This window comes from Carettochelys insculpta, chromosome 27, assembly GCF_033958435.1.
Source record: "Carettochelys insculpta isolate YL-2023 chromosome 27, ASM3395843v1, whole genome shotgun sequence".
Taxonomy (NCBI): Eukaryota; Metazoa; Chordata; order Testudines; family Carettochelyidae; genus Carettochelys; species Carettochelys insculpta.
Genome location: NC_134163.1, coordinates 9,032,424 through 9,084,082, shown reverse-complemented (window position 1 = coordinate 9,084,082; position 51,659 = coordinate 9,032,424). Strand labels below are relative to the sequence as shown.

Genomic DNA, 51,659 nt, shown 5'->3' with positions numbered 1-51,659 from the left:
CTGCATCTATGCTACAAAAATAACTTCAGAGTTATTTACTTCAAAGTACAAGTTTGCAGTAAGCAACTTTAACGTAGGGCATCTACACACAGCCTACTTTGAAGTTAAACTTTGAACTAGGGAATTACGCCATTCCCGGGAACGGAGTAAGGACTTTGAAGTGGGGCTCCCTACTTGGAAGTTAACTTTGAAGTAAAGGAAAATGTGTGTAGACTCTCTGCTGGCTACTTCAAAGTTAGTTGCTAGTGTAGCTGCACCCTCTGACAATCAGTGGGGCAGCTGCCCAAGTGCCCAGCTCACACGTAACACTGCCTAAGTCCATTTCCTGGAAGCTTGGATGAGTCTGAAAATTGTGACCATTTCTACACAGCCAGTGTGTTTCTTTTACTAGGCCACAAACTCAGCTTGAACTGCATAAAGACCCTTCCAACTGTGCCCCCCAGTTCCCAGCCACGGCAGTGCTCAGCTGTACCGGTATGCAACACTGACTCTGCCCCTGGGCCTCTCCTGGACCAGCCCCCACCACTACCCACCTCCCATTCAACACAATAGGCTGCAGCCAGCAACAGACAGGCGGCTGCATGCCACAGCCAGAGCACAGGTTGCGGTGGGCCAGGGTGCTTGGGCAGATCAGAGAGCAGAACAGGCGCGTGTGGAAAGCTCAGAGCCAAACATTGCTCCTATTTAGAGCAAGGTGACCCCACTGAGTTAGCGACGCTGGTATGAGAGGTATTAAGCGATGCAAGGTGACCTATCACTCCAGGGTTCACCCACTGTGCCCCTCGCCCCCCATTGTATAGCGTCCCTACCCCCACCCCCTCTTGCCCTTTCTTCCTCTCCTCTTCTGTGTCAATACCCCCTTCCCTCCAAAACCCCCTCAGAAGCCCCTCCCAAGCCCCGCTCGTCCACCACAGGAAACCCCCATAAGCCAGGCAAGGAGTCATACCCCAGCCCCAGCCCCAGCCCCAGCCCCAGCCTGCAAACGCTCCGCGCCACACGTGCGCCACCCCACGCCAGCTGCGAGCCCGCAACATTCCATTCCTCAGCGTTCCACCCTTCCTGATTGGCCTGGGCGGAGACCTCCCCTTCACTGATTGGCTCCAGCTCCCTGCCATGTAACCCTCAAGTCCCCCCCCCCACCCCGCCCCCCTACCCCTTTTATATCCGCTGAGCCCACACGGGGGGGTGCCGCGCAGGGACGGGAGCAGAGCGCAGGGGAGGTGGAGCCGCGCGTGAGTAGGGTCCCCCGTGGCCCGCGAGGCGGGGCGGGCAGCGGTTCGGAAGTGCTGGGGGCTTGGCTGCAAACTTGCAGAGAGGCGGCGCCTGCTGGGGTGGGCGGATCGGGCCCTGCTGCCCCGAAGGCCTGGCTGGGGGTCCCCCGGGGTCGGTCGCGCCGCCTCGCCCCTGTGCCAGCACTTCTGTTGCGGGGGCTTTGCGTGCAGTGGCTCGCGTGTGTGAGGAGCGTCTGCTGCAATCGCTAGGGACTGAGCTCTGTAGTTGGGGGGGCGGCTATGGGGGGGTGTGCCCCATAGCCCCCCCCCCCCGGGAGATCCACCGACTCTCTCCCCTCCATGTTGGTCGCCGCCCTGCTCGCAGCAGCTTCTCTTTCGGCCCCTGGCTTTGGGGGGGGCACAAAGAAACGGCTCAAAAGCGGAGCCGGCTGCCGCCCTGTTGAGATGGGCGCCGGGAAGGGGTGTCGGTGGTCGTGGCCGAGCCGTGCGCCGCCTCTCGGAAGGCTCCGCCCGAGTCCCACCCGCCTGCAGAGTTACCCAAAACTTGGGCGCTTTTCGACTTGTCGCTGCCAATGAGCCCGCTGGGCTGCGAGGCTGAGCAGGCGGTGGGGGTAAGGCTGCGTTGCGGGCGTGCAGCTACTTTCCTTTTCTGCAACCATCCCCCGAAAAACGCAGCTTCGCTTCCTCGGCGCCTGACCCGGCCTCGGCCCTGCGCACTTTCTGCTCCCACCCCCGCCCTGGCGTTCCGGCCGCTGCTGAATGAGTTTCGTTTTGATTCCCTTGATCCAAGCGCGTGATTGCAGCCTTGCCAGGGGCTGGTCAGCCCCGAGTTTCTGTTGCTCCACAGGAGTTGGTGACGACCTTTGCAGCAGAGGGGTTGGGAGAGCTGCAGAGCTTTAATTCCAGCCTTCAGCAGCTCCCTGGACCGGCTGGGACGACTTAGGGACCGAGCCAAAACTTTGTGGATTGTTTAGCTGTGGGGGGGAGGTGGAGAGTCCGGCCTGCTCCTGGGGTGCCCCTCCCCCTGCTGACCTTGCACTTTCTGGGCCCTGCACAACCCCAAGGGGAGACTAACACACCCCACCTGGTGAATCAAGGGAAACTGACCAGACTAGACACTGTCAAAGGCACAAAAGAACCAGAAATCCCAAGCCTCTGTTTCTTGCAGCCCTGCTTGGCCTACCCATTAGGGCTAGATTTCCCACAAGAGTGCCACACTAGAAACTTTCAGGGACAGGAACATTCAAACGCATCAATAGGTGAATTAAGGTAGCTCTGTATCTTAAGGGACTGTATCCCTTTAACCAATCTAAAGATGCACAGGTCTGCTAGAGCTGATCCTGTGCTGGGTCCCAGTGGGTCATTGAGACAGCATCAGAGAAGGTGCCAAGTTAGTCTGTAACTTCAAAAACAAGTCCTGTGGCACCTTAGGCTCCAAAATGTGTTAGCCTATAAGGTTGCATGGGCAAAGACCTGCTTCGTCTGATGGAGTGGGTCTTTGCCCAGAACAGCTTATGCTCCAAAATATCTGTTAGTTAAAAGTGCCACAAGACTTCTTGTTGCTGAGACAGCAGGTAGCTGTGTGACCTCTAGAAAAGAGGAAAGTGTGACATAGATATGACCAGCTTCAGAGGCCACAGAGATCAGTGTGGATGGGTTGGAGGCCTGAACCCAGCAACAGCTGTGAGTTCTGTCCCAGTGCATCTGAATAGGGCATGTCTGGCTGAGACAACCATAAATCAAAGCCCAGCCACTTACGTTGTGATGGGGTTGGAAACCCAACTCTGTTCTCAAACAGTGGGGGCTATGATGCAGGACTAAGTGCCACTGAATGGGGAGGTCACAACCTGGAGGTTTCCCATGCTGGTAAAAATGGGATGTGACTCTTCATTGGCTGAGCAGCTGTCATGAACAGCCATCACAAATGGCTGAATGGCACGTAAGTGCTGCTGTGAGTGGAGGGGGTATCTCCCTGGGCTGGTGCACCTCCTCAGGCCAGCAGAGCACTAAGCACAAACTTCTTGCTGGTCACCTCTGTGTACAATGTAGACTGGTGTTGGCTTGGCTGTGACTCAGCTGCATTGTCCCTTGCCTGGTTAAACCAGCAGACTCCTGAGTGAGTCAGTAAGGAGAATAGTGCTGAAGCAGAACTGCCTTCTACTGGCTGAGGGCTTAGGTGCCCATGTTGCCTCTGCAGGCATTGGTGGAGGGTTTCCTAGACTGGCTGCAGAGGCACAGGGAACAACTTGCAGCGGAAGGGATAGCTCAGTGGTTTGAGCATTGGCCTGTTGAGACCAGGTTGGTGAGCTCAAGCCTTGAGGAGGCCCTTTAGGGATTGGGGCAAATGTCAGGGGTGATGCTTGGCCCTACCAAGAGAGCAGGGGACTAGGCTAGATGACCTCCTGAGGTCCCTTCCTGTTCTAAGATGTGTATCTCCAGTTTTTTTTAGTGAAGACAAACGCACCCAAAGCCACAATCTCCCTCCCACTTCTTTTTGCTAGTTCCAAAAAGCTGCTTCCCAGCTGCTGGTTTCCTTCCCCCAGTCTGGATGCTCAGACCAAGAGCCTGTGTACACCATTGATGGGGAATCTCTTCCAACAGTCACCACGTATGGGGTTCTCATGGCAAGGCCTGTTACTGCTGTAGATGTTCTTAAGCTTGTCACAGGAGTTGCTTGCAGTGCTGCTCCCAAGCCATGTTTGTTCCAGCCCTGCCTGGGATTAAAGCCAGAACATGCTGGGCCCAAAACTCAGGGGATGGCAATGGGTCAGTCTCCCTAGCATTGTGTGGAACGTGCAAATGAAACCCCTGCATCTAGGACATAGCAGGTACTCGCCAGGAAAGCCTGGGCAACGTATACAGGCACTGGTGTACAGCTGTGGGAGAGTAGGCTAAAATGACTGCTTAGGGGGAAGCTACTGTCAGTGCTGAGCTGGGCTCACAAGCATATTGGCTATTAAGCTCTGCAGATGAGGCCCACAGACTGCAGAAGACAAAGGTTCATGAGCCTTTTGGTGTTGCACAGCTAACTGTGGCAATGTGTTATCTTCCAGTTGTCTGGTTTCATCATGTCTGGTAATGAAAATGCTGCAGACCTTGCTTCCCAGGGAGAGATGCCAGAGCAGCCACAGCAGGTAGGTATACCCAGCTGCCTGCAGAGTATTTCCGGGTGCTTGTGGGACTTCATGGACTTCTGCCAGGCCAGCAGTGGTTTTGGTGACATTGCGGGGGGGGGGGCAGATGTTGCTATAACTGCTATGTCCAAAACTAAACAGAAGCACAGAGGTTGTGCCAGACAGACCCAGACCTTACTAATCGAGGTACCTGGCTGTCTTGCAGCCATCAAGCAGCCTAGAGATGCTGGCTGTGGTGGGCAAGGCTGGATTGTGTGCCCTTTGAATTGCTTTAATTGGCATTAATTTGAAGCAATGTGTGGATGCATGCTCCAACTTGTCTCAGTCAAGACTGCAAAGCAAAACTTAACCTTGGTTGCTTTGCTCCAAGAAGCCTGATCATCAGATGCTCACAGGAGGCGAGAGAGCTTGGAAGCTTTCAGGGAAGGTGCTTAGCTGCCTTACACTAGGGCTGGGGAAGTCATTGGTGTGTAGCGTACAGCGGATCCATAAGGCTAGTCCGGCTCCTAATGCTGCTAGTTCTGGCTGCCCTTAGTTATAAGGATTCAGCATCTGGGAAGTCATGGGGCCAGCCCCTACTCCATGGGGCTGTTGCTTGCTGCTCTTAATTCTTATGTTGCTCTTCCCTTAGAATGTAGTGGCCAGGGTGGCCAGCTTGCCCTTGGTCAGCTCAACCTATGACATGGTCTCCACGGCCTACGCCTCCACCAAAGACAATCACCCGTACATCAAATCCGTCTGTGACGTGGCAGAGAAAGGTGTGAAGACCATCACTGCCGCAGCTGTTGGTGGTGCCCAGCCAATCCTGACCAAACTTGAGCCACAGAGTGAGTGTGAGAGGGTGGCATGGGGCAGGTTGGACCATGGAACCCCAGGAGGCCAGAGTGGTGTGCTCCTGTGTTGGAGACTCATGCTGGTTCCTTTCCCTGGGGGTCGAGCATGTGCAGGGGTCTGCTCACGGAGGGAGTGGTGGGAGATAATGGCCATCCTGGGTCAGCAAAGGCCCATCCAGCCCAGTGGCCAGTGCCAGGTGCCCTGGGGGTGGGGGCAACAACACCAAAGACAATGATCAAGCAATCTGTCTCCTGCCATCCATCTCCCAGGGACACCATTCCCACCCTTAGGTCCATAGAAGGCTATTACCCAACTTCCATGAATTTATCTACATCTTCTTTGAACTCTTATGGTCCCTGGCCTTCAGTCTCCTCTGGCAAGGAGTTCCACAGGATTAACTTGTAACCCTTCAGTGGAAGTGACAGGGTGGAGAAGTCCCTTCTAGACTAGTGAGGTACCAGACCTACCTTGGGCCTGTCTTGTAAAGGGACCTCCTGGCTACAAAGACTCTCTCTTCTGCCACAGAATTCATGCAACACCTCTGCAATCTTGACCCTAGAGAAGCCATATTTGAAAGCACTGAATTATAATTCTCTGGGTCAGTGTTTCTGAACCAGGAGTACATGTACTCCCAGTAGCCCTTTATGTAGCCTGCTGTACCCTGGGGGGTGGGGGGCGCACACAGGGCTTCATATACTCATACTACAATCTAAACCATCAGGAAAAACAAGTCATCGTACTTACACTTCAGTGTCTGGCATATGAAGCATTCAGACAATTTCTTCACTTGAGAAGATGGTAGACAGGCAGCAAGTTATCAGTAGCCTTGTGATACTTTTTGCAGGTTTAAGTAGATTAAGTGGAGTGTAACGTCGTGGTGTGCAAAACCAGTCTGACTCCTGAACAGGGTCCAGTGACTTGGAAAGCTTGAAGTTGTTTCAAGCCCTCTGATTACCTTTTGGACCACACTTCTGAATGGGGATACACCAGAAGTCTGGGGGTATCATTTTTAAGGGGGTACTCCATAACAAAAGGGTGAGACACTGCTCTAGGCTGTAGCTGCCGTCCATAACACATGGACGGTGCTGCTGTTGAGAACCCTGGTATACACTGATGCCCATTGCCAAGGATAATAGGAGTTACAAACAGCCTTATTGCAACCCACCCATGCCAGTTATTGGCGGGGGGGGGGGGGGGGGGGGCAGAACAGGATGGCAAAGGTGGCCCAGACCAAACTGGCCAGTGTGGCAACCAGAAACAAGGGAAGCTTTTTCAGTAGCCCCTGAAGCCAAGGTGAAAGCTCCTCGTGCTGTGGGCTCAGTGGGTGGGGGGCATGCAGGAGCAGGCTGAGGGTGGGGGTCTGGGCGGGATAGGGTGCAGGAGCAGACTGGCAGGAGGTGCTTACCACTGCTGTCCCTTGCTCTAGCTGGGGGAAGGTAGTGGGGAGGCTCTTCTGCTGCTGCTGCTCCAGCCAGTCAGGGCTGGGGGTGGTGGGGAGCTTCTCTCCAAGCAGTGCTATGCCAGGGGCAGGGAGTGGAGGCAACCACAGCAAAGCCACAAGTGGCAGGGGCGGGGCTGCTTCCTGACCCTGCTGGGCAGAATCAGGCTCTGGCTTGCCTGAATCTGGCCTGTGATGCTCCAGTTCTACAGCCTCCACCCACAGTGGGCAGGATGCTGGGGAGGGGAGCTCTGAGCCCTGGGGTCTGGATCCACAGTCAGTCTGGGTGTGGGCTGGGGGCTCCCTAGTCCTGGGGTAAAACCTCCCCAAAGCCCTTGATGATCACAGTGGTGCTTAACCCCCCACCCTGCACCTGATCTAGAGTAGCTCTGGCTGCCTGTGCAAGGGCCCCTTAGCCCAGGGCTCACACAGCACACTGGTATTGGTGCCAGCTCCGTGCACTGAACTGGCTGGGTGTGGGAGCTCAGGAAAAGGAAGCCTTTGCTCTTCTGCCCCCAGGAGAGCTGTGCTGACTGAGGCAGGGGAGCTCAGTGAGATGGAACAGGCCTCTGGGAGTTGCTCCTGGCTCTGTTCATTCCCCGCTTGGCTTGACGTGCTGTGTGCTGGAGCATGTGACAACTCTTGCCTAACTTCCTGGGTGCCACGTGGCTCAGTGCCTGGGGAGGGCTTGACTTCCTGCAGGGGCCATCTAATAAGCCTGCTGCTCTTCTGGCTGCAGAGCACAGGGCTGGACTGATCGGGCTGCCCCCGGATGCTGCTCTGTCGGTTTCTGGTTCCCACTGTGGCCACTCCAGCTATGCTAGTGTGCTGGGACTCCAGCCACCTCAAGGCTGGGCAGCCCTGAGCAGCCTCTGTCGCTAACTAGCTTCTCGGCTAATCTCTCCCAAAGCAGCAGGAGTCGCTTGGTGATGGTGTGGCCATGGGGTGCTGCTCCCTCGTGTCCCAGCTCCAACAGCAGCTGCTACCAACCCAGGCAGTGCACCAGTGTCCCTTCCCTACCAGGTAGCTGCTGCTGGGCTCTACCCCTGCCCTCCTCCAGCAAGTACCCTTGGGAGCTCCTGTGGAATTCTGCCTTCACCTGCCCTAGCCAGCCCTCCCTCAAGCCTGGCAGTGCCTCTTGCACCCTGACTCAGTTAGCAAACACTCTGCCTCTCCTCCAGGCAATGGAGGGTAAGGCAACAACATTCTTTGTCTCTCTAGTTGCGACAGTGAATGAGTATGCCTGCAAGGGGCTGGATAAACTGGAGGCGAAGCTGCCGATTCTTCAGCAGCCATCCGAAAAGGTGAGCCCCTCTGCTTAGAGACTGGGGAAGGAGTGATGTCAAACGGGTCTTCACGCCACAGCATCCCTGCTGGGGATAAGGGCAACAAATCATTAAGGGGCTGGAGCACATGACCTATGAGGAGTGGCAGTGAGATTTGAGCTATTTGGTTTCAGAAGAGAGGACTGAGGGTGATTTTTAGTGCAGCCTTCCCCTTCCTGAAGGGGGGCCTCTAAAGAGGACAGAGGCTGGTCTGTGACAGATGGCAGAACTAAGGAGCAATGGTTTGAAGCTCCAGAAGGTGAGGGAGTCAGCTGGATATTAGGAAAAGCAGCTTCCCCAGGAGGGTGGTGAAGCACTAGAATGTGTTGCCTACAGAGGTGGTGGTCTCCATCCCTAGAGACTTTGAGGTCCTGGCTGGGGTGACTTAGTTGGGGTTGGCCCTGCTTGAAGCAGGGGGCTGGACTAGATTTCCAGGCCTAGGACTAAGAGCACAAGGAAGGGAAAGACTAGATTCATCCTGGCTCTAGGCTTCCTCGCTGTCAGAGCTGCCTCCTCACTCTGCCCCACCCAGTGTGGGAAGCTGGAGGAGGGAGGGGCTGCAGAAAGCTTAAATACCCTGCCTCTTTGGGGAGCTCTGTAAAGCAGAGCCTAAGGTCCCAGACTCACTGACTCTGGAGGAGAATTGTCTCCACCACAAAGTGGAAAAAGCTCCCCCTTAAAACTCAGGAGGAGACACCCCACAGATCCAAGTGTCCCCCAAACTGCACCCTTTCCATAGAGCTAGAAAACAAAGCTGTAATCTGATAGCTGACCCTTTGGTCTAAGCATGAACACAGATGCTCTTCTAGGACACAAGAATGAATTTAATTCAATGATTTCAATTGCAAAACAAAATATGGAAAATACCAAGAAAGTAACTAAGCATCCTTGGTCATTGGATATAATGAAACAACTCAAAACATTCTGGCTGGAGCAGAGTTACTTTGCTGGGATTCAGCTTTGTGTTAGAGTACAGGGGAGGGGGGAAATAATAAATCAATCAGCCTAGAAAGTCCCACCCCAAATTCAGAATAAAATAACCTGACTGCCTCTAACTAAACCATGTCCTATTGTTTACATAGCTGTGCACTGATTGAGACAGCCAAGGTTTTTGCTGGATTTATTCTCTGTGTGTGTGTGTCTGCTTCAGCCTGGCACAAAGACACACACACCCTCTCTCTCAGCAGGCCACTCTTCAATTCAAAAATGCCCCTTCCACCCCATTGGCTCACCTGGCTGCTTGCCACAGAGACCCCTCTGCTGTAGTGTTGCCCAGTTATTTGGCCGCAGAACCCCACTCCCAGGCTCCACCCGCCCTTGACCCCCAAACCTGCTCCATCTGCAGACTTAAACCTCAGATCCCCAGAACTAACCCACTTCAGCCAACAAGCTTGTCCAGCTGTGCCTGCTGCCTCCCCCACTCCTCAGCAGGGCTGCACAGCTCCAACAGGAGCAGACTCATCTGCCCCTCCCCAGCTCTTCTGCTCACTTCCCCACCTGCTGGGGCGGGGGGGGCAGCTCCCTGCCCTGCTGCTACTGAAATAATGGAACTCTGTAACTGGCTTAACAGGTGGGTCCCTCCTGCCAGCTGTTAATGGAACACAATGTAATTGGCAGAGCAGGGAGCTAGAGGAGGAGTCAGCAGCTGCAGTGTCTGGAGCCTCAGGTTGCCAGTGCCTGACCCAGGAGCCCTTAAGCTGCTCCCCAGAACATCAGTGGGGACCCCCTGCTCCAAGGGCTTCACCCTTGCAGACCATCGTCTGACGCTTGCCCAGGCCAGCTGGGAGCAGAGACTTTGCTAGGTGGTGGGGGGCCAGGCAGAATGCCTCCCCTTCTCTCCCCCACCAGGATCTGGAGCAGAGGGCTTCCTGCTCCATGTACCTGCTTAAAGCAGCCTGGGAACTACTGTGAAGCACCTTGGTACTCTAGTCCCTGGGCCAGGTCCTGCAGCTTGGCAGGCTGGGTCTAGGCCCTATCTTGCCCACCCCTGCCCCAGGGGAAAGGTAGAGATGAGAGCGTCCTTCTATGGAGGAGCCAACCACTAGGCTCTCTAGAAGAATACAAGTTCAGGTTCCTGGGTGACTGGTGCCTATTTATACAAGGAAAGCAAAGTAGTCCAAAGATTAAGACAGCAAAATTTGCATTGCTTAAAGCTAACTCCTCTTCTGGCCACTGAACGCTTCCTTCAATCCTAGGTTGTGGCGGACACCAAGGAGCTGGTGTCTTCCACAGTGACCGGTGCTAGAGATGCAGTCTCCAACACAGTCAATGGAGCAAAGGAAGCTGTGACTGGGGTGGTGGACATGGCCAAAGGTGCTGTCCAGGGGAGTGTGGAGATGACCAGATCAGTGGTGACCAGCAGTATGAACACAGTCATGGGCTCAAGAGTGGGCCAGATGGTGGTGACTGGAGTGGATGCCGTGCTGGGGAAATCTGAAGAGCTGGTGGATCATTATCTTCCCATGACGGATCAGGAGCTGGGTTAGTGCATGTGGACTAGAACTGGCTGACTCCTCAGACCAAGTGTTTGACCATAAATGCTGTTTTGGTCTGGCTATGAATGTGAACTTGAGTAACTCGGACCATTCACCAAATGGATAGAGGGTACATCTATCCTTCTGCCCCCTCCTCCTGGGAGGAGGGGGGTGGGTAGAGCACTTGATTTGTGGGGAATCCCAGGTTCAGATCCCAATTGCCCTGAGCTTGCTAAAGTCTTGGGGTTGGCTTGCTCCTCAGAGAGGCTTCAGGTCAGAACCGCTAGGAACCCAGCAGCTCAAAGGATCAGAAACAGCCCAGCTAACTCCATACTTGCCCAGTTGCCACATGTATTCTGCTTTGAGGAGTAGGTGGCCTCAATGATTAGACTGGTGCTGTGGTTATAGCTGTTGGCTCTGTGGTCCCTTCTTCTCAACCCCTGCTTTTTCTCCTTAGGCAGTGACTGGGCCTCTCTTCCATCTCCTGACTTGGCTTAGCTCCTGGCCACTAGCCCAGGGTGACTTAGCAGGAATGGCCTGGCTTGACCATGAGCAAACCCAAGGTCAGACTGCCTGGCCCTGCCATGCAATGAACATGTTATGTAGAGAGGGATTGTCATGGCTGCATTTGCATACCTGAGAACCTAATACCACTGCCAGGGGTTGCAGAGACCTTAATGCCTCTCCCCACTCCCTGAATCTGCAGGTGCTCCAGTGTGATGCTTGAATAGTAGCACCTCAGCCCAAGCCAGCAAGGGGAAGGGTGGGAGATATGAATGTGTAATGCTTTGAGGCCTGGCTAGGGCCAGGTGACATGCAGGCTGGACCCATGACAGTGACTAGAGTTTGTGCAGGGGGAGGAAACTGACCTGGAGTCAAACAGCTTCCTTTATCCTAACTGCTGGCCGTGCAGACCCTGCATAGGATCAGATATCCAGCTGGGACCTTTCTGGCTCATACATAGCTCAGAGGGTTTACATGTGGGACTTCAGTGCCTGGAGCAGGAGAGAATCTGGTTCCTTGCCCCAGAGCTGGATGTCCTGACACATGAACCAGAGGAATGGAGACCACTTGTCTCCAATCCAAGGCCCATAGATGTCCTCAGTGGCATGTAACCGGGGGGTTGTACTTGAAGGCTGTGAAATGCAGATTTGCCCCAATGGGAATCTCTGCTTTGGAGAGCAGAGCCAAGGCCAGCAGCAAATACGGCATTTTAGTGCAAGGCACCATCAAGTCCTCTAACTATTGTGTGGTGCCCAGAGGCACCAACTGTGCCCAGCTTGGACTGGAGTGACACCTGTCAAGGACCCATTTGGAGAGGACTTTGCATAACTTGGGGCTCAAGCACTCTGTACTTATGGGGAGCTGGTAGGATGGAGGGATTGTGGGAGATGCTGGTGCTCTAGAGAGCCCTCACCTGTGCATGGCATTGAGGTCACAAGCGGCCGCCCACAGGCCTGGAAGCCTCTGTAGCAACTCTAACCTCCCATGTGCCAGGAAAGGTCAATATCAGCCCTTGTTGGCAGCATTGGGTGTCCGTACCACAGAGCTTTTTGAGCCCTGTGACCTGCTGAGTAGCAGCCTGGAGCGTCCCAGTGGTGCAGATGGTGGTGACTGGTAACTGCTCTATGCTGTCGGCTGCTCTAGTATCGAAGAGCCGAAGGCATGTGAGCAATTGCTGTAGCTCCCCAGCTGGCTGGAGCAGGAGAATAGCCGTTGACTTACCACATGGGCCCTGCTGATTGGTCAAACCCCAGGGCAGGCAGCTGTTTCCTGCAAGTTATGTTGACTCTTGGTAAACCTGGTCCCAAGCTGGTGCTGGCCTGTGTCCGGTCCCACCGGCTGCCAGCAGAGCAGATCTTGGGCAGGAATTGCTGTAGCTCCCCAGCAGGCTGGTCTGACTGGTCAGCTCTTGTTCCCCTCAGCTAAACTGGCCACCTCTGTGGAAGGCTTCGAGATGGCGTCCGTGGAGCAGCAAAGGCAGCAGCAGAGTTACTTTGTGCGCTTGGGCTCCCTGTCAACCAAGCTCCGCCATCGGGCCTACCAGCACTCCCTGGGCAAGCTGAGGAGCGCCCGGCAGAACACCCATGAGGCTCTGTCCCAGCTCCACCAAACCATTGAGCTGGTAAGAAGGCTGACTTTCCACCCCCCACACCTGCCACTTCCAGCTTGCTTTGTCTTGGCACTCAGGGTTGGTGCTTCTCCCTGCTCAGACAGGTTCGCAAGCTACAGTTCATGGCTTGTACATACAGGACCAAAGATGGTCCTGTAGCTTTAGCATAGCGCCAATGACTTCCCCAGCTGGAGACCTCTGACAGCTGACCAGAAATAGCTCAACTTCTGGCTCTTTCCTCTCTCCAGATTGAAAACATCAAGCAGGGTGTGGACCAGAAGCTCCACAATGGCCAGGAGAAACTGCACCAGATGTGGCTGGAGTGGAGCAGGAGGCAGTCAGGAGGGAAAGACGACTCTACTGCCACACAGCCGGAGGTAGCCAGCTGTGTGGTGAGGAGATTCCAATGCTGCAGAGTGACCCCTTAGCCTGGGGTGAGTGTCCTGCGTCCAATTGAACAGGTGTGTTTCCCTTGCAGGTGGAATCCCGGACATTGGCCATGTTCCGCAGCACCACCCAACAGCTCCAAGCCACCTGCCTGAGCCTCATGGCCAATGTTCAAGGCCTTCCCACCAACATCCAGGACAAAGTGCAGCAGCTCCGTCACAACGTGGAAGAGCTCCACACATCCTTCTCCGCCGCCCGTTCCTTCCAGGACCTGTCCAACACCATCCTGACCCAGAGCCGGGAGAGGGTGGCCAAGGCCCGCGAGTCTATGGACGAGCTGCTGGACTACGTGGTGCAGAATACTCCACTGCCTTGGCTTGTGGGACCCTTCGCTCCCAGGCTGGTAGAGCAACTGCAGATTCCAGCAGCCGAACAGGGCGGTGGTGGCTGCACAGCCCAGCAAGAAAGGGACAGCGCAGCCCAACAAGCTGCTGGGCTGAAGGAGGATCCTTAGAAGGCTCCATTGCCCTGCAGTTGGCTTGAGAGGACACTGGTGTGGTGAGAGGGTGGAAATGTACACTCCCTGCTCCCTTGCCGTGGTGGATCAGTCTGAAACTGCTTATTGGTCTTCCTTGACTCTGCTCCTCACTCTCCCTTTGCCAATCTCTTGTGCCCCTCTGGGTGGCTCCTTCCACAGGTTTATGCAAGCCCTTGGCAGAAGCAAAGCTGGGGTGGCCAGCTGGGAGGCTGCCAAGTGCCCTTCACTAGGGGCTTGCTCAGACTAGAGCGGGGAGAGGCCACAGACCTTCACAGCACCTGTATTGAACTTGGGGTGCTGTGGAGTCTAGTTGTCCAGGCTCTGGACTGCACAGTGCCCCTTCAGCACCACAAAGTGCAAAGCCTGGATTAGCTGCAGCATTTGCAGTGTAATCGGAAGGGATCACTCGCTTTATTCTTTCTTCTCCCTATTGGAAATGTCCAGGCCTCCAGCTCTCCCAGGCTAATGTGCTTTAAGCTGTCTGCTCCCTGCCGACCTGTAACACTGTCCTAGCCAGTAAGGCGGTAATAACTCTGCTGCAATCGAGGCATAATTAGCTGGCTTATCCCAGTGCTGCTCTTCCAAGAGGCTTGACTCCTAGCTGAAAAATCAATAGGAAATTACCATGGGCAACTTCATCTCGCAAGTGCCGCTAATGGTTTGTATCTGTAGAATAACTTCTTTTCACAATAAAAATTTGTTAGCATTCATACAATGCCCTGGTGTCTAAGCTCTTGTCTCCCCCTTCCTTTACAGTCCCTGTGATTCAGGTTGAAGGCAGAGTTTAAAGACAACTCAGTCTTGGCCGAGTCCAACCTGTGATTTGCTTGAAATGACCCAGTGGGTGACACTAGATGTCTCCTCCCCACCTGGCATGGTGAAATGCTGGGATCAGCTGTTGCTTTCCCAGGCTCCCCAGAAAAGTGGCTGGAGCCTTCTCCTGCAGCTCTAGCTTGGCACAGCATTCCTAGGAGCCATGGCCAAGGACCCCACTGCAAGGCTACGTGGTCCCTTGCCAAAGAGTTGCTGGTTTCCTTGGGGAATCCACTACAAAGAGCAGTCCTGGCCTCTGGCTGGCACCTAAGCTGCTCTAACTCTCCCATGTGCCTCACTTGCTCCCCAAAAGGGGAGACCCATCCCTTCCTTCCCCTCCCCTCCCTATTTGGATAGTGGCCTTCTCCCCATCTCCAGCCCCATCTTGCTGCATTCCAGACTTCTCCACCAACCACTGATGTGCAAGTAACTCTGCCCTGCCATCCATCCCTATTGCTTCATATGCTCCCTCCACCCCCACAGAAGTACCAGCTGGTTGCAGCAAGATGCATGTCCAGCTGCAGCCCAGCAAATTGCAGCCTGACTTTCTAGCCCACTCCTGGGGCTTGCTTGAGCTGCCTTACTGCTGGCTCTGGCCAGCCTCAAATTTGCCCTGGGGTGAATAGCAAAAACAGTGGTCTGGGAATGCCTTTGGTGCAGAGCAGCTGGCCCCCATGCCATGAGCTTCACAGGCTCTGCCTCTTGGAGAATTGGCTGTTTTCTTTGGGGGGGAGGTTGGGGTACAAATGTCCTGGTGGAGTTGCTTGCATGATTTCTAGGGCTGGCAGGGACCTCAGGTCACCTAGTCCAGCCCCTGCTTCAAGCAGGGTCAATGCCCACTAAGTCATCCCAGCCAGGGTCTTGTCAAGCTGGGACCTAGTGCAGGTGCTACTCCTGGGCAGGAATTTCCCCTTCCTAACAGCACAGATAGCTGAAGCCTGTGGGTTTGGCCTGTAGAAGTGCAAGGAGTAGGATGTGGCATCCCTCGTCCAGCCGTTGAGCCATCTACCAAGCTGGTGCAGAAAAAACCCCAGTGACTTGTTGACTCATAGTTGCCCCTCACTGTGTGGGTGACTGGATCAGAGACATAGGTTGCTAGTACTCAGCCTGTAGTCACACTTGAGAACAGAGGTGTTAGGGACAGCCCCTGTAGAACTTCTCGGGCCTGGGTCGCATGGGGATGTTACTGCTTAGCTTGTGCTCAGTCTCAGGCCTAGCCTACGCCAAGGATCAAAGTTGATCCTGACACACAGTTCCAGCCCAGGCATTTACATAGCTAGAGCCAATGTATCGGGATCAACTTTCTTCCCTGGTATAGATCAGGGATCTTCAGGCTTGTGCTGAGGTCCCTGACGCCGTCCATCAGTGTAGAGTACCAAGGTCAACAGCTGAGCCCTGGGAACTTAATTTTTTGCCATGTCTTCACATGTGCCAAAATCAATCCCCACAAAGTAACTAGACACCCCAGGCTCTCCCCCTTGCTAGGAGCTTTCAGGGCTCTCAAACACTGTAGTTGAGCCATGGGAACAGAACAAAGCTGGGGGAGGGGGAGCTTCAATTTTTGCTGCTTTTTGATAGCAACTCCCAGAGTTTCCTGTTTTGGTTCTTTAAGCAGCTGTGTGGGGTTTCTTATCAAACCCAGCTTGTCTGTAGAGCTGGAAGAAACAGGCTTGAATAAATGGCCCTTTGGGTAGGGGGAACAGGTCTGTCTAATCCTTGTCTATACTGCAGCATTTTTCAGAAATCAATTTCAGCATCCTGACTTTGAAAATAAGTTCTTTATGAAAGAGCATTCAGACTGCAAGAGCCCTTCAACTGGGAGGGCTCTCCCTCCAGCCTGATTTTGAAATCAGACCAATGATGGGATGCCTCCCTGGAGGCCAATTAAGCTGCAATGATTCAGCTTGGTACATGGTGTCAATTTCAAAATTCAAAACCAGGCAGTTGGCACAAGTTACTCTTTCAAGTTAGCTCTGTTCTAGAATCACAGGCTTTGCTGTGTGACTGCAAGGGGTGTTTTTTCCAGGAAATAAGGGAGTTTTCCACACTAAAAAAAAACCCAGTGTAAACAAGCCCTCCGTGTCAGAGACCTTGTTTCTCAGCAGGCACCCAAAACTATGGGCCAAGCCTAGCTTTAACCCCATGGAGAGCCAAAGTGAGGTTTTACATGAGCGCAGGCTAATGTTCCCTCTAACTTTAATATCCATGGTGCAGAATAAAATTTGTGCACCAAAGCATGGGTGGATGTGCACCACCAATCAAAACACACACTGCTGCCTCTGGGCACTTGGCTAACCAGCTGGGTGGCGCTCAGCTTACATGAAACACTGGTAGTGGGGGATGTGACTGATGGCTTACAAGACAGCCCAGGACCTGCAGTAAAGGGGATTCCTACAGGCTAACCCAGGCTATGGGAGTCACTGGGAAGGGACAGTCACAGGTCCTGGGCCTGCAGCCACAGGATCCATGCTATGCCCCTAGCTTTGGGACAGCCATTCAGCAAAAGCCTCATCCTCCCAGGTAAGCCATGTGTGTGCCTTTGCTACTGCCCTCACTGAACAGCTGGGGCTCCAGCCTGCCTGCTTCACCCGCTCAGCTGTGTTTAGTGAGGCCAACTGAACCAGAGCATGGCCTGCTCAGGGGACCCTGCGCTTGGCCAAGCATTGCAGTGACTCCCCTTGCATTTGCAGAACAGGCAGGTGGAACACAGCATGGGAAATAGATTCTTTCACCTTCTCTGTGCTGACTTAACCATGGCCTGTTCTAGGCAGGCCCAAGCCCAGCCAAGCTATAGAGAACCCCATGTCCAGGCTCTGTCTGTCCTGCAGACTGACCCCCTTGGACAGACTCCAGCTGCAAGTCCTGGCTCCTACCAGCATCCAGCACTCATCCTCACACTTCCCGGCCCCAGCTGTCCCTAAGCAGAGGGAGGGAAATCTCTTGGTAATTGGATTTACAGGTGTCCTCTCAAATCCCCCCCTGAGATGGGGTCAGCCTTGCTCAATCCTTTTGTAATGAGCCATACAAGCTCAAGCAGTCCAGCAGCACCTTAAAGACTAGCCTGTTTATTAAGCAACCCCCAAAAGCTCATGATTTAATAAATAAATGGGTTAGTCTTTCAGGTGCTGCAGGACTGATTTTTTTGTTTATGAAGCTACAACCTAACGTGAGTGATACAAGATCAGGCAGCCTGGGCCTATTTGTGCCTATGTTCCTTCAGCCTGCCCTGAGAGTAAACAGTCCCTCTCTGCCCCCTGGGTAACAGTGCAGCATATGGGGGAAACTGAGGCACACAAGTGTTACAGAAAATTCTCCTGTCATCCTACGTGCATGAGCCAAAAAGCAGGAGATGTGCTCAGAAGCCTTTCCCTCACCAGCACCAAGGTTAAGTTCATGGCCCTTGTCACAGCTCAGGACAACTGCCCCATATTCCATCTCTGATCTAGCAAGGGTACTCAGTTCTGGGCTTCTGGCTCCCAGCCAACACCACTCAGGTAGAGATCCATCTCTCCAGGCCTGCAGAACACATTTTTCCAGACTTCAGCTTTCCCTGCCTCCACCATGAGGTCCTCAGCAAGCCAGCCAGTGTGAGCTGACCTGTTTCTGATCCTTGCTGTCTCTGCAAAGGTTACCATGAGGGTGGTTACTCACAACCCTTGCTAAGCAAGTACATTTGTTCATATGCTGAAATGAGCCAGAGAAAACATTAAAAATAATCTCCCTGCATGTTACCAAAGATCTCTCCCTGCTACCCATTAAATCCACCCTATCACCCACTCTAAGTCAGCAGGCTGCATGTGACACGCTTTTTAGTCTGTCAGAAGAAGTTATAAAATGTTGCAGAGCCAAACCCTCTCAGATGCTCTCAGAATCTGCCTGCACCAAGTGGCCAAGTGCCAGGGCACAGAGGGTTGCAGAATTCTTGCAAAATGGGGACAAAGAACAGGGAGAAAAGCCAGTCAGAAAACATAGCTAAAATGGGCAATTTTAAACTGTTCCTGTTCTCTCTGTCATTCTACACGTCCAGCCCTTCTCATCCATAGATCTCAAGGCGCTTAACACAGGAGATCAGCCAAATTATCCCTGTTTTACCAGTGGGAAAACTGAGGCACAGAGTGGGGAAGGGACTTGCCTAAGGCCACCCAAGCAGCAGAGTCGGAGCGAGCACTCTAGTCCCAGCCTGGTGCTGTCGCTGCTTGGCAACGCTGCCTCGGTACCACTTCGTTCTTCACCAAAGCACCATGAAACTCCCCTCAGCGCACAGCTGGTGGTTTGTGGGGTTTTTTTTCTTTTTTTGCCATTTGGATGCAATTTTTCTACACAATAAAGGTTTAAAGTGCCTGTAAAACTGAGCTCCACACCTCAGGTGTAGCTATTGCTGCACCCCACGGCAATATTTCCCTGGTACTACTGCATCCAGGGCTACCAGTAACTAACCTTCCACTGCCGAGACAGCCACTGATGACCTACCCCAAATATTGTGCATTGCAGCCGCTCAGCTCCGGAGGGACTTGCTATTGACCGGGGGCATCTCTGGCACTGGAGCAGACTGCCGCATGGCCCTGGGAGAACCCCTCAGCCACGCATCTAAGGGCTGGCAGAGCCTTTTCTTCTCCCCAGAGCTAGGCTGGGCCTTTGCAACACGGTGGGAGGACTAAGGGTGACACTAGCGGGGTAGCTGTGTCAGTCAGCCAACCCGGGGGCCCTGGGCTAATTTCAGCAGCCCCTTGAAAATGGCAGCCCTCACAATAACCCCGAGCCCAGTGCTCTGCCCCAGCCCCGCACCGAGCCGGATCCTGGATCATTCGGCGGGGTGGGGACCGCTTGAGAGCACAGGCAGCGTGGCGGGGCCTGGCCTGGGAGCAGAGCGCTCCCATAGAGCAAAGTGCAAGCAGCCGGCAGGGGCCACCTGGGAGCAGAGGGATAAATGTAATATTTTGCTCAACGCCCTCCCCGAGAGCCAGGCACTCCCAGCCCCTCCCTGCTCTAACCCCATCCTTCTCCCCTCCCCGAGAGCCAGGCACTCCCAGCCCCTCCCTGCTCTATCCCCATCCCTCTCCCCTCCCCGAGAGCCGGGCACTCCCAGCCCCTCCCTGCTCTATCCCCATCCCTCTCCCCTCCCCGAGAGCCAGGCACTCCCAGCCCCTCCCTGCTCTAACCCCATCCTTCTCCCCTCCCCGAGAGCCAGGCACTCCCAGCCCCTCCCTGCTCTAACCCCATCCCTCTCCCCTCCCCGAGAGCCAGGCACTCCCAGCCCCTCCCTGCTCTAACCCCATCCCTCTCCCCTCCCCGAGAGCCAGGCACTCCCAGCCCCTCCCTGCTCTAACCCCATCCCTCTCCCCTCCCCAAGGGCCAGGCACTCCCAGCCCCTCCCTGCTCTAACCCCATCCCTCTCCCCTCCCCGAGAGCCAGGCACTCCCAGCCCCTCCCTGCTCTAACCCCATCCCTCTCCCCTCCCCGAGAGCCAGGCACTCCCAGCCCCTCCCTGCTCTAACCCCATCCCTCTCCCCTCCCCGAGAGCCAGGCACTCCCAGCCCCTCCCTGCTCTAACCCCATCCCTCTCCCCTCCCCAAGGGCCAGGCACTCCCAGCCCCTCCCTGCTCTAACCCCATCCCTCTCCCCTCCCCGAGAGCCAGGCACTCCCAGTCCTTCCCTGCTCTATCCCCATCCCTCTCCCCTCCCCGAGAGCCAGGCACTCCCAGCCCCTCCCTGCTCTAACCCCATCCCTCTCCCCTCCCCGAGAGCCGGGCACTCCCAGCCCCTCCCTGCTCTAACCCCATCCCTCTCCTCTCCCCGAGAGCCGGGCACTCCCAGCCCCTCCCTGCTCTAACCCCATCCCTCTCCCCTCCCCAAGGGCCAGGCACTCCCAGTCCCTCCCTGCTCTAACCCCATCCCTCTCCCCTCCCCGAGAGCCAGGCACTCCCAGCCCCTCCCTGCTCTAACCCCATCCCTCTCCTCTCCCCGAGAGCCGGGCACTCCCAGCCCCTCCCTGCTCTAACCCCATCCCTCTCCCCTCCCCGAGAGCCAGGCACTCCCAGCCCCTCCCTGCTCTAACCCCATCCCTCTCCTCTCCCCGAGAGCCGGGCACTCCCAGCCCCTCCCTGCTCTAACCCCATCCCTCTCCTCTCCCCGAGAGCCAGGCACTCCCAGCCCCTCCCTGCTCTAACCCCATCCCTCTCCCCTCCCCGAGAGCCGGGCACTCCCAGCCCCTCCCTGCTCTAACCCCATCCCTCTCCCCTCCCCGAGAGCCAGGCACTCCCAGCCCCTCCCTGCTCTAACCCCATCCCTCTCCCCTCCCCGAGAGCCAGGCACTCCCAGCCCCTCCCTGCTCTAACCCCATCCCTCTCCCCTCCCCGAGAGCCAGGCACTCCCAGTCCTTCCCTGCTCTAACCCCATCCCTCTCCCCTCCTCGAGAGCCAGGCACTCCCAGCCCCTCCCTGCTCTAACCCCATCCCTCTCCCCTCCCCGAGAGCCAGGCACTCCCAGCCCCTCCCTGCTCTAACCCCATCCCTCTCCCCTCCCCGAGAGCCAGGCACTCCCAGCCCCTCCCTGCTCTAACCCCATCCCTCTCCCCTCCCCGAGAGCCAGGCACTCCCAGCCCCTCCCTGCTCTAACCCCATCCCTCTCCCCTCCCTGAGAGCCAGGCACTCCCAGCCCTTCCCTGCTCTAACCCCATCCCTCTCCCCTCCCCGAGAGCCAGGCACTCCCAGCCCCTCCCTGCTCTAACCCCATCCCTCTCCCCTCCCCGAGAGCCAGGCACTCCCAGTCCTTCCCTGCTCTAACCCCATCCCTCTCCCCTCCTCGAGAGCCAGGCACTCCCAGCCCCTCCCTGCTCTAACCCCATCCCTCTCCCCTCCCCGAGAGCCAGGCACTCCCAGCCCCTCCCTGCTCTAACCCCATCCCTCTCCCCTCCCCGAGAGCCAGGCACTCCCAGTCCTTCCCTGCTCTATCCCCATCCCTCTCCCCTCCTCGAGAGCCAGGCACTCCCAGCCCTTCCCTGCTCTAACCCCATCCCTCTCCCCTCCTCGAGAGCCAGGCACTCCCAGCCCCTCCCTGCTCTAACCCCATCCCTCTCCTCTCCCTGAGAGCCAGGCACTCCCAGCCACTCCCTGCTCTAACCCCATCCCTCTCCCCTCCCCAAGGGCCAGGCCTTCCAGCCCCTCCCTGCTCTAACCCCATCCCTCTCCTCTCCCTGAGAGCCAGGCACTCCCAGCCCTTCCCTGCTCTAACCCCATCCCTCTCCTCTCCCTGAGAGCCAGGCACTCCCAGCCACTCCCTGCTCTAACCCCATCCCTCTCCCCTCCCCAAGGGCCAGGCACTCCCAGCCCCGCCCTGCTCTAACCCCATCCCTCTCCCCTCCCCGAGAGCCAGGCACTCCCAGCCCCTCCCTGCTCTAACCCCATCCCTCTCCTCTCCCTGAGAGCCAGGCACTCCCAGCCCCTCCCTGCTCTAACCCCATCCCTCTCCCCTCCCCGAGAGCCAGGCACTCCCAGTCCTTCCCTGCTCTAACCCCATCCCTCTCCTCTCCCCGAGAGCCAGGCACTCCCAGTCCTTCCCTGCTCTAACCCCATCCCTCTCCTCTCCCTGAGAGCCAGGCACTCCCAGCCCCTCCCTGCTCTAACCTCATCCCTCTCCCCTCCCCGAGAGCCAGGCACTCCCAGCCCCTCCCTGCTCTAACCCCATCCCTCTCCCCTCCTCGAGAGCCGGGCACTCCCAGCCCCTCCCTGCTCTAACCCCATCCCTCTCCCCTCCTCGAGAGCCGGGCACTCCCAGCCCCTCCCTGCTCTAACCCCATCCCTCTCCCCTCCTCGAGAGCCAGGCACTCCCAGCCCTTCCCTGCTCTAACCCCATCCCTCTCCCCTCCTCGAGAGCCAGGCACTCCCAGTCCTTCCCTGCTCTATCCCCATCCCTCTCCCCTCCCCAAGGGCCAGGCCTTCCAGCCCCTCCCTGGCTCTAACTCAATGCACCACCCCCCTCCCAGATCCAGGCACCCCCCCACTCAGACAATGCTGGCATCTCACTGGAGCCGCTGCCACCTGCTTCTCCCACCAAGCAGCGGGACACGTGTGCAGAGCAGGCGGACGGCACTCCCGGCATGAGGCTCTGGGAAGAGCCGCGTTTAGTTGGTCAAAGAGCCGCGGGTTAGCCACGCCTGCTTGCGTACCTGGGCGCTAGCCAGGCTTTAGCTTGCACAGAAGTTAGCTCAGCTCCAAGTAAGATGGAACACGGAGCCCCAGAGTTCTAGGCTCTGCCCCGCTGCAGTAGTGGCCTGGCACGGCTCATTCTAGGGCTCTAGTTAACATCGCTTTAGAGTTACAGCCTTGGAAGCTGCCTGCGTTATTTTTACCTGCTGCAGCTCCAGAACGGCAGCTGGTTCCCGTTTCGATCGGCTGCTGTCAGTTCCACTAGGTACAATGTTTGCTAGGGCCCAGCTCCTCAAAGGAATTACAGCTCACAGGTCCCACCGATTTCAATACCTCAACCGCTATGAAGCTCTGGGCTTTGCTAGCCTAAACTGCCTGACAGTGTTGCTGTGAGCTGTTAAACGGCCCCTGTGCTCCGCCTCAGAGATGGCTGCATTGCATTAGCGGTGCACGTGATCCTGGGGAGCCTTTGCAAAGCCCCGCTGGGGAGAAAGGTCCTGGAGAAATGACACATTTTACTTTCATTCCCCTCTAGGCAAATACTCCACATTCTGCAGCTGCCTGAGGAGACGAGGGGAGAGTTCAAGGAAGAGGCAGTCTGGCTTTCCTCAGCTGGCTGGACTGTGGACCAGGCCAGTGTGGCACTGAACTTTACCCAGCCCTTTATATGCGCCATCACGTGGTTAAGGCGTTGGGCTGTGCAACTCTGTGTAAACCTTCTCCATCTGCCCCATCCCTTCTGCCTCCCTCCCAGCCTGTGGGACGAACGCAGGTTGAGGGTGAGAAGTGCAGAGTCCTGCACCTGGGGCGGAAGAATCTCAAGCATTGTCACAGGCTGGGGACCGACTGGCTCAGCAGCAGCACAACGGAAAGGGACCTAGGGGTTATGATGGATGAAAGGCTGGATATGAGTAAACAGTGTGCCCTTGTAGCCAAGAAGGCTAACGGCATATTGGGGTGCATTAGGAGAAGCATTTCGAGCAGATCTAGAAAATTGGTTATTCCCCTCTATTCGGCACTTGTGAGGCCACATCTGGAATAGTGTATCCAGTTTTGGGTCACCCAGTGCAGAAAGGATGTGGATTTGCTGGAGCAGGTTCAGCAAAGGGCAACAAAAATGATTAAGTGGCTGGAGCACAAGACCTATGAGGAGAGGCTGAGGGATTTGGCCTTGTTTAGTTTACAGAAGAGAAGACTTAGGGGTGATGTAATAGCAGCCTTCAACTTCCTGAAGGGAAACTCAAAAGAGGAGGGTGAGAAACTGTCCTCAGTGGTGTCAGATGGCAGAACAAGGAGCAATGGTCTGAAGTTACAGAGGCAGAGGTGTAGGTTAGATATTAGGAAAAACTACTTCACCAGGGGGTGGTGAAGCACTGGAATGCGTTGCCTAGAGAGGTGGTGGATTCTCCATCCCTCAAGGTTTTTAAGTCCCAGCTGGACAACATCCCGGCTAGGATGACTTAGTGGGGGTTGATCCTGCTTGAAGCAGGGGGCTGGACTCAATGACTTCCTGAGGTCCCTTCCAGCCCTAGGATTCTGTGACTGAGGGGAATTTCATAGAAGGGTCAGGCTGGAGGGGATCTTGAGAGGTCACTGACACAGGCCCAAGTAAAGTGAGACTGGGCCTTTCCTACCTGTTCTTTAAAACCCCCAAGGATGGGAATTCCATCTCCCATGGAGGCCTATTGTAGGAGCTAGGACCTTTTCCTTAGCACCTAGCCCAGACTCCCGCATGCCGCAGATTACGCCCTTTGCTTCTTGTCCTCCCTTCACTGGGCATGGAGAACAACTGACAACCCACCCCACCCCTTGTAACAGCCCTGATCCTATCTGAAGACAGTTACCCAGCCCCATCTCAGTCAGCTTTTCTCCAGATTAAACTTGCCCAGTTTTCCCCTTTGCTCAGGTTTCAGAGCCTTTTTCTCTTTTTGGTTGATCTCTGGACTTGCTCCAGTTTAGCCACATCTTTGCACGTTTAGCCCGAGCTCTTCCAGGGCCAGGTCCCATGGCTGAGGGACTGACAGCCTGGGCTGCACTCCTGCAGGTTGGGGCTTTGTTTCCTTCCCCTCCCCCTTCACCCAGCTGCAAAATGGCCATCTCATCCCTTCCCCGGTGGGTTAGGACAGGTGGGCAGAGGTGGGCAGAGGGGATGCTGGCCACACTGTTCCGCTCACATCCCCTTGCCTGCAAAACATAAGATAGGAACAGCCATAGTGGGTCAAACCAAAGGTCCATCTAGCCCAGTGTCCTGTTTGCCAACAGTAGCCAATGCCAGGTGCCCCAGAGGGAATGAACTGAACAGGTGATCTCTCTCCCACCATCCATCTCCAGCTTCTGACAAACAGAGGCTGTGGACAACATTCCTACCCATCCTGGCCAGCAGCCATTGGGGGACCTAACCTCCATGAATTCATCTAGGTCTTTTTTAAATCCTGTTATAGTTCTAGCCTTCGCAACCTCCTCTGGTGAGGAGTCCCACAGGTTGACTGTGTGGAAAAGAATTTCCTTTTATTTGTTTTAAACCTGTTGCCCATTAATTTTGTTCGGTGTCTTCTAGTTCTTGGATTATGGGAACTAGTAAATCATTTTTCCTGATTCACTTTTTACAGGCCAGTCATGATTTCATAGACCTCTATCATATCCCCCCTCAGTCTCCTCTTTTCTAGACTGAAAAGTCCCAGTCTCTTTAACCTCTCCTCAGATGGGACCCGTTCCAAACCCCCTCTAAATCAGAGATCAGGAACCTGTGGGAGAAAACTTCAATCTCCCTGGACAGTCAGTAACAGATTTAAAAGCAGCAGTCCTAAAACAAAGAAATTTCAAAAATCAAATGGAGAGAGAAGTCTCTGAGCTGCAATTCATTTGCAAATTTGACTCCATCAATCAAGGATTAAACAGAGACTGGGAGTGGCTGGCCCCTTACAAAAGCAGCTTCTCTGCCCTGGGTGGTAATGTCTCCACATTAGACTCTGACAATGGGCCACATCCCCCTTGTCTGAGCTGACTTGTTTTTTCCCCTTTTTTGATAACATGCTACTGACACTGGGCCATTTCCACCTTGCTGAATAGACCTTGTCAGCTCTGGCCCTCCCTCTTACTAGGACCCCACTCTTTAAATACCCCTCTGAAACCACCCCCCCCACTCATTCATCTGATGAAGTGGGTCTTTGCCCATGAAAGCTCATGCTCCAAAATATCTGTTAGTCTATAAGGTGCTACAAGACTTCTTGTTGTTCTCGAAGCTGCAGACTAACTCAGCCACCTCTCCGATACTCATCACTTTAGTTGCCCTTTTGTGAACCTTTTCTAATGCCAGTCTCTGTTTTGAGATGAGGCGCCCACCGGCATCACCCCGTTGGCTCTGGAGGACGTGGCCTTTCTGAGCCAAGTGCCCCACGCTGCTTTGGAGATGAGCAGCCCTGAGGGCAGGACCAAACGGCAGCAGGCAGGTAAACAGGTGGTGAGGAGAACCTCCTTCCTGAGCTCTGGGCCTCTATTCAGCCCACTGGCCCCACAGCCAGGATGCTGTTGCCCTTCTTGGGACAGGGATGATGCTGACCGGGGGGAACTCAGGCCTCACCCACTCATTCTGCTACTGGGGGGGAACAGCGCCCTTGTCCTGGACATTGCAGCTGTTCTCCCTGGGCCCCTTCGTCACACTACCCCTGGCTGTATCTCTGCCAGGTAGTGGCAGTAGCAGCACATTTCCCCTCCTGGATTGGCTGCTGTCATGCAATCAGCTCTTTCCAGCCTCATGTTGAATTTCAGGGCTGCCTGGAGAGGGACCCCAGCCCCTGACTGCTGAGAACGCCACACCACGCCTCTGCTCCGCTCTGCCTAGAGGACTCCACTTGTTTCTCCCCACTCACCCTCCCCTCCCCGGCAAAGGGGTTTTTAAAGGTCATCTTAAGAGGGACCCCAATTGAACCAGGGCAGCTTCCTCCCCAGCTGCTCCCACTCCCTTTGTTTGCCAGCTCAGCACAGCCCTGCTTTCCCCTCACTCCCCTGGCCTCACCCTGTCACAATCAGGAAGCGGAGCAGCGGGTCTTGCTCCGACAGGCCCTTCGGCACATAATGCTGAATCTCCCTTCCCCGGGTGCTGCACCCAGACACCTGTCCAGTCCCCCATCCCTGAGGACGCGACAGCAAGCGGGTTTCCCTGGCAGAGCATGGGGGGTGTGCCTGACACCACAGTTCAGATCAAGGACAGCCACGGTCCAGGCCCAAGCAGCTCCCCAAACCCAGACCTGAGACTGTTGTCTAAGCCACCAAGTGGCAATGATAAGGAGCCTGACAGCTCTTTTCTTTGGCAGCTCTCCAAGCCCTTTCCCGGGCAGGTCAGTATTTTATGGGTGGGGAAACTGAGGCACAGGGCAGGGAACTGATTGGCCCCCAGGTGTCCCAGCAGGCCGGTGGCACAGCCACAGAAGTCTCAAGTCCCAGGCCAGTGGCCTATGCAGAGGAGGTGATTTTCTGGCAGAGATGCTGGAAGGATGCCCAGGAGGGGTGGATCTATCTAAGCAGCTCTCTGGCAACAGAGGCTCGCTTTCAACCCAAGACACTGTCTCAGCCCAGCTTACTTTTGCATGGGATTCTGAGTCACTCGGCCCAAGAGAATCCCCTGGGTCGGGTCAGCTCTGCCCCTCCAGCTTCGAACTCTTCACCAGCTGGAACTCCGCCGCCCGCCTGGGCCTGGGGATTAAAGCCCAGTTTCCAGAGGGGCTGAGCACCACAGCCTATCAGCAGATCAGGCCCTTGGGAGGGGCACAAAACGCTCCCCAGCAGCCCGACTGCAGGAGGGAAGGAACTGGCGCTGGGAAACACTCAATTTCCCAGTGGCTAAGGGGCTCTGGGCCACTTTGCTTTGGGCATCTGCTCTGATTCTGCCACCGCTCCCCTCAAAGGGGTGCCGGCAAGTAGAGGTTTTCAAGTCCCAGCTTGACAAAGCCCTGGCTGGGATGATTGAGCTGGAGTTGATCCTGCTTTGGGCAGGGGGCTGGACTAGTTGACTCCAGAGGTCCCCTCCAGCCTATGGTTCTATGAGTCTATGACACATGGCCCATCGGTGTGATATGCATTGATGGCGGCTCCAGCAGGCTGCACACCCCCTGTTTGCCTGACACAGCCTCAGGGCACCCTCACCTGCTTGCATCGGGGAGGCCTACACAATAAGTGACCCCCACCAGCACTAAGCCGTCCTTGCCATGCGGCAGCTGGGCCGGAGGATCCTTTGCCATCAAGAGATGGCTGGAAGCTGCCAGGTTCTGGAGACCAGACAAGCTGGGGTCCCACTCCCCACTGCGGCCGGGGGACGTCACCTCTCGCTGCATGAATGCCAGCCACCAACGCCCTCCCGCCCCTGCACTCTCTGTGCCTGGGCGCCAACGGTTCTGTACCAGAAAGGGCCGGGAGCCCAGGAAGGGGATCCAGGCAGCCAAGCCACAAGGAATGGGGTGGGGGGACCTCGCAGAGGCTGAGCTTCTGTATTAATTGAATGTATAGTAGGGATCAGCGCAACGTATAGAAGGGATCAAACCCCACTTCTCCTCCTGCCCCCCAGGCAGCTGTGGCCCATCCCAATGACTGGGAGGGAGCAGACATGCAGCCAGTTACATGGGGCAGAGGGTAGGTACCTCCTCCAGGCGCAGAGCAGTTGGGCTAGGGTGAAGCTGGGGAAGACGCAGACCCCCATGATATCAGCAGCCCCTGTTCCTACACACACAAACACACACACACACCCCTCCCGGCCAGGCTCTACACACCTCCCTCCCCCAGGCCGTCTCCACCAGCTCCCCTCCCCCTGTATTTTGGTTGTCCCCCCAGCTGCCCTGCTCAGGCTGCACACCCAGAACCCCCACCCCCACCTCGCCAGCTGCTCTCAGTGCCAGGCGGGTGGAAGGGCACGGGGGTGTGGCTCCAGGCTGCAGCCGCCCAGCAAAAGACAGAACAGCCCCTGCTGGCCTCAGGCGCCAGTGTAGTCAGCCCCCTCCCTGCCCACCAGCCAGGGGTGGCAGGAATTGCCCTGCGGCCCCACTCCAGTCTAACCAGGCCACCCCCCTCCTGGTTAGCACTCTGGGAAGGGCTGGCTGGTTCTAACCCCCTAGGTAGCTAGGATCTCCCCTTGGTCAGGGATGCTGTTTGCCCACGAACCAGCTCGGGCATTAGAAGTGCCCCTGCTTCCACTGGGGTGCCCCATGCGATAGGCCCCTTGGGTTTGCAATACGCATCCTGCTGCCAGCAGAACAGACCCCCAGCCAACCCCCGGTACCACCCCTGTGCAGGCAGACTGGGACCAAGAGGCACCTGGCAGCCCGCTCCTCCTTCAGCGCTACCTGGGTTCCCTGGTACCAGGACCTTCCGGGCTGCTGGACGCCTTTCAGGAGTCTGACTGCCCCACTCACTTCAATACCACTTGCTTACAAAATCAGACATAACAATACAGGGTCCCAGCGTGCTAGGACTGACCTGTTGCTGACTTCCCCATTTATACCAATCAGTATAAAACTAATCACGTGGATGATAAACACGGCACAGTACTTCTATTTCTGTGCGGTATAAACAAGGCATGGTACGAATTTGTGGTTTGTACTGGCTTGGCTTTTTGCGCAGCCTGGTGCGAAACTAAGAAAATACATAGAGGTAACCCTGGGAAAACCTCTGAGTACCCCCAGGGACACACCCTGGTTAAGAACCCCTGGGCGAGGGGTCCTGCAAGCCCATAGTTAGAGCCAAAGGAAAGAATCAGGAATCGTCCCTTTATCTGCCAAACTCTGCACTGACTGATCCCCTGACTTCAAGGCAAGTCACACACCACTAGGCCACAATCCCCCCCACACTAGGACCCTGGCAACCTGACCTACCTCCAGGGGAGGGGGAGAGGGCTAATTTGTATTTGTGAAATGCTTTGAGATGCAAGACTGTGGACACACTGATTATTACTATAGAGACAAGGTGGAACCCCCACCCAAGAGGGGAACGTTCCATTGTTTCTAGAGCTATTTAGTAGCACCAAGAGGTCTGTAGGTCAGGGACCAGGCCCCTCCATTGTCTACGCCTTGTATGACACTAGCAGAGAGCCCATAAAATCTAGATAGCCATCACCCTCTTAAAACAGACCAGCCCCTGGAGCACTGATTACACGCCCTCTACACCAAAGACCAAGGTCTCAGCCATCCCCCCAAGCCAAGCTACTAAGGAAGACGGGATTCCCAACCTGGCCTTGAGTGGGCTCACATGTGACCAGTGAAGGACCATCTCTAATGCAACTGGCTGGAGAGCCCCACCCATTTGCCAGCCCTCTTTGATGAGGGTGGGTGGTTCTGGGACCTCCCTAGACACACCCTCCTGTGCTGGGCGGGGCTTAGTGCAGGTATATAAAGGCTGAGCAGGAAGCCACAGTTATGCTGTGTCTGGCTTGTTAGAGAAAGGTAAGGACTTTTGGAGGGTTTTCAAGTGGGGGGGGGGGTGTTTCTATATTAAAATTAAAGCTAAGTGTGTTAAAACCCTCAGGGTTTGTTCATCCCCTTCCTTGGAGCTCTTGGTAAATGGACCCTTCTGGTTCAGCTGTCTGCTTCTAGTGAAGTTCCTAGCAGCCTAACTCAAGCCTGTTTGTAGCTCCCCTGCTAGTCAGCTGGCTGGGCTGGGGGTTACGCTCCTCTCTAGCACAGAAAAGCTTTGGTATAAGTTCTGTGCCCGTTTCCCAGGCTAAGGGTGAGTCTCCCAATTAATCCTCCAGAGAAGGCCTTAAATTTTAAAAGGACAAATCCCTTTGCCTGCCACGAGGGTTGAAACATCCCCAAACCACCACAGAACTGTTGCCTGGTGGCAGTGGAACTTGCTGGTCCCTCTTGCCGGTAGCTCAGTGAGAGCTCTCTGGGGTCATGACTCTAAGACATTCCCTTTAGACACCTGGCTTTCAGTGCCCCTGGCCCTGAAGGGAGTCTGTTTGCTTAATGCCAGTGCATCTCATGATTGTGAGGCTGACTCGCAGCTTGTTGGCATGCTCAGGGGCAGAGACTGCAGCTACAATAACTCCTTGAGGTATTGCTTCCTGCAGGGGGTGTGAAAATCCTGTCTCCAGCTTCCCTCTGGAGCTGGACCTGGCTTGGGGGAAATGTCCTGAGACCCAGCTCCACCTGGGAGTGTCTACCCAGCTGTTTCTAGCCACTCAGATAGCAGTGCAGTGGCTGGTTCTCTTCCCCTGCCCAGGACTGAGCCCTATAGAACAAGGGATTTGTCCCTCTAACAGCTCACGGCTGGCTTACCTGGCTGCTGGTCTTGGCATAATAGCCCTGGTTAGTGGCTGGTAACTGGCCTGCAGGGAGAACATGGCTGTGGCAGCTGTGTTGGGAAGTAGGAATGTGCAGACAGCCCTGAGCTGTGTGGGGTGAAGGCTGCTGATACTCATAGCAGCAGGGGCCTTGGCAGCTGCCTGCCCTGCACTGGGGCCTGGGAGGGGATGAGTCCCAGGGAGCTGGTGGGGGATTGCTCAATGCATTGTGCTGCTGGGGAGAGGAGGCTGCAGCTCCTGCTTTCACTGCTGACCTCTGATCCAGCTTTATGACCCTTGCCTGTACTGGGGCCTTATCAGCAATGCTGGCAGACTATCTCCAGGTTCTTCTTCTGTCTCAGATTGCACCATGGCTTCTAATGACCCCAGAGCTGCTCCCCCAGCAGAAGAGGATCAGGAGCAAAGGGTAGGTACCTGCCAGGCACTTGGGCTGTGGGCTCCTTAGTGAGCTATGGGCCTCTGCTTGCAAAGGGGAGCTGGGCCCCTTTGCCTGGATATCCCTGTGGTGACTGTGATGTGCAGCTTGGCTGCTCGCTGCCAGACAGGGAGCTACACCAGTGCGGTACCATTTGGAGGAGCTGTAACTGGTTAAGCTTACACCTTGACCAGCACAATGCCCTATGTCTGGTCCAGCCGTACCTTCCTACAACTAGCTAATCTTTACTGATCAAATTAAACCAGAATAACAACAGGTCCTTGATGTCTACCTATGGGGAAATACAGGACATGGACCTCCAGGAGTGGGGGCAAGACTCCTTGGTTATCAGAGGGTGGCTGCTTCAGTGGGGAGGCACCAGGGATGGTGGGGGGGGGGGGGGGGGGGCTGTTCCTAAGCCTCAGCTTGGGGACAAGGGAGGTATGCAGGGGCTGCCTCCCTGTAGTGTGGGAGGCCAGGGAGTGAGGTGGCTGCCCCATGGAGGGGCCCTGTGGCAGGAGAGGCTGCCACATCAAGACACAGGATGCCAGGACAGAGGAGTCCCACAAAATGTGGGACACCTTGTTTAAGTCTTAAAGATGGGGTGCCTGTGAGACAGCTTAGTAAGGGACTGGCCTGGGGGAAAAACGGGCTAGATGGCTGCCCTCTGTCTACATGACAAACTTCTGCTAGAAGGATGCTGCTCAGGGCTGTGGGGTTTTCCTGCAGTTTCTGAGAAATGTTGTCACCTGCCTAATGTCTGGTGTAGACACTGATAGAACCTCTCCTGTAGAGGTAGCTACTGCCTCTTGCAGAGGTCCTGGTAGAAAGGTCTTCCCTGATGTTGCTGCAGTGGGATGTGCAGCCCTGCCCAGCAGTTCAGTAAGATGTGGGGGGTTGCATGGCCCCTCCTGCTCAAATGCTGCCCAGCTGATGAGCCAAGGGCCTGCAGGTGGGCTTTCCCTGTTAGTGGGGCACATGCCTTGGTGGTCACAGAAGATGCTTATTCTGCACAAGGATGGAAAAGATTGAAGGGAATGTTAACATGACTTACATGAATGGCTTTTCTTCACTTTCTGGGTGTGCGCTCAGCTGGGCCTGCTCTCCCTGCAGCAAGCCCTAGTAACAGGATACTGAATCTAAATACACCTGGCAGAGCTTGCTTGGCAAGCTAGAGGCATTGGCCTGCTGTGAATGGCTCCCTTTTGGCCAGGTTGGCTGACAGACCAGCTACCAATGGTAGGGCCCTTATGCTACTTGGCAGGGGAGACTCTGACCCTGTACCTCCCCATCTTCTCTCCCCCAGAACATTGCAGACAGGGTGGCCAACCTGCCCTTGGTCAGCTCTGCCTATGACATGGTCTCCACAGCCTACACCTCCACCAAAGAGAGCCATCCCTATGTCAAAACTGTCTGTGATGTGGCAGAAAAAAGCATGAAGACCATCACCGCTGCAGCAGTCAGTGGTGCCCAGCCCATCCTGACCAAACTGGAGCCACAGAGTGAGTAGCTGTGGGAGTGGTATGACCCCAAGTGAGTCTACAGGGTTCCATGTGCTGCCCTCTTTCCCAGGGGCACCAGGCAAAGCCTCCTGTCCTGCCAGAGAGGAGCCAGGCTGGCTAAGGAACATCTCTGTTCCATAGAGGAACATGGTTACCAGGCCACTGATCCCTCCAGCTGGAGGGTTTTATGGAGGTGTTACCAGAGCCCTTGGATGACCCTGTATGGTGGCTTTAGGGGAGTACAGCATAGAGCAGCCTTAGCCTGTCTGTAGGCTGCCTAAGCTCAAGATGAGGAGTCCTAGATTTTGGTTCTTGATCACAACAGCATCATGGTATAATGAAGCTGGTTGGTCCTCAACCCATTCCAAGCTGGGTCAGGATGGGGTGATCAGCTCACCCCTTGTGCCTAGCAAACTCCTCCTTTCTGGGGTTATGAGCTCAAGTGCCCCAACTCGCTGTAGCTGTGGGGTGTCCTCATGGGAGGTGCTAAGCTGGTTGGTTTGCTTAAGTTTCCACAGCAAATGAGTACGCATGCCGGGGACTGGACAAGCTGGAGGAGAAGCTGCCAATCCTTCAGCAGCCAACAGAAAAGGTAAGATCTTGGCTTCAAAGGCTTCCCACAGGCATGGGAGCAGTGGAAGAGGTGAGGGTGAGCACTAAAACAGGTAGCGGAGCTATGCAGCCACTTCACCTGACTCTGGTGGCTTGAGCCACTGTCCCAGGTCAGTGTGAGGCAGAAATGATCCATTAATCAGGTGATGTATTGCAGCCAGAACAAATGCTGCTAGCAGGATCTGGCATGGAACACTAATGCTGTAGTTCCCACCTGGGGGACTGGGTATTGGAGGGGTCCCTGGGTGGAAGGGCAGGGAGAAGATCATAATTCAAAACTTCTAAGTTTAAATGAACTTTAAATTCAATATCGTCCAATGTTTGTCTGGATCTGTTCATTCTGTTCCCATTACTGAACTGTACAAGCACTGAGCCCATGGCGGTAGATGACCTAGCAGCTAGAATTGGCTTTGATGGGGCGGGGGGAGTTTGCTGAGGGTCTGCAAGAGTGAAAAGGTTGAACTCCTGCCCTGACGCAAACCTGGTCATGGCCACGCTGTGCAGACTGAAAACTTGATATGTGCCAGTGGAAAGATTTGCACTGCACAACACAACTGTAATCCAGGGGAGGCCAGCAACTTGAGACCCTAGAGCTGATCTCTTCCTATGTTCCATCCCTGCACAGTTTGGGGACAGAAACCCTGTTCCTCTACTCAGCAACACTCCAACCCTGGTGTGAGGCTTTAATCTTGCATCTGACCTCTCTAGATCCTCTCGGATACCAAACAGCTGGTGACTGCCACTGTGGCTGGTGCCAAAGATGCCATCTCCAGCACAGTCACTGGAGCCAAAGATGTTGTGAGCAGCACCATGACGGAGGTGGTGGATCTGACCAAAGGCGCTGTCCAGGGGAGTGTGGAACTGACCAGATCGGCAGTGACCAGTGGGGTGAACACCGTTCTGGGCTCGGTGGTGAGCGGGGTAGATGCTGTTCTGGGCAAGTCGGAAGAACTGGTGGATCACTACCTTCCTATGACGGATGAGGAACTAGGTGAGGCTAGTAGCTGCTACTCTAGCCAAGGGGCTGAGGAGGGCAGAGGGTTGGGTTCATGGCTTCAGTGGCAGCCGTTTAGCCTGTTAGGACTCAAGCCCTCAGGGAGAACCCTGCCACCTCAGATGGGATGAACACCATTAGCAGGGTATCCAGCTAGCTTGCCTGCAAGCCCCACATGTGAGGTGGGGAGCAAACCTGGAGGGAGGGAGAAGAGAGCAGACATGGGCCCTTAGATGCCAGGGAGCCTCAGGTGGCCAGTTCTGTGCAGGGTGTTTTGAGCATAGAGAAGGCAAATTGCTGCACTGGGGCAGCCTTGCTTAGTAGTTAGGGCATTGGGATAGGAGTCCCGACTCTCCCCTGGGCTTGCTAGGGACCATTCATGGCAGAGCCCCTCCCCAGCCAGTAACATGGGTGATTGACTGAGTCTAGGTAGGTCACGAATGGTGGGGAGAGCTGAAGGTTGCATCACCAAACTAGCATGGCTGTTTGGAATGCAGAGTCACTGGCTGCACCTTGGGACTGGCCTATAGCCAATGCATGGGCCTCCTGCCAACGTCTTTCCTGGTCCCATGGAAGCCCCTAGATCAGTGTCTCCAGACTCTTGTTGGACCCCCCAACTTTTCATCCCGGCCAGTAACTGGAATCCAACCTGATGCTTCAGTTGTGGTCATATAAACACCCTCTTAGCATGTGTAAGAACAAGTCTGGTAATACAAAGGTGAATGCACCAATTAACATTTGCATTCCCAATCTTAATGGCCTGAGACCCAGTGGCCAATTGTGCTGCACCTCTTAGGAAACTTCACACTTCTGCTCGACAAAGCTTCCTGCAGTGGCAGATGCACCAAGCTCATCCCAAACAACACTGTTGCATCCCCACTCCCCTCAAAGTACTACCATGGGAACCATAAAAACCTTGAGTTACAAGGCAACAGGCTTTTTATAAACAAACTCCAGCTGACTGCATCTGCCCCACATTAGAACCTTAATGGGGATTTGGGACAGGTCTCTCCTCTGAGGATTTGCTCCCTATGGGGAGCAGCCAGGAGGCTGACTAGGTGAGGCTCAAGTGTCAATGACTCAGCCAGGCCTTCTAATGCTGTTGGCCCCTTAAATAGGTGGCTCTACCAAACACCGAGCTGGTGTACCAGTCTCTGGTCTGTGGGCACTGCCTGGGATAAGATTGTTCCTGAATAGACCTATCCAAGCTATTAAAAGAACAAGATGCTGGGTCTGCAACCATTTTCAGATCTGCCCCAGTACACTCTGTGCAACATGAATTCCCCTTGGACAAGGGAACCTGGTACAAGCTATCCTGCTGTCACTTGCTAAGTGTTAAGTTTAACACCTCAAGCTAGAGGTACTACTGCCCAAGCTGCAGAGCAGGCTTTGGCAATGAGGATGCCGCCTCTTCATCTCTGCCTGGCACCACTAACCCTCCACTTGCTGCTTCCAGCTAAACTGGCCACCTCTGTGGAAGGCTTTGAGATGGCATCTGTGGAGCAGCAGAAGCAGCAAAAGAGTTACTTTGTGCGCCTGGGCTCCCTGTCGACCAAGCTTCGCCACCGGGCCTACCAGCACTCCCTGGGCAAGCTGAGGAGTGCCAAGCAGAACACCCATGAGGTTCTGTCCCAGCTCCACCAAACCATAGAACTGGTAAGAGTGCAGCTGTGCACACCATCCCCTGCAACAGCTTGACCCAGCAGCTGGGTTGAGTGGCAAGGACAGCAGGGTCCCTTCCTGGGGCTGATGGTGTGGGTTTGGTCTTCCAGATAGAGTATGCCAAGCAGGGTGTGGACCAGAAGCTCCATGAGGGCCAGGAGAAGCTGCACCAGATGTGGCTGGAGTGGAGCCAAAAGCAGCAGGGTCAGAGTAAGGAGACGGACTCTGCAGAGCCAGAGGTAAGCCTTGATAGGATGACTTTTTAGCCAACCAGTAACTGTTTTGGCAGGGGAAGACCTGTCCCAACTGACCTTTCCTCTGCAGCAGGTAGAGGATAAGGCTCTGGCCATGTCCCGCAGCCTCACCCAGCAACTGCAGACTGCCTGCCTGACTCTGGTAGCCAGCCTGCAAGGCCTCCCAGCTGATGCCCAGGACAAGGTGCAGCTGGTTCGTCACACTGCTGAAGAGCTACGGGCTTCATTCTCTGCAGCCAGCTCCTTCCATGACTTGCCCGGCAGCGTCTTGGCCCAGAGCCGGGAGCAAGTGACCAAGGCCCGCAAGCTGGTGGATGAGCTGATGGATCATGTGGTGCACAATGCCCCCCTCTCTTGGCTTGTGGGGCCCTTTGCCCCAGCAGGCAAACAGCAGGAGGAAGTAGAGATGGAGGAGCATCCTGCAGTCTAGGCACAGCTTTGGTGGGGTTTGAGTCCTAGAGCAACTCCTGCCATGTCACCACTCCTGTTACAGTTAACCTGGCTCTGACTCCAGAGCAGCATTGGGTGTCATGATTTCATTATTGGCCCTGGCATCCCTCCTGCCTTAGGCTTGTTCTTACTGCACTGAGCACTCAACTTACATTAAGCCCCCCTCAAAGGGTTCCTGGGTAAGAGCAGCAGTTGCCCCAGTGCTGGAAGAGGTGCCCAGGCCTGCTGCCCTTCTCAGATGCATCAGACGGCCCATGCAAGGGTCCAAGGCATTTAGTGGACAGGCCCTGTCTTCTGTATCTGGTAAGAAGCTGTTGCTCACAATAAAGGTGTATTTGCATTGGAATGAAGTTGTCTGTCTGATATCCAAGCATGGAGGTCAGTGGCGGTTTCCCTCTGGGGGGTGCTTAGGGAGCAGCTTTCCTCCCTGGCTGGGGGGCAGGTGGGGGCAAGGGATCTCCCCCTGCAAGGATGGGGGGGCAGGGCTTCTTCCCTCAACTTCTTGGGACTAGGAGCCTTTGGCCTCCTCAGAGCACAGGCTGGAGCCGTGCTCCAGACTCAATCCCTCTGAGGTGAGCAGGCCTTGTAACTGCTAAGGTGCATCTACATCTCCTGGCTTTTTGCCCAGGAGGCAAACCCCAGAGACTGTCCTGGAAGGGCTAGATTGGCTGTTAGCACAGCTCCCTTTTGCCCTAGAGATCCATGCTCCATCCCACAGGGTCCCCTGTAAACTGAATGCAGGGGCAGCTGCCTTGGGGACCTGTCAGGTGCCACCCAGCTGATTAGCAGAGCACCTACAGCTTGGGCCTGTTCCTACAGGTCATGCATGTGCCTTGGTGCACAAATCTTATTCCACCCAGGGATGGACAAAACTAGGGGATCACTAGTGGGTAATACTGTCCCCTTCTTGCTTGCACCTTCCTCTCACCTAAAATTCAACCTTCTAGGGGCTGAATTCTGCTTCATTCAAGCTTAAACCAGGTGGGGTATAGATGGCCCAGTCCCTCAAGCAGCACTGCAGGGGCACCGTGCCTTAGGGAGGGAGTTACTGAACATAAGGTAAGGATGGTCAAGTTTAACAGCTTCCCCATTTGACAAAAGTGGGGGCAGGAGGGTGAGGAAGACTTCCATGCAGGTCTGGCAAAGGCAGCCCTGGAGTAAGGAGGCTGGGGTGCAGGCTGCTGCCTTGCCATAGCTTAGTCACTGGGTATAGCTACTAGCCTCCAATCACCATTGCCACCCTGTGGCTATATGTGACAAGGAGAGGAGGGAGTGAAGGCTGGAGGGTGAGATTAGGGTGCTTCCAATTTCACACATAGCTTATTTCTGTCCTACTAGTTTGACTGCACAGTCTCTGGGGCCAAAACAGCTTCCAGCTAAAGTGTAGTGGGCAAGCAGCCAGCCTAAGATTAGAGGGGCAGCCCAGTCTTCTACTGTTGAAACTTGAATGTGGTCTGTAGGGCCTGGGTGGAGGGCTGGCAAACATCTGAGAAACTTAAGGGTCTCTGTTCCTAGGCTTTCCCTTCAGTTGCAGGCCTTAGCTAGTCTCATGATCTACAGACAGCTTTAGTAGCCTTAAGAAGGATCTGCACAACCTCTAGATGTGGATGATCCAGAATCACCTGGACAAAAAGGTGGATTGGCAGGGGCAGAAGAAACAAGATTAAGACAGGTGCAGAGTCCTGCAGGTGGGACTGAAGAATCCCAAGCACTGCTACAGTTCTGCAGCAAAGGAACTGGGTCTGACTTCGGATGAGAAGTTGGATAGTCAGTGAGTCCCCATTGTCCAACACGCTAACACCATACTGAGCTGCAAGCTTGGGAACACTGCCAGCTCATCAAGGGAAGTGACTCACCTCTAACAGGGGTGATGCTGGAGTATGGTATCTCCTTTTAGGGGCCCCCACCATGGAAAGAATGTGAACAATGGAGTCTAGGGTGGAGCCTGCACACACACATGACGACTACTAGGAGAAGTTAAGGGGTCTGGGTCAATTTAAACGGCAGAAGAGAATGCCAATGGGGATTTGATACCAGCTTTCCACTCCCTCAAAGGGGGCTCTAATGAGGCTGGAGAGAGGCTGTCCTGGGTGGTGACAGAATGAGGTGCAATGATATCAAGTTGCAGGGTAGATGGTCTAAGGTGGGGTATTTAGAAAAACTCTCCCCAAGAGGGGGGTGAGGCCCTGGACTGTTCCCTGGAGAGGTGGTGGAATCTGGCCTAAGACAGTGCTTGACAAAATCCTTCCTAGGATGACACAGCTGGAGTTGGTCCTGCTTCAAGCAGGCAGTTGAATGACCTTCCCTAGGTCTCTCCCATCTCTAACTGTCAATGACCCTGCTGCCCCAAGAGCTGGTGATCTTAGCTGTGAGGAAACAATTTCCTTTGCTGGATTCCACCTGCTGGCTGGGATAGTGTATGATTACTTGTACCTATTGTTATACACACCGGAGGGTCTGTGACCAGCTCTTCTCTGGAGCCTATGTAAGTGCTTTGGTGCATATGCTGAAGTGTCCATGAGATTGGCATTCCATGATTCCAATAAAAGGAGTCCTGTGACACCCTAAAGAGTGACAGATTTATTTGTGCATAAGCTTTCATGAGTCAAACCCCCATCCTCAGAAGCACTGGAGTGGAAATGGAGGCAGGGAGCTCCCCCCAAAGAAGGGAGATTTGAATGGGGTGCAAGACCAGTGTTAATGATGCCAGTTAAGTCAGGGTCAAGGTGGATTACCCCCAGCAGAAGAGGAGGTGGTGTAAATAAGAGGTGGGATTCCCTTGTAGTGAGAAGCATTCCAAATCCTTATTCCATTCTAATGTAACTGTGTTAAATGGGCAAATGAGCTGCAGAATAATGACAAATTTGCTGCAGGAGCTGTTCCAGAGGTGATTGACCTGACTCTACAGCCTGAATTTTATTTTCCCTCTGCCAGCCAGGCCTGGGCCCAGGAGCTCTGACTCTGCCCGAGTGCAAAAATCCACCCCACCCCCGGGCCATGTCTACACTTGGCCAAAAATTCAAAAGGGCCATGTTAATGGCCAAGTGGGGGAATATGAATGAGGTGCTGAAGTGAATACTGAGCACTTTGTTAGTACGCTGCCTGATGCAGCTCTTCAAAAGTGCCAGGCTCATCTACATGGGGGCCCTTTTCCAAAGGACCCTGCGGATGTCAAAATCCCCTTGTTCCTATCAGCTGCGGGGAGAGCGAGCTGTAGCTGGGCCTCTGAGGTTCTAGCTGCAGCTGTGAGACAGGAATGGGATCTTCTCTGGGTAGGGGCTGAACTTCTGGGTTGCGTTCTTGGCTTGGGGAGGGGAGGGGATTTAATGGCTGTGGGGAGAAGGGAGTCAGGACGCCTGGTTTTTATCTGCAGCTTTTGGAAGGCAAAGCAGGTCTCTTGGGTTGAGAGCCAGGACGCCTGGGTTTGACTGCTGGCTCGGTGAGGGGAGTGGAGTCTAGGGGTTAGAGGGCTGGGGGGTGGGGTAACCTGCCTGTCAGAACTCCTGGGTTCCACATCCAGCTCTGGGAGGGGCGTTTGGAGGTGGGGAAGTGGTGCAGACTGCTGGACTCGCTGTGCAGACCCTGTGGAGCTTTGTAGAGAGCGGGATTGCAGCTCTGGACCTGGTGCTGGTGCCTGACCTTGGGGGCAGGGCCCGGATCACAAAAGGGTGGGCATTTGTTTCCTCTGGTGATCAAGCTCTGACCCCTGCAGTCGGTGGTGCTTGGCCTTGGGCTGCTTGAGAGAGGCCTGGGGTGAGTGGGAACAGGCTGATTTCCCCCTCTCGGGCCTGGGCTCACCTCTTTAGCACCCAGCTATTCCAGCCCTCGGCTGCATCCCTGCCGCTGCTGATTTCTAGCTTGGCCCCTTTCCCCAGCGGGGTTCTCCTTTCGAAAGATGGAGCCGGCTCTCTGATGAGGCTGCTTGGTGTTCCCAGCGGGGGTGGGTGAATTTCAAACTGGCTCCAGGGTGGAGCGGGTCCCTCTGGTTTCCTGAACAGGGTTGGGATTCAGGGCAAAAAAACAAAGCGTGTTCCTTGGGGCACCGAGCAAAATCTTCCCCAGAACCCTGTCATAGTCACAGCCCTAGCGGAGAGGCAGCTGTGGCCGTGGCCAGCCCCCGGCTCTCAAGGCCCCCCGTGACTCCCCTCTCACTGATGCAGCTCCTGTGCAGAGCGGCTCTGTGCACGCACCCTAGCACCAGCAGGGAGCAGTGCCAGGCTGCCCTAGTGCTAGTACCTCCAGTGGGACCCAGCCTCCAGGCATTGGGTCAGAGGGGGGTGCCTGGCTCTGGGGGAGGCGGGGGGCTGGAGGTGCCTGGCTGTGGGGGATGAGGTTAGAGCGGAGGGGCTGGGGGTGCGTGGTTCTGGGAGAGGGGAGGGGGCTGGGGTTAGAGAAGTGGGGGCTGGGGGTGCCTGGCTCTGGGGGGATGGGGTTAGGGCCAGGGGAGTCTGGAGGTGCCTGGCTCTGGGGGAGGGGATGGGGTTACAAGCATGGGGCTGGGGGTGCCTGGTTCTGGGAGAGGGATGGGGTTAGAGGAGGGGGGCTGGGGATGCCTGGCTCTGGGAGAGGAGGGGACATGCTATGCCATATTCCTACTAGATGGCTAACTCTTTTTCCAGCTATTGAAAAGTTGTCTTGTTTTGAGCCTGTCAAAGTATATTTCATGAGTCAGCGAAGCATCCCACCGATTATAAAGATGTTTTTGATGATGAATTGGGTTAAGCTTATTTAGCTTTCATGATGAATATTTGCAGTGAGATTCAGCCAGCTTTAAAAAAGCTTGAAAAAGATGAAGTCCTTATTGGTGAGTTATTTACAATTACAAGTCATATAAGACAATCTTTACACTAGAAAAAAGCAGAAAACTTTGTGCAGGCTTGGCTAGACAAATAATTCAAAAATGTGACTGATTCTGCCGTAAAAATTTAAATTAAATTGTCAAAATTTCTTTGACAACGCAATCAACTACATGGCAAAGAGGTTTGACTTTGAGGATAAAAATCTTCAAGTAATAAGTTGTTTGAAGCTGCAGCTTATTCCAAAATTCAGAGAGATTTTGGAAGTTGTTACCCTTTACATGGTGCAACTTAATGTGGATATGCTAGTCGACGAGTTCATCCATATGAAAAGAATTATTGGCAAACTAAAAGGTGACGATGAGTTACTTCCTGTGGATTAAAAATGGGTTCTTTGCTTCAAAATGTTTCCATCTCCAAATTTTGCAAAAATAGTGTAACACGTTTTCGTATTCCTTACTCGAATGCAGTTTCTGACAAGCGTGTTCACCCTAATCCCAACAAGCTGGAGAAAGGGGAGAAACAGGTTGCTCCTTGGAAAATTTAGAAGCCGAACTCGTGATTAAACAAAACTTTGCTCTGATTTGCAATGAGCTGCAGTTGTGCTGGAAGTCTGAGAGTGAAGCTTCAATTTTGAAAAAAGTCAAAAGTGGTGAAAAACAGGAATAAAACTGGCAAGTTAACTGTTTAAAAACATTTTTTTTTCTTTTACGCTTTTAAATGTCCCTCATCAGCATTCTGAAAATCTGGCAACTCCACCTCTGTTGCACGCTGGGGAGGGCAGTAAAGGTGCAGCCTGTGGTTTCTTCTCCTTCCCTGAACAGGCCAGGAGGGGACACAGTGGCATTGTGAGGAGTGATGTCATGTCACAGTGACACGACAGCATAATGGAAGCCACTGCCTGGGCTGGGTGGCTTCCTGCAGGGCCCAGCTACCTGCTGGATGGCAGCCCCAGGGCTGGGCAAGGGCCAGGACCCAGCCTTGCCAGCCCCTGCCAGAGGCACAGAGGCCACGGAGGAGGGTGAGTTGAAAGGATTTTGCGAACACGAAATTGACGTCATGGAGCTGGGGGTTGGGGGGCGGGGGTACCTGGCCTCGCAGCCCATCCACAGTCACGTGACTCTCGTTCAGCGGGTGGAACAGAATGTTTCTTAGTCATCAGGGACACAGCGCAGAATGGACTTGTCAGCACAGAAAACCAGAAACAATCCCATCCATTCTGGGGCGAGGAGGCCTGGAGGAGGGGGGTCCCTGAGCTAGGGACTGGGGTCTCCTTTGTCTTCTCCAGCCCAAAGACCCTTCCAACCACCCAGTTTCCATCAAGCTGGCCTGGCATGCTCCCTAATGGAGGGTATTGCAAGCTCGAGGAATGCTGGTTGTGTGGATGAGGCACTGGACTGTAATTCAGGAGAGCTGGAGGCTAGTCCTGCCTCTGCCACAACTGGTGCATGACTGTGGTCATGTCTCTTAACTCCCTGCCTGCCTCAGTTTGCTCATCTGTAAAATGGGAACAATGATGTCCAGAGGCTGTAAGACTGCTTGGCGCAGAGACTGGCTTGTCTCCCACTCTGCACTTATGGGAGCCCGCCCTGCTTTCTGGCTAGTCCACGTGAGCAACTTGTTCCCTGACCTACCTAATCTTCCCTGTTTTGTCCCATCAGCAAGGCTGGACCTCACTTTGCAGGGGAGGGAAAATGGGCTGAAGGCACCTTCCTCTGAGACTGGACTGAAGATGGCTTCCGTAGATGCTGAGGACCAGCAGGTAGGTAGCTCCTGGGGAACCAGCTGGTGCCACATGGAGATTGCTGGGGTAGGGAGGGTACATTAGGTGAAGAGCTCTTGTACCTAACGAAACCCTCTGCCCCCTCGTGCTGCCGCAGAGGAGCTGGTGCCTGAGATACAAGGGAGGGCCCTTTGTCATGGAATGCAGCTTGCGCCAGTGCACAGCGCCTCTCCCAGCACCTAGCGCCGTGCAGTGGGAAGAGCCGTTTGCACACTCCCTGCAGCATTCCCGGCTCGGAGAAACGCCGCGCAACCTTGCCGCAGGGGCAGCCAGCCCAGAGCTGTCCCCCAGGGTTGGAACAGGAGCTGGTGCAATCCAACCCCGGCGCGTCCCTTTCCTTAACCCCTGCCTGGCTACGTTGTGTGGTTAGTTTGCAGTGACCAGGATGGTCAGCGTGCCCTTGGTCACCTCCCTTTACGAGCTGGCTCCTGCTGCCTTCACCCGAGACAGCAGCACCGAAGTCACGCCCCAGCTAGCAGAGAAAGAAGCAGCGCCCGACTCTTCTGCCAGCGCCCATCCTGCCCTGCCGCGGTCTCAGCCCGAACGTCAATTTGAGGGTGAGTTGTGGGACGGCCAAAGCCTGGGGCGTAGGCAGGAACCACAGGGAGCAGCTCGATGGGCTTTGATCCTTTCCCTCAAGTCTGTGATCTCGCACTAGGGCTGTGCTGGTGTGCTCAGGAATCAGGCTGTTGCTGGTCATGCGGAGGGCCAGTCTGTGCTCTGGCCCTGCTCTCTAGGGATATGTCCACGCAGTGGAGTTAGCTCAATACAACTATCCTAGTGTCTACACCGGGGTCAGCAACCTTTCCAAGGCGGAGCGCTGAAATTTGACCTTGTGGCCTCTGTGTACGGTCCAAGTGCCGGTGATACTTTTTCAAGTCACTCATAGTTCTACTTACCCCAGCTTCATTCATAACCCAATGAAGATGCCGAGTGTTACTGGTTAGCTGGTCTTTTGTTAACCCACCGGCGGCCTGGCTTTGCGCAAGCTCCCGGCTGCATGGTGGGGCTCCTGCTTTGCATGCCAATAAAAACCGGCTCGCGTATCGCTCTTGGCACCCGTGTCGGGTGCCTACCTAATGCAGCCGCTGTTTTGAAATAGGGAACGCTCATTTTACGAGGTGTAGCACTTATTTTGAAATCATGGCTCTGTTCCAAAAGCTCTGTATTTTGGCGGTGTATGTAGACGCTGTATTGCGAAATAACCCAGGGCTACGTCCGAGCACATTTTTGTGCATAGCAGCGTTATTTCTAAATAAGCGCATCCGGAAGAGCTGATTTTGAACCGAGGCTGCTGTGTGGACAGACCCTGAGAGGGTGTGGAAGTGAGAGGATAGAGCTGATCAGACCAGCACACTCAACCCAGCAGTGGCACCAGGGCTGCGGACCAGCTGCCCTGAGCACTGCAGTTCTAGGGGCAGCTAGTCGGCCTGTGAAGCTGCTGCTGGGAGCGCGTGGATGTCACCCCCACAGGTTGGGGTGTGGGTCACCGTCCCATGTAGTAGCACCCAGACAACTTACGCAGAGAGAGAATGAGGCTCCTTTTCGGCTTTCACTGAGCATTGACTGGCTTTTAGCTCAAACTGTACAGGCTTCCTGCACTAAGCTTCCCAAGTTTGAGTCCACCTGGGGGCAGTTACGCTGGCTTGCTGACAGCCAGCATGGCTTTGTCTGCCCACCCTGTACCCTGCCTGATTTGGGGTTCCCCTGTCATAGGGGGCAGGGACAGGACTCAGTCCCTCGTGCATGGGACCAGCAGTTTATGCAGAGGACATCCCAGTGCTTGAAGGGTATTCAGACACCTTTTGGGGCGCTTCTTGGAAGCACCGTGGGTGGCAGTAGAGAGATCCCAGGCTGAGGAGGGCGAATCAGCTGGACTGTTGCTGTCACACCCCAAAAGTCAGGTCCCAGCTCGCTTCCTCCATCAGGGCCTCCTGTCCCAGCCCCTGAAAGGGGAGGGTGACGCTCTGAGCCAACTGAGTGAAAAACCCAAGGCTGAGCTTCCTGCGGCCTGATCGTCATTGGAAGAACTGTGGGTTTCCCATTCTCCAGCTCCACAAACACAGTTGCCTGCAACCTAGGCCGACCCCCTCAGTGTTTTCCCTTGCTCCACAGCTGCTCATTAACCCCCCTGCTGTGCTGTCTGTCCCAACAGCTGAGCCAGCCCTGGAGACCAGGAGCAACAGGCTGGATAAAGGGGAGCTGCCAGCCCCTCTGCAGCCACCCCAGCAGGTAACCATCTCATCCAGTCTTCTGGGGACAGGACCTCACACAGAGAGACCAGCCCTGCTCAGCCCCAGGGAACCCTTCCGGTGACCTGCTCTTGATACAGCCAGGAGCCAGAGCCAGTCCCTAATTGCCATGGCAATGTCAGAGCATTAGTCACTGCAAAGAGCTGCTCACTAGATGTCCATCTGCTTCTCAGTGGCCTCCTTCACTCTCCCCCTGAGTACCTCAGACTCTTTATCCAGCCTCACCACCGAGGCAGGGCTCTACCACTGGTCCCTCTAGCTTTTGCCCAGCCTGGAGTGGAATTATTTTTGTTATATGAACCAACCTATGTGCAGCTGTGAGACACGCCGCCGGCCGTGGGCGCGCTGCTCAGCAGCTGAGTGGCATTTGAATCTCTCCGGGGTGAGCACCTGAGCACTCACAGCTGTTGCTCTGTTGCATAGATGGGGCTCAAGCACAGCCAGACTAAGTGACTTACCTGAGGTTACATAGGGAGTCAGTGGCAGAGCAGGGACTTCAACATGCTGGTACCCTAACCAGTGGGTCAGCCTACCTCACAGGTCCAGAGTAGGCTTGGAAGCACACTGACATGGGTCAGCCAGGGGAGCGCAGACCAAGACCCCCCGCATACCCAGGCAGATGGTTTTTAGTGTCTTGTGTGGAGTCCTCAAGGATTAGCTGGCATCTTGCCCTTCTGATCCCCTGCCCATGCCCGCCTCTGAGTCACTGCCAGGCCTCCGTCCCTGACTCCAGCTCCTCCTGCTTCCAGGTGGAGACAGAGACCACCAAGCCCCTCCCTTCCAAAGAGACAGAAGCCAGGGAGGCAGGCGGAGCCAAGAGCCCAGGGACCAGCAGCTCCCCCAGGGTGGGCCGTGCCAACAATCCCAGCCACCCCCCTGTGGGGGGAAGTACCCGATCAGCCATCACCAGCAGCCTGCGCAGCCTCATGAGCTCCAAAGTGGGCCAGCTCTTCCTCCGCAGTGTGGACCGAGCCCTGGACAAGTCGGAAGAGCTGATGAATCGCTACCTGCCCCTGACAGAGAAGGAGCTCGGTGAGCAGCTGCCCAAAGCACCACTCTTCCTGGGCTGCTGTAAAAGGCCTGAGACCCCCAGGTCTCCCCTTCCCTTCCCCTGGCCAGGGAAGGAGGCAGCTGACCTATGGAGGGGCTCCCTGGCAGTGGGAGCAGCCTCCCTTAAGTGTAGTGCGCCAGGGAACAAGGCAGCTGCTTCGCTGTGGAGTTGGCTGGCAGGGGGCGCTACCACCATGGGGGGCCAGGGAGTGGGGCAGCTGCCCCATAGAGGAGCTGCTGCCACAAGGTGCAGAGCTCCGGGGAACAGGGCAGCCCCCCCCAGAAGAGGAGCTCCCTGGCAGGTGAGGTTGCCCCACACACCCTCAGCCACAGGGTGCCAGGGAACAGGAGCCCAGCAAAATAGGGGACAAGCTGCCCATTTTCTCTAAAAAGTCAGGATGCCTGGGAGACGTCCCAGGAAAAACAGGACGGACGGTCACCTTGCGTGGACACTTCCTATCAGCCACCTGGGAGGTTGCCCAAGCCCATGTCCTCCAAGGTTCAGCCTTTAGGCTCCATACTGCCTGGGAGGTCAAGGGCATGTAGGTACTTACATACCTCTGAGGCCATAGTTCCCGCCGCCTCCTCCACACAGTGTCCATCTCTCGCTCTAGCTGCTCTCACAATGGAGGGACTGGAGGCCTCGGCCGTGGCGCACCGCAAGAAAGGCTGCCTTGTGCGGCTGGGCTCCCTGTCCACCAGCCTGCGGAACCGGGCCTTCATGCTGATCCTGAACAAGCTGAGACGGACCAGGCAGAACACCCACGAGAACCTCTCTCAGCTCCACCAGACTATCGACCTGGTAAGGACGTGCACAGCCCTGTCCTTGGCTGGCAAACTGTCCTGCTTGGCAGCCACGTGGCCTTGGGCTCTGCCAGACTGTGGTCACTGGGGACATTCGCCTGTCCCTATCCAGCCTCCCTCTCCGTTTCTGGCCAGCTTCTCGTGCCCAGCCCGGGCCAGGCAGATGGGAAACCTGACTCGGCGGTGCTTTCTCCTCCCTGTAGATCGAACACATCCAGCAGGAGAAGCAGCTTCGGGGCAGCCAGGAGAAGCTGCACAGCATGTGGGAACGGTGGAGCCAGAAGCAGGAAGGGGGCCACCAGAGCGTGCCAGGCGGCAGCAAGGATAGCCCCACTACAGCCAGCAGCAGCAAGGCCAGCAGCTCCACGCAGCTGGAGGTAGCGTCATTAGAAACCGTGACTGCTGCGTCCAGGCAAACCTCACAGCGCTAACTCTTCCTTTGTGGTCTCCTGGCAGGTGGAGTCCAAGACCTTGGAGATGTCCCGCAGCCTGACGCAGCAGCTGAAATCAACGTACCTGAACCTCTTACCAAACATCAGAGGCCTTCCTGCGCATCTCCAGGAAAAGATGCAGCGTGGGCATGAGAACATGGCAGAGCTGCATGGCTACTTCTCCTCAGCCAGCTCTTTCCAGGACTTGTCCAGCAGCGTCCTGAACCAGAGCCGGCAAAAGGTGGCCAAAGCATGGGAGACCTTGGATGAAGTGGTGGAGTTTTTGCTACAGAACCCTCCTGTAACATGGCTCGTGGAATCCTTGGTGTCCCTGGAAGGAGAGCTCTTGGAGACCGAGGAGAAGCCAGATATATTGAAAGTCCTGCAACATTATGACCCACAGGACTGCAACGAGGACTAGCTGGCCAGGTTCCCTGATCAGACCGACCAAATCCTTTCAGTGGACCATTACCTCTCCCTAACCCACGAGCAGGAGCTTCAGTGTTACTCTAGTCCTCCTGGGATCCACCTCAAATGTGACTCACCTCAGGTTAAATACCAGCTTCCAATAAACAGATGGCTTCGTCCTCCCATCTCTCTTCCAAGCCATGACAGTTGGTGCTAATTGCAATGAGGGGGAAGGAGTTAAAGGAATATCTAATTCTCTCTCCATCCTGCCAGGGCCCTTACCTTACCTGCCCTGCCTGTGTTTCTCTGGTATGTTCCTAACTGGTAATGCTACAGAAATGAGTGTCTGTTGGTTATTTCCCCATGGATGATGGAAGGGTCAGGCTCTGGCTCCTGGCTGCAGGTAGAGAAGATGACCCTCCTTTCAGGAGCAAATGTCTTAGTCCGTGACTTGGACGTGCAGCTATCTCAGGCTGACCAGAAGCCAGACCTCACCCCATGGTTTAGGACAGACGTGATGAAGACCATAACTGAGCAAGATCACAGAGCTCACGTGTTTTTAGAAGGTGCTGGAGTTTGTCCCAGACACTGAGGTCAACAACATCCCTTCTCTGCTTCTGCAGGCCCTAAGTTCCGCAGCAACAGCCCCACCCCTCTCCAGCACGTCGTGAACCTGGGGCATAGACACAATCATGCCTCACAGAGTAGAGCTGCGTCACTTCTTCCAGCACGGGTAGCTAGGCAGAGCAGACAGCGGCCGTGCCCAAAAAGTACCATCCCATTTGCTCTGTCTGTCCCCCCACCCCCCAGAGTCCGCATCGCGCTCCCCGCATTCCTCTGATTGTTCAGTTCCCTGCCTGGTTCCTCCACCCGTGCCCCCTCCCTTATCGCAGGGCCGGTCACTGTACCTTCACCTTCTCCTTTCCTCGGCCGGAGCCCAGGATGCCATCACTGGGGGTATTTAAGAGCCCGCGAGACAGACATCTATCAGGGATGGGCTAGACCCGTGGTTCCCAAACTTTTCGGTATCACGTCCCCCTTTTGATTTTTGAGAAACCCTCATGTGCCCCCACCTTTTCTTTACCATCATCCACCCCCCGCAACCAAAAATTCAATTTGTCATTTAAAATAAATACAAAAACTTGATATAAAAATGGTACTTAAAATTAAAAATAAAGTACCAATAGTTTTCCGTGGCCCCTTGGGAGGGCCTGGTGCAGCCCCAGCTGGCCAGCATGTGCCAGGGCCAGCCACCTGCCCGCCCACCAGGGCCAGCTACCCACCAGCTGCCTGAGCTCTGCAATGCCAGGGCCAGCTGCCCAAGCCCCACAAGCTGCCTGCCTGAGCCCCTCTCCCCCAACAAGGCAGGCAACCCCAGCCAATCTCATCCTCCGCCCCTGTCCCCCCATCCCATACTCACTCACCTTTGCAGGAGGCAGCTAGTGCCATGTGGGTCTTTGCCAACTGCCTGCTTTTTATAGCAGCTGTGCGAGGTGTCCCACACAGGGCTAGGCGAGGGCCAGCTTTCTCTTGGGGTGGTGGAAATGACGATGGGAAGCTTGGTCGTTGCATGCCCCCACCCCTGGAATTTCTTCACACACCCCCTCATTTGGGAAACCAGGGGCTAGCCGGTGCTTGGTCCTGCCAGGAGGGCAGGGGCCTGGACGCAATGACCTCGTCAGGTCCCTGCCGGTTGTAGGGTTCTGAGAGTCATCGTCCCTGCAGGTGACCTGGCTGCTTGCAAACTGTGGGCGGGCGCAGCCGACTTGCTGGGCTTCACCCCCATTGCCACGCTGGGCAGACGGTAGCTGCCTGATGGTGCTGGGGGGGGGGGGAGCATGGGGGCACGTGGGAGGGCAGAGCTGGGGTAGGCAACGCCAGATGCCCAAGAAGCCCCACTGGCCCCATCACACTGCTTCTGTCACCATAGTAACCAAGCACCTCAGGCTCCAGCCCCGATTCCTGGGGCAGGGCAGTGCTGGTACCCTCGGGAGCTGAGGCAGCAAGAGGCTCAGTCGCGCTCAGCAGGTGCCTGGGGAGGGGGGGAGCTTGGCTGCTCATCTCCCAAGACTGAGGCTGGCACCCAAACACCTGGCCTAGCCTCCCTCCCTGGAGGGCAGCCCCTCTGCAGCAGTTTGGCCAGAGGGGAAGGCAGACGAGGAGCGTCTCCCAGGGGGGACCCACGTGAGTCAAGGGAGTTTCACCAGTCCTGGGGAGCACAACTGATGGTCACCAAGGTGACCCATCTCTCCAGCGACACCACAAATTCTGCAGCTCCAAATACCACCCAGGCCACCCTGCTGAGCAATGGGGAAGGCAGAGGGACTCCAGCAGGAACACAAGGCCTACAAAAGGAGACACCACAGCTGCCTGTTTCTCATAATTAACCCACCAAGTCCTTTCATCCGATTGGCCTGTAAGATCCTTTTCTTCTCAGCCAAGTCCTGTGCTTCCTTGGGAGGCAGCTCAGCCTGGGGCCAGTGTTCCCCAGCCCCAGTACCTTCCCCCCCCCAGGGGATGGCCTGGCCTCGCCTCATGCCCCCTTTGGGAGCTGCTTTTCCTCTCCATGCTCCTTCAGCCTCTGCTCCTCCCTGGAGCAAGCTGCATGTGGCTTATATAAAGCCCAGGCTCCTCCCACTCCCAGCAGCCCCCCAGTGGCTAATTCAGCTGCTTAAGGCGTTTTCATCCTGGCACGAGTAGCTCAGAGCCAGTTCTGCCCCCCGCTCCCACTGAATAGCAGAACGGCCAATCCGGCTTCCTCCTTTCTTGCCAAACCCGACTCGAGGCCAGACCAGCGCTCAGCTCTGCAGGGCACCCCAGCCCACTGTTGCAGGATCCCAGCCTTAGAGAGTACAGTGCACTGGTTTTACCCAAGGTGGGATGTGCAACGGTCCTTCACCTCTTCTGCCAAAGGAGCGGTAAGGTATGGGTGGAAGGGCGCCTGGGAACATCCCAGCACAAACCAGTTGCCTGGCAGAGTGAAGCTCTTTACTACTCCTGCTCCCAGATTACAGACAGACCACAGCTATGGGAAGCAGAGCACAAGTAAGAGCAGCCTGAGGGCTGCTCTACACAAGACCTGGGCAGCTCTTTCTTGGTCTTAGAATACAGGGTGTACAAAGGTTACTGTATCTCCATTAGCCCCTACCCAAGTAACTGAGAATCACACGCCAGAGGTAAAACAAGCCCAGGCAGGTCACCGGTGAATCTGGCCTGTTCTCTGTAAAGTAGAATTTACACTGCTCAGTACCCAGCCAAATTCCACCAGCCCTTACGCACAAACTCCTCTGCCATAAGCCCAAGGGGAGAAAATTGGTAAAGCAACACTACAGCCACGACACAGGCCACCGTGCATTGACACAGGCTCTTGCTGCATTCATGCAGCACTGACCCCAGAGCGATAGACTAATGGCAGAGGCTTTAACTCCAATGAATACCACTTACATCGGGCCAGCATATCCTTGAGTGACTCCTTACCTACACTACCATGACAGCAACAACCATTCCCATGGGCCTGGAGGAAA

The 51,659-nt window shown here is 55.4% G+C and overlaps 3 protein-coding genes across 5 annotated transcripts; all 3 read left to right on the top strand.

Annotated features, from left to right (window-relative positions):
- Positions 1-1,162: 1,162 nt before the first annotated feature.
- LOC142002342 (perilipin-3-like) lies at positions 1,163-14,184 on the top strand. Of its 3 annotated transcripts, none has more exons than XM_074978373.1 (8): positions 1,163-1,232; positions 4,286-4,366; positions 4,998-5,193; positions 7,860-7,942; positions 10,159-10,444; positions 12,363-12,562; positions 12,799-12,942; positions 13,029-14,184. In XM_074978373.1, exons 2-8 carry the CDS (start codon positions 4,301-4,303, stop codon positions 13,449-13,451), a joined length of 1,398 nt encoding a protein of 465 aa, XP_074834474.1. In that variant the 5' UTR covers positions 1,163-1,232; positions 4,286-4,300; the 3' UTR covers positions 13,452-14,184. The 3 variants fall into 3 exon arrangements, with proteins under 3 accessions (XP_074834474.1, XP_074834472.1, XP_074834473.1); XM_074978371.1 differs by lacking the exon at positions 1,163-1,232 and adding an exon at positions 1,544-1,843; XM_074978372.1 differs by lacking the exon at positions 1,163-1,232 and adding an exon at positions 1,547-1,843 and having other exon boundaries at positions 12,799-12,927.
- Positions 14,185-29,850: 15,666 nt separating this feature from the next.
- Positions 29,851-36,951, top strand: LOC142002231 (perilipin-3-like). The gene is made up of 8 exons (XM_074978164.1): positions 29,851-29,859; positions 31,064-31,128; positions 32,444-32,639; positions 33,149-33,231; positions 33,960-34,242; positions 35,702-35,901; positions 36,018-36,146; positions 36,232-36,951. Exons 2-8 carry the CDS (start codon positions 31,072-31,074, stop codon positions 36,589-36,591), a joined length of 1,308 nt encoding a protein of 435 aa, XP_074834265.1. The 5' UTR covers positions 29,851-29,859; positions 31,064-31,071; the 3' UTR covers positions 36,592-36,951.
- A 6,032-nt stretch (positions 36,952-42,983) lies between these two features.
- On the top strand, positions 42,984-48,308 carry LOC142002102 (uncharacterized). The gene is made up of 7 exons (XM_074977933.1): positions 42,984-43,169; positions 43,561-43,747; positions 45,346-45,422; positions 46,192-46,474; positions 47,107-47,294; positions 47,500-47,673; positions 47,753-48,308. The coding sequence occupies exons 1-7, from the start codon at positions 42,984-42,986 to the stop codon at positions 48,146-48,148; spliced, it is 1,491 nt and encodes a 496-aa protein (XP_074834034.1). The 3' UTR covers positions 48,149-48,308.
- Positions 48,309-51,659: the final 3,351 nt, after the last annotated feature.

What these genes read in the sequence shown, in the direction of transcription:
- LOC142002342 (XM_074978371.1), top strand. Translation starts at nt 1,805, where the DNA reads ATGAGCCCGCTGGGCTGCGAGGCTGAGCAGGCGGTGGGG. An exon ending in GACCAAACTTGAGCCACAGA is followed by an intron (nt 5,194 to 7,859) that starts GTGAGTGTGAGA and finishes TTGTCTCTCTAG; the next exon opens with TTGCGACAGTGAATGAGTAT. An exon ending in TTCAGCAGCCATCCGAAAAG is followed by an intron (nt 7,943 to 10,158) that starts GTGAGCCCCTCT and finishes CTTCAATCCTAG; the next exon opens with GTTGTGGCGGACACCAAGGA.
- LOC142002231 (XM_074978164.1), top strand. Translation starts at nt 31,072, where the DNA reads ATGGCTTCTAATGACCCCAGAGCTGCTCCCCCAGCAGAAGAGGATCAG. An exon ending in TTCAGCAGCCAACAGAAAAG is followed by an intron (nt 33,232 to 33,959) that starts GTAAGATCTTGG and finishes TGACCTCTCTAG; the next exon opens with ATCCTCTCGGATACCAAACA. An exon ending in TATGACGGATGAGGAACTAG is followed by an intron (nt 34,243 to 35,701) that starts GTGAGGCTAGTA and finishes TGCTGCTTCCAG; the next exon opens with CTAAACTGGCCACCTCTGTG.
- LOC142002102 (XM_074977933.1), top strand. Translation starts at nt 42,984, where the DNA reads ATGGGAGCCCGCCCTGCTTTCTGGCTAGTCCACGTGAGCAACTTGTTC. An exon ending in GCCCGAACGTCAATTTGAGG is followed by an intron (nt 43,748 to 45,345) that starts GTGAGTTGTGGG and finishes CTGTCCCAACAG; the next exon opens with CTGAGCCAGCCCTGGAGACC. An exon ending in TCCACCAGACTATCGACCTG is followed by an intron (nt 47,295 to 47,499) that starts GTAAGGACGTGC and finishes TCCTCCCTGTAG; the next exon opens with ATCGAACACATCCAGCAGGA.